Source organism: Indicator indicator, chromosome 21, assembly GCF_027791375.1.
Source record: "Indicator indicator isolate 239-I01 chromosome 21, UM_Iind_1.1, whole genome shotgun sequence".
NCBI lineage: Eukaryota > Metazoa > Chordata > Aves > Piciformes > Indicatoridae > Indicator > Indicator indicator.
In genome coordinates this window covers 16,510,518-16,580,701 of record NC_072030.1, presented here as the reverse complement: position 1 = coordinate 16,580,701, position 70,184 = coordinate 16,510,518, and the positions used below count along the sequence as shown (strand labels likewise).

At 52.3% G+C, this 70,184-nt stretch overlaps 1 protein-coding gene across 1 annotated transcript; it reads right to left on the bottom strand.

Annotated features, from left to right (window-relative positions):
* Positions 1–30,943: 30,943 nt before the first annotated feature.
* DUSP8 (dual specificity phosphatase 8) lies at positions 30,944–60,096 on the bottom strand. Its single transcript, XM_054390585.1, has 6 exons — positions 59,866–60,096; positions 52,185–52,323; positions 35,815–35,981; positions 32,739–32,898; positions 32,409–32,532; positions 30,944–32,039 (listed from the first exon to the last, which is right to left on the bottom strand). Exons 1-6 carry the CDS (start codon positions 60,094–60,096, stop codon positions 30,944–30,946), a joined length of 1,917 nt encoding a protein of 638 aa, XP_054246560.1.
* Between the last annotated feature and the right edge of the window lie 10,088 nt (positions 60,097–70,184).

Genomic DNA, 70,184 nt, shown 5'->3' with positions numbered 1-70,184 from the left:
TCCTTGAGCAGCCTGGGCTTCCCTGTGACTCCTGCTCAGCCCTGAGCATACCATCAGAAAATGAAGTATCTCTGATTGTGCTTATTATCAGCCCTATACTAAAATGCTTCTTTACTGCTCTCCTTACCAGAAAGTTCCTTTGTTTTGGTATTAAAAGCAGTGAAATGAATAAAGCAAAGTCAGTTTTCACCAGCTGGCTCTTGCAGGTATTTTGTCTATTTTCTCCATTGTTCTTACACATTATGAGAGGTATTATACCAAGCTGGTGATTCCCCCCTCTACCCCCACCTCTCCTTCAGCTCCCCTGCTCCCTGCCGGAGCTACTAAAATTCTGTATTCTTTACTGCTTTCTAAGAAGATTACTAAGCCAGCTGACCCAAACAGCAGTGGCACCAATTAGGCATCATTCAAAATTAATAACCACTATGATGATAGCAAATCAAAAGATTGAGTCTTCTGATGGGAGAATCATTTTAATTAATTTAATCCTTGTTGAAAGATCAGCTGTGCACGGTCCTGCTCACCAGTGGGGCCCATTTGTCCCTGTCTGTCCCCGTCACCTAAAGCCAGTGAATATGATCAGTAGCCAGCACTTAGGGAACAATAAGAAACAGATTGTACTGTCAGGCTTCATTAAAGATCATCATTAGTATTCCAATTTGGAAACAGTCAGTCTCTATCCTAACCTTTTACCAATTCTTTTCGGCTGCTTTTGTGAAGTTTGGTTCAGCTGCTAAATGTAAAAACGAGGCACAGGCTGCTTTAAACCAGCAAGCTGGCTCTGGCTGATGCCTGTCAGGCTGCAGCTTAGGACAAAGCTCAAGGGAAATGTGTGTTATGCAACCAGGCTCTAAACGACATCATGTGCAGCTGCTGATGATCTGAGTGTTTATGGGCAATGAAACTTTCTTAAACTTGAAGCTTAACAATGATGAATGGCAATGAAATTGATATGGCACTTTCTTTCATCCTGCTGCTGAGAATTTGTATTTTTCTTTTTTTTTTTTTTTTGCTGGTCCCAAGGTGGTTTTTTTTTTTTTGGCTCACTGGCAGGGCTCTCCTGCTCCTCTCCTCCTGCTCCGCTCCTCTCCTCCTGCTCCGCTCCTCTCCTCCTGCTCCTCTCCTCTCCTCCTGCTCCGCTCCTCTCCTCCTGCTCCTCTCCTCTCCTCCTGCTCCGCTCCTCTCCTCCTGCTCCTCTCCTCTCCTCCTGCTCCCTCCTCTCCTCCTGCTCCTCTCCTCTCCTCCTGCTCCCTCCTCTCCTCCTGCTCCCTCCTCTCCTCCTCCTCTCCTCTCCTCCTGCTCCGCTCCTCTCCTCCTGCTCCGCTCCTCTCCTCCTGCTCCGCTCCTCTCCTCCTGCTCCGCTCCTCTCCTCCTGCTCCGCTCCTCTCCTCCTGCTCCTCTCCTCTCCTCCTGCTCCTCTCCTCTCCTCCTGCTCCTCTCCTCTCCTCCTGCTCCTCTCCTCTCCTCCTGCTCCTCTCCTCTCCTCCTGCTCCTCTCCTCTCCTCCTGCTCCTCTCCTCTCCTCCTGCTCCTCTCCTCCTGCTCTGGCTGCAGAGGGCATTTGGAGCATGTTGATGAGGGAGATGGAATTTGAGATTTGTTTGCAGTTCACTTTATCTTTTCTACTGAGGTCAGATTGCTTTGTTTATTTGTTCTTGATTCTGGTGGCTGGAAATAGTTATGGAGAAATGGATTATAGGATTGGGGGCTACTTTTCTGTGCCTTCATCTCTTTATCTGCACAGGAGATATAACTTGGATCTTAGTCTTCAAAACAGTTTGTCTGCCAGGCAATGATCTAATTATTTTAATATGCTTGACATTCATTATTTGCTAACCTTCACAGTTGTCCACAGTTGTCCTGAAGATGGTGGGAGGGCAGGGATGCTTCAGGAATGCTCTGCCTGTGAAATAGCAAAAGGAAAAAAAAAATCCTGTCATTTTGAGTAATTGCTTAGAAAAGTGCTTTTAGAAAAGGCTCTGTGAGTTTGATGTTGGTTTCATTTTTTGTTTTACTGACATGCTCCTATTTATCAGGAGAGGCTTCACAAAGTTTGCAAATGAAAGCAGAATCAGGCCAGGGAAATAGAGAAGGAGGGAAAGTTTAGTTTGCACATTTAGTATTTAAAAAAAAAAAAATTCCCCCCCCCCATTTGATTAACAATCTAAAATGTGATTACTGTAACAGAATGACAAAAAGAACCCCACAAACGAAACACCAACCAACGAAATACCCAAAAACCCAAACCAAATAAACCCCACAACACAAATAAAGTGGGAGATAAGGTAGCCTCTGTGTGAAAGCTCAAATAACTTTCTTCAGTTCAGTACTGCTTCATTTTCTGAACTTTTTTATACAGTTCAGGGACAATTATTTGCAGTCATTTGTTGCTAACTGCATCCCTGTGAAGATTTCTGCTCTTTTATTCCACGAAGAAGTGGATTTTTCTGGAAACAAAAATCATCACAGTAGAAGAAGATACTTCATAAAGAAGATCTAGCCCAAAATCCACTTCTAAAGTTTTCCAAAACCAACCCAATAACAATTAAACAACGTTTTGGGGTTTGTTTTTTTCCTATTGTTTGGTTGGTTTGGTTTGTTTGCCTTTTTTTTCCCCCCCTTAAAAAAAAATATATATTTTTCCTGGCAGATTCATTAATATGGAAAAGAAAATCTTTTAGATAATTGTAGCTGAAAACAATGATGATTCTGTGTGAACTTGATGAAGTTTCCTTTCCTTTAGTCTTGATATATTGGGGCAGGAACAACAGCAACAACAAAAAAATGCTCAGAGGCATCATTATCTTTTCTCTGTGAGGAAAAAAAAAAAATCAAAACTGAATTTTCTGAGAAAATGCAAGTTGGAGGTAATGAAATTTCAGCTGTTTTGCTGTGTGCTTTTTGCTGTATAGAAATTGTATTGTGTTGCTCCTTGGCAGGATGGTGTTAGTGAAAGTTCAAAAGGAACTGTAGGTCTGTGTAGGTTAGCGCTTGGTAATTGCAATTGTGGTGGCTACTTAGGTGGCTACATAGACTGCATTAATTAGCAGCTTGTGTTGCAGTGATGAGGGACAGGAATGCAGGGAAAAAAAATGTTAGCATCCCCCTGAAGGCTGTCAGTCTTTCACATACTAATGTGCTCTGGGTCCTCCCTTCTTAAATTTTATTTTGAGGCTTTTCCAGTGTCTTCTTTGATTATTTCATTACTTTTCAAAAGTTTTTTAGGCTGTTTTTGATGTGACTTTTCTTTTATCACTTGGCTTTTAACCATTTCTTCTTTTTTTTATGGCACATACACCTTCACTGGACAAAAACATGCCTTCAGAAGAGGGTATGCACATTGTGTTGTTACCTTGATATTTTTCAATTGAGTTGTTTTCTTTTTTTCTTTTCTTTCTTTTTTTTTTTTTTTTTTAGGGGATCTGGTAGATTTTTAAGGTCTCAATAAGAAAGTGGCCCCAGTGAAAGCCCCTCAGAGTGCTGTGATTCCCTTGAATCCACTGAAAGTTGGTCTTAGGTTGTGTCCTTGGGTTCATACCACTCTAAATTGAAGATATTGTTCATAAGAAACAGTTCCTCCCTCCTTCTCTGCCTTTAGCACAACTCCTCCTTTACCAGGACGTTTTCAGCCACATGTTGAAGCAGGGTAGACACCAAGCTGTCTGATCCAATTTTTTGTTTGCAGGTTTAGTTTTCAGATTAATTAGGTTTTCATTTATATGAGAATGTCTTAATGTGTGGTGGGAACATGAAACCAGAAATAGAAGCAACTCCAGGTGGATTTCCAAGTGTAACAAGGAAGGAAAGAGTGGAAACGATCCTTTGATTGGTACGGAGGCTTTGCTAGGACTCGGTCTGAGCTTGCTTTATGTCAAACACCATCTGTTCCTCAGAGGTCCGAATCCAAATCAGGACTGCACTGCCCTCTTGTGTCCACAGCGGAAAAATCCCTTGAAAAGAGAAAGGTTTCGGGAAAAGCATCCCCTGCAGGGAGGAAACCTTTGGGTTTGTACCATGGCTTTTAGACAAAAAGAACAGAACCAGTCCTGTGCCCGGCTACTGAGAAGAGCACCAAAAGAATTTCGCCTGCTCAGGGTAGATTATTTTCTCGGATTCACCCAAAACATACAGAAAAAGTGGACAGTCCAAACTGGGTTTTTTGTTTGTTTGTTTGCTTGTTTCTGTTTTGCTGTCTCCCCCCTCTTCCCCCCACCCCCCAGCTATTCATTCATTGCCTACACGCTTTGGAATTTTTGTCAAGATGCTCTGCTTCTTACAGGCAGCCACTTCAGGCTCCAGAAGAGTTTTGCATAAAGATTTTAGGAATCCTGCCCGTTTTCTAGCAGTTTTGGTTCCAAAGCCATTGCTGACAATGCATCCCAGGGCAGAAAGCTGCTAATGCAGCTGTGAGGTTGCCCAGTTGTTTGTTCTCACCACCACAAACACTGGGTTCAGCAAATCCTGGAAAGCAAAAAGGAGGAGCTCAGGCTGAAACCTCTGAAAACCAACACAGAGTTCATCTTTTTGGCCTCCTCTGGACTTGCATGAAAAAAAGCAAAGTGTAAAAGGTGTGTTTAGGCCATTTGAAGTTTGGTTAACTCCTTCAGTGTCAACAAGAACTTGGACTAGAGCTAACTGTTGTGCTGAAGAGACAAGGCCACTCATTTCAAGATTTGTTTCAGGCAGAGTTTGTGCAGCATTGCTTAGGCATCAGCTTGCCAATGACCCTTCCTTTCCTGTCATTGCAGAGGCAGTACATTCTACAAGAACAAAAACTCATCAAGGACATACAGAGAATAACCCAGACTTGGAAAGCCAGGCTTTGAAAGTCAATATCTTACTTCTGGAAGCTTCATCTCCTCAGCATGTGCCTACCAATCCTGCCTGTCTGCCTTGTCCTGGGGCTTATGCTACATCATGTAAGTGAACTATCATTGCATTGCTATCATGAGCAACATCTCCAGGGTAAAAGCAGGCAGAGAGCAGGCATGAGTGAGGATGGGTAGATCCAAGAGGAAGTGTGCTTGCAATGTTTGTGTTTCACAGAAGGTACCTCCATGACCCAACAAGCAAACAAAGGGATCATTAAGAGTGTACCAGGAATGCCCAAGCCCTGCCTGTGACTTGGACATGAATGGTACAGAGTTCAAAAGTGCAATGGCTTAACTCTCTTGGCATGTTATATATTGTAAGTCAAAGTAGCCTACTTCTCTCTTTCTCTCACTCCTTAGTTCTCCAGCCCACAGACTAAGCTAGAATTTACCACATTGCTGTTAAAAAAAAAAAAAGGGAAGGCTCAGAAGCTCTCTTATTTTTAAGTTTCAAACCAATGGATTGAAAGAGAAGTAAACCTGCTGAGGGTTTGGAGACCTAGGTTCGAGCAGGTTTAGACTGCAAAACTTTTCCCTTTGCAGTTTTGCTTACCACCTACAATGTCCCAGAGCCCTTTTCCCTTTGCAGCTTTGCATACCAGCTACAGTGTCCCAGAGCCCCTTTCCCTTTGCAGCTTTGCTTCCCAGCTACAGTGTCCCATATGAGAGCTGGGAGGGTTGGGAGGAGAGGGGAAAATCCATCTGAAATTGACATTGGTAAACGTTCAGTTAAAGGCAATATTCAAGACAAGAGAGCCCTTTTCCCTTTGCAGCTTTGCTTACCAACTACAATGTCCCAGAGCCCTTTTCTCTTTGCATCTTTGCTTCCCAGCTACAATGTCCCATGTAAGAGCTGGGAGGGTTGGAAGGAGAGGTGAAAATCCATCTGAAATTGACATTGGTAAGTGTTTAGTTAAAGGCAACATTGAACACAACAGAGCCCTTTTCCCTTTGCAGCTTTGCTTCTTAGCTACAAGTCCCATATGAGAGCTGGGAGGGCTGTGAGGAGAAGGGAAAATCCAGCTGAAATTGACATTGGTAAACGTTCAGTTAAAGGCAATATTCAAGACAAGAGAGCCCTTTTCCCTTTGCAGCTTTGCTTACCAGCTACAATGTCCCAGAGCCTTTTTCCCTTTGCAGCTTTGCTTACCACCTACAATGTCCCAGAGCCCTTTTCCCTTTGCAGCTTTGCTTACCACCTACAGTGTGCCAGGGCCCTTTTCCCTTTGCAGCTTTGCTTCCCAGCTACAGTGTCCCATATGAGAGCTGGGAGGGTTGGAAGGAGAGGGGAAAATCCATCTGAAATTGACATTGGTAAACGTTCAGTTAAAGGCAATATTCAAGACAAGAGAGCCCTTTTCCCTTTGCAGCTTTGCTTCCCAGCTACAATGTCCCATATGAGAGCTGGGAGGGTTGGGAGGAGAGGGGGAAATCCATCTGACAATAGATATTTGCAACTGTCCAGTTAAAGGCAACATTGAAGACAGCAGAGCCCTTTTCCCTTTGCTTCCCAGCTACAATGTCCCATACGAGAGCGGGGAGGGTTGGAAGGAGAAGGGAAAATCCATCTGAAATTTAGTAGCTTGGGGGAGGGAGCAAAAAAAAAAAAAGAAAAAGAAAAAAAAACCCTACCCCAAACATTTATAATCAGCTTGAGAGCTCAGTGGATTTGTGAAATCGTTTGGGATTAACAGGCTATTGATTGCTAATAAAACAATATTTAGCTTTGTCCAATGAACAGCAATGGAAAAAGGTGTGGGCACCTTGTCAAACCAGAGCCATTGAGGCCAGCTGATGGGTTAAGTGTGGGGGTCTGAGTGGCAGCGTGGGTGCCCAGGCTTCAAGGAGAACTTGTCAGTTGTTAGTGAGGCTGGTGAAAGGAAGGACGCCAGCGCCTGATGGCTGGGGTAGTATTGATGCAAGTTAGCTGACTAATCAGATTGAAAAAGTCCCATGGTATTTATGTCACTTTAATTTCCATCAAACAATCGGAGACGACAGCACTCTATTAAGGAGAGGTTGATCCAGAACTAAAGCTAAATAAATTAGGGTCTCAGTTTAATCAAATTATCCCTCTGCTGGCCTTGGATTAACTGAGGGGAGACAGCGTCGGTCTAAGCACTTTTCATTGGCTGATTTATTTATTTATTTATTTATTTAAAAAGGGGAAAAAAAGAAAAAGAAAAAAAAAGAAGCTGCTACAAAGAATGGGAGATTTAACACACATAGCTACGACTCATAATACCTCAAACAAGCACCTCCTGAAGAAGCGGCGATTAATATTTATCAGGAGAGTTTGCAGTGTTTGCTGAAGGATGTTTCCATTTCTACCTTAGTTTCGTTCAGTGAAACGAGGCCAAAAAGCTCTCCACAAAACAGCTAAGCCCAGAGAACTTGCAACAAGCTGGCACAAACAGTGAAATTCTAACCTTAATGTTTTTTTGTTTGGCTCACAGGAGCTGGCTGCTCTAACAGCCGTTTGATTTATTGCACGTTTTACCTTCGCACGTTTACATTTGGCTCCTGTTTGCTCCCATTGTTTGGGCAGGTTTTAAGCCATTCTTTTGCCTCCTTCCTAAACTCTTCAGACCTCTGAGAGAAGCCTTTTGGGGTGGCTACATCACCTCTGAGATAGAGATAATAATTTTCCTGGTGTCTTCTCCTGCAAAGTATTTTCACTGAGAGCTCTGGGGCTGTTTAGTCTTGAGAATGGAAGACTGAGAGGGGATCTGATCAATGTCTATAAATATCTGAGGGGTGGGTGTCAAGTGGAGGGGGGCAATCTCTTTTTGGTGGTGTGTAGTAATAAGATGAGGAACAATGGATACAAACATGAACACAGAAGATTTCACCTCAAGATGAGGAGAAACTTCTTTACAGTGAGGGTTACGGAGCGCTGGAACAGGCTGCCCAGGGGGGTTATGGAGTCTCCTTCTCTGGAGACTTTCCAAACCTGCTTGGGTGTGTTAAATTAGAAGAAGGATATGGATGTGCTGGAAGGTGTCCAGAGAAGGGCCATGAGAATGGTCAGAGGGCTGGAGCTCCTCTCCTCTGAGGACAAACTGAGAGAGTTGGGGCTGTTCAGTCTGGGGAAGAGAAGGCTCTGAGGAGACCTTCTTGTGGCCTTCCAGTATCTGAAGGGGGCCTACAGGAAAGCTGGGGAGGGACATTTTAGGGTGTCAGGGAGTGTTAGGACTGGGAGGAATGGAGCAAAAGTGGGAATGGATAGATTCAGTTTGGATGTTAGGAAGAAGTTCTTCCCCAGGAGGGTGGTGAGACACTGGAACAGGTTGCCTAGGGAGGTGGTGGAAGCCTTGTTCCTGAAGGTCTTTAAGGCCAGGCTTGATATGGGTCTGAGCAACCTGCTGTAGTGTGAGGTGTCCCTGCCCATGGCAGGGGGATGGAACTGTATGATGCTTGAGGTCCCTTCCAACCCTAACAATTAATTCTATGACTCTATTGAAAAGAGCTCAGTCAGTTGTCTCAGTTCAGAATTATATTCAGGGGAACACAGCCATCATTTTATGAACCTCTTACACTGAGTGAGCATTTGAATTCAGATTAACAATTCTGCTCTCAGTAGCGTTTGTTTGTTTGTTTGTTTGTTTTTGACTACAGCTTGTCCCTTCCATGTACTAACTGGCATTCAAATGTTCTGATTTGTTTCATTTAAATCTTTCTAGGATTTTGTTATTTTAATGGAGTTTATTTTCACCCTTCAGCTGAGTGAGTAATAAAGGTGCAAGGACATCACTGTTACTAATTATCTCTTACTTGCAGTAAGGCTCCTTTGCAAAAGATGAGGTTTCTGTACCTCTTTCTGTTGCACCTAGCACTGCTGCAGCTGTGCTTTTACATTGCTATGTGATCACAGGATGTTAGGGGTTGGAAGGAACCTCTGGAGATCATTGAGTCCAATGCCCCTGCCAGAGTAGGACCATAGAATCCAGTGCAGGTCACACAGTGTGTCGGTGTGAGCTGAAATTCCCCCCCCCACCAACAATAACCAGGCTAGCTCAGTCTGGAAGCAAATGAAAAGCTGTATTTACAAGCAAAGTCTAAAATCTACAATGAAATGCAATGAATATGTACAAATATACAAAATTCACAACATTCACAAATATATACAATCAACAGAAAAAGCACAATCGATCTCCCTTTGCTTCCCCCCAAGGGGACCCTCCCAAAGGGGCCTCCCTCTCCCAGGAGCTTCCCCCCAGACCCCCCTGGACAGAGAAGCAGAGTTTAGTTAGAGCAGAAAGTTGCTAACTTAGCTGCCAAGGTCAGTGTGTTATCTTCAGCCAGAAGAGAAGAAGAAACAGCAGCCAGACAGCCCAGCAGCTGCCCCCACTGCCGAACGCAGAATGTGCAGAGTGCCTACTTTGTTTTGGGTAATAGTTCTTAAACATTTCTATCTATCCAATGGAAGTGTTTAGAACAATCAGTATTTTGCTTTCTTACACCCAATAGTGACTTATTTACATTCTTTCACTTTCTCTGTTCTGAACTTTGCAAGGAAAAATTAAAAAGACAGTTTCAAACCATCACACACAGGAACACATTCAGATGGGTCTGGAAAGTCTCCAGAGAGGGAGGCTCCACAACCTCTTTGGGCAGCCTGTTCCAGTGCTCTGTGACCCTCACAGCGAAGAAGTTTATCCTCAGAGCCACGAGGATGATTAGGAGACTTGAGCATCTCCTCTATGAAGAGACTGAGAGCCTTGAGGCTGTTCAGTCTGGAGAAGAGAAGACTGAGAGGGGATCTGATCAATGTCTATCTGAGGGGTGGGTGGCAAGTGGAGGGGGCCAGGCTCTTTTCAGTGGTGCACAGTGATAGGACAAGGAACAATGTGTTCAAACTTGAACATAGAAGATTTCACCTCAACATGAGGAGAAACTTCTTTCCAGTGAGGGTGACAGAGCCCTGGAGCAGGCTGCCCAGGGGGGTTGTGGAGTCTCCTTCTCTGGAGACTTTCCAAACCCACCTGGATGCATTCCTGTGCAGATTACCCTGAGTGATGCTGCTCTGGCAGGGGGGTTGGACCTGATGATCTCCTGAGGTCTCTTCCAACCTCTGATACACTGTGAGACTGTGATGTTGAGGCGGAACCTCCTGTGCTGTAGTTTATATCCATGAGCATAGGAGAGATACTTTCTGTGCTTTTGGAAGTGCCATTCTTGTTCAGGGCTGAGTTTAGTATCCAAGGAGTGTAATGTAAAATTTCAGGCACTTTGGACCTTTTTAGAAAAGGCTTTTGAAAAGTTGTCTTCAGTCTTGAGTTTCATAGTTCTGTGCATTTGTCTCCTGTTTGTAACCTCCAATGGTTTAAACTGATAAAAAAAAGATATAGCTCTGACTACATGACTGACTAAGAAGTAATTTGGTTTCTCTTTTTTTAACATTTTCTCTCCTTTTTTTTTTTTCCTTTTTTTTTCCTTTTTTCTCTTCTCTAATATATTTTACACAGGGCAAAGTCACAGCTACTTAATAATACTTCATAAAATGTTTCATTTGTTTGCTGAACAATTTCTATGAGTACTCTTTGCTTTTGAACAATAGCAAGCACAGTGATCACAAAGGAGTGGTGCAGGTAGAGGGTAAAGTTACACATGCTTAGAAATCAGGATGAAACAAAGCCCACAAGAGAGATCTTGATGCCACATCTTGTGTTAAAAAAACAAACCCACAAACCTCCAACAGCCTTCCCAGTGGTGTGTTTTCAGATGTGGCAAAGAAGTTTGAAGTGCAGTGAGAAAATGGTAAATATTTGAAGTTTCTCCCCCTTGGCCTGGATTATGAAATAGTAAATCCATTACATTGTAAATCTTCCTGTACCATGCAAATCCCTTTACAAGGATTAGGAGATTGTAACAAAGATGCTCATATTTCAGGAGGTACCAGTGTAAATTGCACCCCTCTGCTGCAAGGGTTCCATGCAGTCTTCTCCCAACACACTGCACACGCTGACTCAAATGAACAGGTGCTTTCCATCTATCCACAATCTGCATTCAAGCAATAATAAGAAAAAGAAGATTTGGTTCCAAGGGCACATTCGCTCTGTTGCTCTCCAAGTAGACTCCACAATAGCTGAGGGTGTGCAATAGAGCAAAGACTATGCAATCAGTGACCCCTTGCCCCTTTGGAGGGGGGGAGAGTTTCAGTAAGACACAAAGAAGCTGCTGTTTCTGCTTTTGCTGCTATCAGCCCAGGCAGCACTGACAGAGCAGTGCCTGCTAAACCTATTTCTCTGATTAACTGCTGGAGCAGGGGCAGAAGAAAAGTATAGTTCACCGTTCTGCAGCATCTCTTTCTTTCACTGAATCAGATCCCACTTGCTGAGAAAAATGCAGAAGCATCTGACTTGCCTGGGTTTCTTCTGTACACTGAGGGTATGCAGCATTCAGCATTAGTTCTAATTGAGTGAGTAGTGCTGAGACCCTGTGTAGGGAAAAAGTTCCACGAGGAGCATTGGTTTACAACAGCCAAGTAGTGCTTGCAGCATTGGGGTTACTTTGGCATACCTGTAGAAGTAATTCTGAATGGATATGGAATTTAAAACCAAAGCAGAAGAGAATTTGTGAAGCAGCCTGAGTTAGGAGCTCTTAGGTCCTTTCCCAAACCTGTTACCCTGGTTTCCTAGATTTTTTCATATCCTGTTGGATTTGCCCTGCAATCCCATGGGATTATGCAAGGCTAACCTGTTTAATTAGTACCATACTTGAAAGCTTTTTTTGTTAGCTTCAAGAGATAGGAGGACAAGTGAGAAGGAAAATGAAACTGCATGGGGCTGGTTTACAAGTACGGGTTAGAAATCAGAGACTGGCATTCAGACAAGGAAATTCAGACTTTCAGCTTCCCTTTTTAAATTCCATATCTCCCCCCTTTCCCCCTTTCCCCCTTTCCCCCTTTCCCCCTTTCCCCCTTTCCCCCTTTCCCCCTTTCCCCCTTTCCCCCTTTCCCCCTTTCCCCCTTTCCCCCTTTCCCCCTTTCCCCCTTTCCCCCTTTCCCCCTTTCCCCCTTTCCCCCTTTCCCCCTTTCCCCCTTTCCCCCTTTCCCCCTTTCCCCCTTTCCCCCTTTCCCCCTTTCCCCCTTTCCCCCTTTCCCCCTTTCCTCTTTCCTTACCAATCAATTCACATCTCTATTTTTATATGCAGAGAAGAGCACTGAATTTGCACTGTAAACCCAAGACTACAGTCTGACCCTTGGTCAAAAACTGCAGTGATGATGATGATGATAATGCTGGGGGTGGGCTTCCCTCTTTTGAGCAACAATTAAATCTCATGTACTAATCAGCACTTGGTACCTCCGCTTCTGCTAATCTCTATCAAGATTTGATGGCTGGGCCAAGACAATTGTATGAGCTTCAATAAGGCCAAATGCTGGGTTCTGCACTTTGGCTACAACAAACCCCAGCAGCACTACAGGCTAGGGGAGGAGTGGCTGGAAAGCTGTTCAGCAGGGTGGAAACTGGAGGTGTTGGTTGATAGCTGGCTGGATATGAGCCAACATGTGCCCAGCATCCTGGATTAGGAGTAGTGTGGCCAGCAGGAGCAGGAAAGTGATTTTACCCCTGTATTGGTGAGGCCAGATCTCGAGTACTGGGTTCAGTTTTGGACCCCTCACTACAAGAACATTGAAGTATTAGAATGTGTACAAAGAAGGGTCTGGAGATCAAGTCCTATGAGGGAGCAGCTGAGGAAACTGGGGTTGTTTAGCCTAGAGAAAAGGAGGCTCGGGGGAGACCCTTGCTCTCTGCAGCTCCCTGAAAGGAGGTTGTGGAGTTGCAAGAGTTGATCTGTTTGACCAGGTAAGTAATAGGAAAAGAGGAAGTGGCCTCAAGTTGCACCAAGGGAAGTTTAGGCTGGACATTAGGAAGAATTTCTTCACTGAAAAGGTTATCAGGCACAGGAAGGGCTTGCCCAGGGCAGTGGTGGAGACCCCTTCCCTGAAGGTGTTTAGGAGTGAGGTAGATATGGTGCTTAGGGCTATGGTTCAGTCAAGGACTTGTCAGTGTTAGGCTAATAATTAGACTTGATCTTGAAGGTCTTTCCCAATCTATGCAGTTCTATGATTCTACACTGCTGCCACCTGCTCCTCCACTGCTGTCCCTGGAGTCCAGCTGCAGGGTTGGTCTTGCAAGACTCATGCCAAACCCCAGACAAAGCCCTGGCACAGGTGCTTGCTAAGGTAGTTCGGAAGAGCAGAACCCCGACGTTTGCTTCACTTTGCCAAAACCTCTGCTAGAAAAAAACAAACATAAACAAAATTCGCTCTCTTTATTTGGTCATATTTGAAACCAGACAATAAAGGTCAATCCCCTGCCTGTGAGATCGAGCAAGCCTCCAGTGCCATCCCTGGTGCCAGGCTGCTGGCCTCAGGGCTTCACATCCCAGGACGACTCAATGGCGCCCTCTGATGGCTACAAGAGAAGCTGCGCCTGGAGCTGGAGGGGAGCGTTCCGAGGAAAACTATTCCCTACACGCTTTCCAGGGACGGATAGGTTAGTGGTCTTTCTGAAGAGACAAGGAGGCTTTAGGAGGGAGTGGGGAGAAGTGGAGGGGTTTGTCCTGCATGGTCAGAAGTCCTGAAGAAAAGGACTGGGGGGCGGTTCTGGTGAATGAGAAGCTCAGTATGAGCTGCCAGGGTGCACTTGCAGCCCTGAAAGCCAACCAGAGCCTGGGCTGCATCAAGAGAGGATTCTCCCCCTCTACATAGCTCCTGTGAGACCCCATCTGGAGTACTGTGTCCAGTTCTGGAGCCTCTATTGCAAGAAAGATCTGGATGTGCTGGAAGGTGTCCAGAGAAGGATCATGAGGGTGATCAGAAGGCTGGAGCACCTCTGCTATGAGGACAGGCTGAGAGAGTTGGGGTTGTTTGGTCTGGAGAGGAGAAGGCTCTGAGGAGACCTTATTGTGGCTTTCCAGTGTCTGAAGGGGGCTACAAGAAAGCTGGGGAGGGACTTTTTAGGCTGTCAGGTAGTGATAGGACTGGGGGCAATGGAACAAAACCAGAAGTGAAAAACATTCAGATTGGATGTTAGGAAGAAGTTTTACACCATGAGGGTGGTGAAACACTGGCACAGGTTGCTCAGTGAGCTGGTGGAAGCCTTATCCCTGGAGGTTTTTGCAGCCAGGCTGGATGTGACTCTGGGCAACCTGATCTAGCGGAAAGTGTCCCTGCCCATGGAACTGGATGACCCTTCCAACTCTCACAATTCTATGATTCTAATGCTTTCCTTATTTGGTTTTTCCATCTCTGACACAAGAGAGGCAGCAGCACCTCTGGAGTAGGTGCTTGGAAAATGGAGGTGAGTGACAGCCAGCTGGCAGACAACCAGCAAAACCAGAGTGCTCCTCAAAAACCAGCCCAGAGCAGAGCACACAGTGCCAGGACTGGTGGGAGCCAGGTAGGTGGAGCCCTCTCTGGAGCTGCTGGAGAGGGTTTGGTGTGCATGGGTGGCCATGTAAGGCTGCAGTGATGCAGGTGGCTCAGACCAGTGGGGATTTATTTGGCAAGTGGCATGTCATTGATTTTTCTATGTATAGGAAGTGTTGATTTCTCCAGTAAAAGCTGTAGGGGAAGGTCAGGCTTATTCCATGTCTACTTTGCAGTGGTAGCAATGGGAGGTGACCTGTCCTCTCTCTCCTCTGACTCAGATGACTGCAAGGGCAGTAAGGGCAAGCACTCAGCTCAGTTTTGGCCCCTGTGCATGGTAAGGTGCTGCTACATGAAATCCAGGAGATGAGAAAGCTTTGCCCAGGGCAAATTTCTTTGATCTGTGAGGATCCAGCAGTGCCATCACTTAAATGCCACCATAGGAGCTTCATTCACATACAGGGGACAGGCTGAAACAACTCCTTAGAGTTTATCTCTGTGGGGGTATGGAAGTGCAGCCTTTGGTCCTTTCATGAGACCAGGGCTCTGCTCCAAGGTGTGCATCTCACCTGCAAACCTGGGTGAACAGGTTTTAATGGAAGAGATGAAAGCCCCTGTGGGCCACCAGGGATCTGGCTGAGTGTAGAGGTTTCTTCAGGGCATCTACAGGCTCCAAGGTTGTGGATGTCCCCTCCCTGGAGGTGTTCATGGCCAGGCTGGATGAGACCTTGAGCAGCCTGGGCTAGTGGGAGGTGTCCCTGCCCATGGCAGGGGGATTGGAACTGGGTGATCTTGAAGGTCCCTTCCAACCCAAACCATTCTATGAATCTATGACTCTTAACCTGAGGTAATTCTCTTCCCCTTCCTCCACTGAGGAAGATGAAGGGGATGAATAAAGTACACAGACAAAGGAAACAGAGGTGGCCTGTCCTTGCTGCAGTCCTAGCTGCTTTTTCCTTGCCGTCCAGCTCCAAGGCCCCTCAGAAAAGCATTCGTGGAGGCTGCAGAGAAGCAACAAGGAGAGGCAAAGAGATTTCCTGAAACCAGAGGCCCGGAGGGGACGGACATGTAAGAGGCACGGATCGATAGCTGTGCTTCTGAGAGCCTCCAGCCTGCCTGGATCAGCCATAATGGAGGGGTGAGCTCATTGCTGAGAGCTGTGATGGGCAGTAGAGCCAAGGGCAGCCTGTCTGCCTTGCAGGAAGGCTCCAGAGCAGCTCTGGCAGCAGCAGTGCCTGCTGCAGGAGGCCGTGAGAGGGATCTTTGTCATTCCTTCTCCCTGCATGGGTTGCTGCTTTGGTGAGGAGGCATATCAAGGGTTGGTTTCTCTGGTGTCCCCATCAGAAGAAGGATGCAGAACTGTTGGAATGAGTCCAGAAGAGGCCACAAGGCTGATCCAAGGGCTGGAACACCTCTGTCATGAGGACAGGCTGAGGGAGCTGGGATTGTTCAGCCTGGAGAAGACAAGATTCCAGAGGGACCTCAGAGCTGCCTTCCAATACCTGAAGAGATCCTACAGGAAGGCTGCAGAGGCACTTTTCCCAAAGGTGTTCAGTGACAGGACAAGGGGGAATGGTTTGAAGCTGTGGAAGAGTAGGGTTGGACTGGGTCTTAGGAAGAAGTTCTTCAGTATGAGCGTGGTGAGACTGTGGAATAGGCTGCCCAGGGAGGTTGTGGCTGTCTCCTCCCTAGGGGTGTTCAAGGCCAGGTTGAGGTGAGGCCTTGAGCAACCTGATCTAGTTGAGAGATGTCCCTGCCCATGGCAGGGGAGTTGAAACAAGATGATCTTTAAGGTCCCTTCCAACCCAAACCTTTCTGTGTTTGCAGGCAGTTGGAGATGGGAGAAGAGCAATTTCCATCAGGGTTAAGGTACTGGCAGGTTAAGTGGTGCCTACTGGGGCTGTAGCTGAGGCTGCAGTGCCACTGGGCCACCACAGTGGGATGCCTTGGGTAGACTGTGAAATTTCTGCCTTCCCTTCTCCCACCTTGGCCCCATAATTAGTCCTCTGGGTCACACAGGGTTCTTGCAGAGTTTTCAGTGCTTTGCTTAGTTGTGGCTGATGAGGAGGGGAGAGAGGAAAATTCAGTATTCTTCTGCAAATCCTACTGGCCACATTCCCCCAGTTCCCCTGGGGGTACCTTCCACTAGCCCAGGTTGCTCAAGACCTCATCCAATGTGGCCCTAAACACCTGCAGGGCGGGGGCATCCCTGAGCAGCCCGTTCCAGTGTCTCACCACCCTCACTGGAAAGAATTTCTTTCTAATACATTTGTCTATATACTCTGTGCTCCCCTCTGAGTGTGTCCCCCAGGGCTGAAGCCACAGCTCTCTGGGCTCACCCTGCAGCAGCAGGGGTAGAAGGCACAAAGCCCCAGGTTGTTGAGAAGGATACATGACAAATTACCCTGGTCATCTGTGCCAGCCTGCCCTAGAGTTTTGTGGTGAGATGCTCGGTGAGGAGCATCTCCTGCACCTCCTGGCTGCTGTCCCTGATGGATGGCCCTGGGCAGCAATTAACAGGGAGAGCAGGGCAGGGAGAGCCAGCCCCAGCAGCACTTTGAATTTATGATGTACTTGTGCTTGGCATCAGCAAGGTCTGAGGAATGTCTCTGCTGGGGGAAGGTTAATGTTCCCTGGCTGGAGACAAGGCAGTCTGGCCCTTGCTCAGGGCACCACCAAGTCTGCTGAGCAGTGGCTGTGGGGAGGCTCCCGTGGCCCGAAGGCAGACGCTTCGTCACTGCCCTGTGCCCAGGGGATGCTGGGGCCAAGCCAAAGCTGAGTCTTGCAGCCAGGCTGAAGCAAGCAGCGTTCCTGCACCCCCCCAAAAATAATCCAGAGAGGACTGCTGCTGAGCTTCAATCAGTTTCCAGGGTTGGGGGCCACATGCATGGGTCATAAATGGGATAGAGAGTCTGGAAGGCGTTGGCAGGTTGGCACTCACCTCAGCTGCTGGTGAAGGGGACTGGTTGGGATGTCACTTTTGTGGTGCACAGCTGATCCCCTAGAAGTGAGGAGGACTGTAGCACCTCTTACAGTCACCTGTCAGCACCTCACTGCTTGGTGCCTTGAGTTTGCCCAAACCTGGTCCTCTGTGGCTTTAGAGATGGAAAAGATTTGAACCATTTGGTCCAGGTACATGAAGCAGCACAGAAATAGCTCTTGGAGCCCTTCCTGACTGAGAAGTGATCTTGGCAGTGCTGATCAATAGCTGAAGGGTGGGGGGCAAGAGGATAGGGCTGGACTCCTTTCACTGGTGCCCACAGATACGACAGGGGGCAATGGGCACAGACTGGAACCCAGGAGGTTCCATCTGAAGAAGAGGAGAAAATTCTTTGGTGTGAAGGTGCTGGAGGCCTGGAGCAGGCTGCCCAGATAGGTTGTGGAGTCTCCTTCTCTGGAGAGATTCCAAACCCACCTGGACATTGACATGCTGGGCAAGCTGCTGCGGGTGCCCTGCTTTAGCAGGGAGGTTGGACTGGATGACCTCCAGAGGTCGCTTCCAGCCCTCACCGTCCTGGCGTTCTGCAGTTCTGTGGAATGAGGATAAACTTCCCTCCAAGCGGTGGTGAGGAGCGCAGGAGCCGTCTGGAGCTGCCACTAGAGGTTGCTCACACACCTCGCTGCAGGCTGGGGGCTGCCAGGGCTGCGGGGATCTGCAGAGCCAAGGCACGGCTTTTGCTCCAGACTCAGCTCAAAGACTTCCCTCCAGTCCTTCTCAGTACCCGGCTTTGAGGCAGGTGCCAAGAAAAGGTGCTCGACAGAGCTCTGGTTTGGGCCACCGATGTCTGTTCCCTCCTCTGGCACATCCTGGTTTTGTTGTGCCCTTGGTTGTCAGGGTTGCCACCCACTGCTTGGCAGCTCTTGATGGAGTGAGAGATGCTGAGGGACAGCAGTTGGGACTCAGAGGCAGGAGCAAGCCTGGCAGGTTGGTCCTGCTCTCCTATGGGACAGCCTAGCCAGATGGGCATATGGATTTGCACTGAGAGGGGGTAACTGGGACACTGGTGGGGGCTGGAAGGGACCTCTGGAGATCATCCAGTCCAACCCCCTTGTTAAAACAGGGCATCCACAGCAGCTTGCCCAGGATCACAATGTCCAGATGGGGTTGGAAGCTCTCCAGAGAAGGAGACTCCACAACCTCTCTGGGCAGCCTGCTCCAGGGCTTCTGCACACTGACACCAAAGAAGCTCCCCAGGGAGTGCAGGGGCTTCACTTCCAGCCCACAGGCAGATGTCCAGGCTCTCACTTCCCTCTGTCCTGCATTCTTGGCTGCTGTCAGCCTGGACTGAGCTCAGTGCTTTGAGGTGGGAACATCATCCCTTCTGAGGCCTGAGCCCAGCTCTCCCCTGCAGGGCTTTGTGGAGAGGCATGGGGAGCCCAATCGTGCTGGCTGGAAAGACTCCCCTTGCATCAGTGGTGCAGGATCAGGCCCTAAGCATCTCTCTATATGACACAGGGCAGGGTGGTGAGGTGAAGTGCCCCAGCTCCAGCCCAAATCCAGTCCAACTGCTGCCCACTTCCATGCAAGGTGGATCTGTTTGCCCCTTCCTCATGCAAGACACATGGACCTGGCTTGGGGTGCCCCATGTGTGCCTCAGCCAAGGGGCTGTGCCTGCTCCCATGCAACCCTCTTAGTTCTGCCAAGGCTTCATGAAGCTTTTTGGGCTTCCTGATGGAAGGCTTGAAGAGAAATGCTGTGAAGCAGCAGGGTTGGAAGAGGTGGAAGAAGAAAGAACTAGGAAGAAAAGAATTAGGGAGAAAGAAGAATTACTAAGAGATTCTTCAAAGAAAGAGGGATTGCCCAAGGAGGTGGTAGAGTCACTGTCCCTGGAAGTGTTTAAGACAGGATGAGGCACTCTGTGCCATAGGTTAATTGATTAGGTGGTGTTGGGTGATAGGTTGGACTTGATGATCTTGAAGATCTTTCCCAACCTGGTTAATTCTGTGATTCTGTGAAGAGCAAAAAAAGCCTGTGGGGCTGAAAGGGCAGCAGGAGAACAAGACACCATCTCACTGCACCTCCTCCAGCTCTGCTGCCCACACCAGGCTTGGCACATCCCAGGCAACCATCCCCATGGCTGCAGGGCAGGCAGAGGAGCTGTGTCCTCCCCCAGCAGCAGCATACACAGATGTGCACTGGTCAGGATGCAGCTCTGTTCCCAGCAGGACAGCCTGTGACTCAGAGAGTGCCTCAGGGGAGCAAACCAGATGGACAAGAAGCTGCCTTTTTGTTGTTTGGAAATGCAGCCACTTTTTACCAGGGAGGCCTGCTGGAATTCAGCAAGATGTTTTATAGACACCACAGCACCCATGGGGGATCGTGGTGCTGCAGAGGAGGAGGAGGATGGCAATTAGTGTGGGCTGTGGGCAAGATGGGAGCAGCTGGGTCATGCCATGGGCATCTGAGGGGCCAGCTGGATTTGGGTACAGTCAGATCCACATCAGCATTGTTGGAGCAAGTCCAGGGGAGGCCACAGCAATGATGCAAGGGCTGGAAGCCCTCTGCTGTGAGGACAGGCTAAGGCAGTTGGGGTTGTTCAGCCTGGGGAAGAGAAGGCTCCAGGGAGACCTTCTTGTGGCCTTTGTCACTTAAAGGGGCTTCTAAGAAAGAAGGGGACAGACTGTAGAGCAGGGTCTGTTGTGACAGGACAAGGGGTGATGGTTTGAAACTAAAAGAGGGAGATTCAGACTGGAGAAAAGAAAGAAATCTTTGAGGGTGGTGAGACCCTGTCCCAGGTTGCCCACAGTGGTGGAAGGTGCCCCATTGCCTACATTTAGTGCATATATGGGGCTAAACTCCCAGCAGCTGCTCTATCACCTGACAACCCCTCCCCAGCAGGGAAGAGGATCAGGAGAGAAGAGCTGTTGGTTGAAATGAAAATGGATTCAATGAAACAGCCAAAATAATCCCAACACCAATATCAAGCAAAGTTATACTCAGCCCAGCAGAGGGACAGCAGTCCATGGGAGCAGAAGAAGACAGAGCAAGAGCAGAAAACCCTCCACCCCCAGCAAACCTCTCTGTTCATATTGAGCATGATGTTCTTGGTCTGGGATCACCTGTAGCTAATTCAGGTCAGCTGTCCTGCCCCACTCCAGACTGCTAAGAGCCTGCAGCCTGTGGCTGGCCTGGGATTCTGTCCCAGGCAAACCAAGACACCCATCCCTAGACAGATTCAGGGTCAGGTTCTTTGGGCTCTGAGCAACCTCCTCTGGTTGAAGATGTCCTTGAGAGAGCTGGACTAGATGACCTTTGAAGGTCCCTTCCAACCCCAACCCCTCTGTAATTCAACAAGGACAGCTTCTGGAGGGGAGGATTTGTGTTTGCACACTCACCCTGGTGCCATGAAACGTGATTTTGGGAAGCATTTTCTCTTGCCTTGCTGCTGCCCACACATCTCCCTCCTGGCAGGAGCAATACCAAGGGGCTCCCAGCATGATCGATGAGGGTTACAGCATTCTGGGTGGGGGTAAAGCCACAGCAGGATAATTACCTCCCTTTGTGGATGGTGGCTTTATTGAAAAGAAAGAATTGAAGGAGAGACACAAACCCCATCCTTGGGGCAAGGCAGACAGATGAGTAATGGAGCCCTTTGAGTAAGTGCCTGCCTGGCCAGCTCTGAGTCACTGAGCAAACAGCACCAGCCTGGAGCCAGCGGCTGGGCTATTCTTAGCTACTCACCCATCAGGAGATGCTGCTGAGGAAGAGGAGGCAGGTTAGGGGGTGTCAGCAGAGGAAAAGGTTTGCTTTCCAACCAAAAAAGCCCCTGGAGGCAGCCTGAGGCTTGGTTGCAGTAACCCAGACTGGAGATGACAAGGGTGAGGATGAGGAGGGTTGCGAGAGCAGATTGAGTTTCTCAGGGAGCTGGAGGAGGGGAAAAGGCAGCTAGGGAGGTGGGTGCTCCTTGGCTATGTGTACTGGGGCTGGAGGATCCCCATTCCCCTGGACAGCAGGCAGCAGAGACTGAAAATTGCCCTGAGCCACTCCCTGAAGCATCCTCACTTCCCACAACCCAGCAGGTCCCACTTTGAGCTTCTCTAGAGCCACCTCCTCCAAGGCTGCCTGATACCCTTGCTGCAGCCAGGGTTGCATCAGCAGGGAAGGGAGATGGCCAAGAGGTGCTGCAAGGCCTGGGCTTGGTCTCCTTCTAAATAAAGCATCTCCAGTCATACTGGCTCAGTCCAGAAGCCTGGAAAACTGAATGACATCATCTGGGTACTGCCAGCAGATGGTGTTCCCACTCAGACACTGAGTGCACAGGTTTCAGCTGAAGGGAAGAGTATGGCCAGACAGCATTGCTGGTTTTAGGCAACCCCCCAAAAGTGCCCTTTCTCCCTGCAAAGGGCCTGGCCAGGCAGCTGACCCTCATTTTGGTCTCCACTCCCACCCAGGGAATCCTAACCAAGCTCCTCTGTGCCCTAAGAGGAATCCTGCACCCCAGGAGGGACTCCAGCAGCACCTTGCCTCTCCAAGCCAGCTTTGCTGCACAGCTGGGACAAGCCCAGGGACTGGCCCATCAGCTCCATGCCCTCATGCTGCCAGCACTTCATTGCTCACAGCAAGGGAGCTGCTCACATGGTGGCTGGGGGCTGGTGTGGCCACCCACACGACGAAGCAGGTCCAGGGCTGTGATTCCAGAAGAGAGGTCACAGGTGGGAGTTTTGGGACTCACCACAGCAATACTCCAAATCAAGCCATGTCTGCCTCTACTTCCACTGAGAACAGCTATCTCAGTGCTTTGTGAAGTGCCATTAGAATCATTTTGGCTGGAAAAGACCTTTAAGCTCATCAAGTCCAATCATTATCTAGCTCTACCAAGCCACTGCTAAGCCATGACCCTCAGCACCACATCTCTGTGTTGTTCAAACATGGCCAGCAATGGAGACTCAACCACCTCCCTGAGGAGCCTCTTCCAATGCTTGAGAACCCTTTCAGTAAAGAAGTTTCTTCTAATACCCAACCTCAATCTTCCCTGGTGCAACTTGAGGCCATTTCCTCTTGTCCTGTCACTTGTTACTAGGGAGAAAACACTGCCCCCCACCTGGCTCCAGCCTCCTTTCAGGGAGTTGTAGAGACAGAAGGTCTCTCCTTAGCCTCTTTCTCTCCAGATTAAACAACCCCAGTTCCCCCAGCTGTTCCTCATATGATGTGTGCTCCAGACTTTGTGGAAAGGAAGGTAAACAGTAGCAAAAAGGTTTTGTGTCCCTCTGGCATCCCACAGGTGCAAACCCACGAGGAGACCAGGATTACTCAGTCAGGGAATGGTAGCCTGGTGGCACTGCAGCAGGACTGGGGGCCAGGAGTTCCCCTTTGCACTTGGAGTTTGGCTGCAACTCTGCCTTCCTGGGTGGCCTTTGGCAAAAAACTTGCTGTCTTTGCTCCAGGTTTCCTATTTGTACAAGCTGGGGCGAGTGGGATTCTCCTCTGACTTCCAGAGCTCTCTGGATTTGGTAGGGCTGATCCCCATCTGCAGGGGTACACAGGAAAGGAAAAATCAAGCCCAATAACAATAATTACTTTTCTCCTTCCCATGGGTGTTGTAAGGATTAGCTCATGTTTAGCAAAACTCCCTGTGAGTGCTGAACATTGTGAAGGTCTTGGATCGTTCCAGGAGCTCCGGTGGCTTTCCAGGGAGTGATGAAGTTTTTCCCTTTGTGGCATGGAGCTGCAGAGAAGTTGTCACAGCTCAAGGTGAGCAGCATCATATTTGTCAGGCTTAGAGTGTAGGGCAGTGTCTGCAGCACAAGAGCAGTCCCTCACCTTGCTTTCCATCAGGTTTGGAGGGGTGAGGGCATTGAAGCACAACCAGCAGGGCTCTGGAGGAACATGCATCCCATGGAGGGTCTCAGAGCCCTCCCAAGGGCTCATCTCCCCAGCATGGCAATGGCATCTCCCAGACACACTCCTTAAGCCAGGATGTCCCACCAGGAGCACTGAATGACATTGCAGCAGCATTGCCTGAGATCCTCTGTGCAGCTGGAGCCAGAGACCAGGTCACAGCCATGACATGGCTTGGGGTACAGGCTTGAGTGTCCTGACTTGAGCAGGGCACACATGTGGGGGTCACTTCACGCCCCCAGGTGCCTTCAAGCCTGAAGCACAGCATCTCCATGCTGGAGAGTAGTGACACTCCTGCAAAGTGTGGAAAAGCAATGCACATTACCCAGTGCTGGCAAGCCTGCAGAGATGATAAATTCTCTTTTCCAGGCTCCACTTCTGGAAAAAGGTCCCAAGTCCTCCCAGGAGAGGAAACTGGCTTGTGGCTGGCTCAGCCCCTACCCAGCCACTCCAGCTAACGCCCCTCCTGAGGACCCCCCAGCTCTCTGGGCAGGGGCACAAGGGGCTGAAACTCCTTCATCTGCCAGCCCCCTTGCCACCTTGCTTCTCCAAGCCCTGCTGAGGAGACAGGACTGACTTTTGTGACCCCTTCTCCCTGCACTGACTCAGCCGTGCCCCCGCGGTGGGTGGCCGCAGCCTGGGGTGGGACGGTGTGAAGGTAAAGGCAGCCTGGACTGGCAAGCTTTCAAAGAGGCCACAAGCTAAATAAATAGCCAGGGCCTATTGCAGGGCTGCTATATTTAGCTCCAGGAACATTTATTTATAGGCTTGGCAGCCACTTGCAGTCAATAAAAGCCTGAGAGCTGGAAAAAGGACGTTCCTGGGTTTCTCGTTGCAGTAATGGTTTCTGCACTGCAAACCACGAGGAGCCAGAGGAGAGGCAGAACCTGGGCAGGGGGAGGAAGCTCTGCAGGGTGGGCTTTAAGTTTGGTTAGGTGGGGTTTAGGTTTGGTTATCCTGAAGAAGAGCAGAGTGGGAGATCTTCTCAATGCCGATCAATAGCTAAAGGGTAGGGGCCAGACTCTTTTCAGTGGTGGGACAAGGGATAAGGACAAGGCACAAACTGGAACCAAGGATGAAGGAGGTTAGAGAGAGAAGGAGGCCAGTCTCTTCTCACATGCAACAAGTGAAAGGACAAGAGAAAAAGACCTCAAGCTGTGCCAAGGAAGGTTCAGGTTGGATATTGGGAAAAGTTTCTTCCCAGTAAAGGGTTATCAGGCATTGGAACAGGCTGCCCAGGGAGGTGGTGGAGTCCACCATCCCTGGAGGTATTTAAAAGACATGTAGAGAGGGGTTTAGTGGTAGCTTAGCAGTAGTGGTGGGATTGTGAGCTCTAGATGAGTGGTTGGACTTGATGATGCCAAAGGCTTCTTCCAACCTCAACAGTTCTGTGATTCTATGAGGAAAAACTTCTTTACTGTGGGGGTGCAAGAAGGTCTCCCCTCAGCCTGATTTTCTCCAGGCTGAACACCCCCAGGTCCCTCAGCTGCTCCTCACCAGTCCTGTTCTCCAGACCCTTCCCCAGCTTTTTTTTCCCATCTCTGGACACACTCCACCACCTCAATGTCCTTCTTGGAGTGAGGGGCCCAAACCTGAACCTAGTACTCAAGGTGTGGCCTCACCACCAAAGCTTCAGCAATAGCAGCTGGATGAGGGGAGTGGATTTATACCAGCCCAGGGGAGTCAGCCCTGTCCATGGAAAGGAGCCATGGGGGATGATGTCCCTTCTGCATTTAAGTCAATAAGTGTTTCAGAGCACTGGAGCCATGGCAGCAGGGTTCCCTGCTCATGCTTTCTCCTCCCTCCACAGCAAACCTGCTGGAGAAGGGAGCAGGGAATCACTTCCACCTCTGCTCCAACACAGCCCAGCCAAAATGGGGCTGCTGCTGAGGGAAGAGGCTCAGCTCGCTGTGGGAGGACTGGGGAATGTCTGTAGGGTCTGTGGGGCTACACCATGGCAGGAGGAAGGTGGGAGCAGAGCATAGTTGGGAAGCAAAAAACCCCCCAAACTGGTATGATTATTAATAGTAATGATCATTATTTCTAATAACAGAATGTATTTCAATGCAAACACTCCATGCCTTTGTGCTTTTTAGCTTGGCAATCTGGACCATCCCCCATACTTGCATCTACCCATCTGCAGCAAGACCTGGCCAGTCCTTTCCACTTAGAAAGAGGCTGCTCAGGTGCCTGTCTGGAGCTTCAGGATTGTGAATCACACACCTGACCATCAGAAACACTGTGAGTTGCTCTTTATAGTCCCCAGGCTCTTGAATGTCCTAATTTAATTGTTATCCTCCTGCTCCCTCAGCCATGAGTCTTATTTCTGCTTTGAATCAGTCCAGCTGCAGCTTCCAGCTCCTGGGCCCTCTACATAGATGTGGTTCTGGTTGTGTTTCCAGGTCTGGCTGTGTGTCTATTTCTCCACAATCTCTGGCCCCCATGGATGCAGCCAAAGCTCCCTCACGCTCCCCAAACCCCCAAAGGTGACCCTCCAGCCCCACCCTGAGAAGGTCTGACCCTCAAAAAGCAAGACTGAGACCCAGCTGTTAAAACACCTATTTGGGTATTTATTACAACACGTTGTTCCAAAATACAAAAGAAAGGAAAAGAAAGTCGAGGGTAGAAAAGCCACTGCTGTTTACAGCCTCTGGTAATAAATAAATCAAGAGGAGGCAGGGGCAGGGTGTCTCCCCGCATCTGATGTTGGCACTGGCGAGGAAGGGAGCATGCTGGGGCTGGTGGCCAGAGCCTCTCCTCCCTGCTTGGGAGTCCCCAGGGTGGGAGCAGACCCCCCTCCCCGTGTTGTGCTTGCTGAGGAAGGGCCTGATCCTGCAGGAGACAAGGATGGGAGCTGAGGAGGCTCAGCCCCGGCGTGGTCGGGACCTGCCTGCTCCCTCCCCGTCCACGGCTGCCCCCAAAGGCAGGTGAGGTAGGAAGGGTGACGCCGGACCGGGACCCCAGTGGGGGTCTGCCAGAGTCCCCTGAGAGAGGGGTGAGACCTGAGCTCTCTGCTCTCCGGTGCGGTCTCAGAGCAACCTGGGAAATGAGTTCAGCACAGCATGATGAGAAGGACCCAACCCACGGTGGAGCAAAGCCATGACAGATACAAGAGACTGTGCCCAGGCCACTTGGAGAAGGGGGATGTCAAGCCCTGCAAATTAAAATGACTCTTCATGAGGCTGGCACCTCAGGGAGAGTGTTTTGTACCATGGTGCAAACAGAGATCCTCTTCCCTTCCCCTAAAGTCTCCTCCTTCACCTTACAGTCACCTGGAAACCTCCAGGCTGATCAAGGAGCCCAGGACAGAGGTGTGGAAAAGCAGCACTGGACTTGGTCTGCTTATGACACACCAGTGTTGGATAAAGACCAAATCCAGACCCATGTTGGGAGCCATTTCCAGCCCCTTTCTGCATCCCCCCAGATAGCAGAGCCCCTCGCCTCTCTCCTTGCTGCTCTGCCACTGGCTGCATATCCTCCCCAGACTGTGCTGTCCCTGAGCAAAGGGAGATCACTGGCATGAGGAGGACACTCAAGCCCCAAAAGCTCAGGGCTCCTGGCTACTATATGGAACACCAGTGCATGGCCTTGGCTGGGCAGGGAGAGCTTTGCAAACCAGCTGCCATGGCAGAGCAAGAAGCTGCTTCGAAATGCAAGCAGTAGAAGAAGGTGAGAGGCCCAAACCTGGAGGGAGCTGACTCCATGAGCTGGATGTCTGGCCAGCACTCCTTAAAGCTGCTACAAGAGCTTTTAGCTTGTGCCATTTAATCCTCCATTCATGGTGCCAGTGGCATCCTGCCTCTTGCTAACCTGAGCATGGGGAAGAGGAGCTGCAGGAAGGGAAGAGTTCAAAGAATGGATCTGCCCCAGGTTTGGGTGTCTTTGTACCCTTAGGAAGCATCACCCTCCAGCTCCTTTGACAAGTGTTTGCCTCCTTGGGGCCTTGGGACAGCCAGGAGCTGTGCCAGGCTGCAGGGAGCAGAGAGAAGGTGTGCTGGGGCCTTGCGTTTATTCACAACAGAGAAACAAAGAGCAACGTACAAAGAGTAGGAAGCAAAAAAAGTACAGAATCATAACCATAATAATCATAATAATCATAATAATAATCATAAATACTCAAATCTATCATTCATAGATTGCAATGACAACACTGATAGCTTATTATCATTAGTATTAAGGGTGAGATGGGGAAGGGGACAGCAGGAGGGGGGGGTGTGTCTGGGGAACATTGTCTCCTAAGGGGCAGATGTAATGGGGATGGACATCCAAAGAAACAAGCAGACAAAGAGAAGGGCTGGGAAGGCAGTAGGGGCTGGGGATGCTGCTGCTGAGGCTGGGGACGAGCCTGCTCTGACCCAAGCCTCTGGCTCAGTGTTGCCAAGCTGATGGCTGCCCTCCTGCCAGCTTCACTCAGCCACCCAAATGGTGGTGGGGAAGGAGATGGCCAGGGAGGCTTGGCCCCAGGGACAGTCAGGGGATGAAGGGAAGGGTGCAATGTCCCTTCCAGACTGAAGGAAAACTGTGGTTTGATCTGTCTTTTGTGTGCTGCAAAGCTCAGCCATAGCTGCTGCTGTGACCATTGGGCACTCAACAGCTTTGTTGGTTCCTTCCTGGAAAGGTCAGACTCTTCCTCTCCTCTGCTCACACTTCTGCCACCATGGGTCCCTACCAACACACACACTCTCAGCAGACCTGCATGGAAAGATGACTTTTGGTTCCAGGGATCTTTTGGGTGGGGTCATGTGGCTGTGAGAGCCCATAAAAAAAGGTTTGGATGACAGATGATGTGAAGGGCTACCAGCCAGCACATTCATCCCATCTCTCTCTGATTCATGGACAAAGTGTCTGTTAGAGTCTGATTCACAAAAATCAGTTCAGTTAATTGCAAGCCAGTCAGTGACCCTGGTGGCTTTGGAACATGCTCAGGCAGGGCTACTCCAGCAAAGCAGATTTGCCTTGATGTAGCCTTAAACTATTGCACAAGAGGGCTTCTAGAGCATGTGCCCAACATAGACGGGAAGGAGGAATGCAAAGTATATCAAAATGAGGCTGCAGAGGTGGGTAAGGAATGTCTTGTGGCAGCTGTGATCTACTCAACTCAAAATCTGCTTCCCTTTGCTCTGATTTCAGAGGCTGATTTTGTAGTGTTACACCTGACCAGCTCTTGATAGCAACTTGCTTGACCTGGGCTCAGCTGGTCCATGCTGGCACCAACCCTGGAGGACTATGGAATGCACAAAAGCTGAGTGATATGGAGCAGAGTTCAGCAGGTGATGATGCCTGCCATGCCTGGGAAGAGGTGCTACCATCAAGGGCAGCAGGAGAGGAAGGGGTCCAGCAGCACTGCTTGGGCAGGAGTCAAATGACACCAACCTGGACTCAGGAGGCTTACTGGACAGAGGACAAAGTCTTTTCCTCCTTTGACTTGACATCAATGGCTGCTTAGGAGGCCCTGCTGTGAGTGCTGAATAGCTGCCTGGCTCATGGGGTGGACAAAAAATGCCTACTGGAGTCTAAAAAGGGAGCTTAGAAGATGGTGTCAGCATCTGTTCATGGCCAGAAGGGAGAAATGTTCAGGTTGGCAACACTGAGCTGGTTTGAGGTGATCGCTGGAGGCACTACTGGGTGGGGTGGGCTCTCGAGGGATGCCTGTAAGATCTCTCAGCCTCATCAAAAGCATTGTGGGAAGAGAAGCAGGTGGTCCCTGGCTCTCCAGCCACCCTTTTCCCTCCTTGCCACACCTCATGGAAGTAGCAGGAGCATGTAGAGATCCCCAGCACCTCACCAAATGGCCCCATGGAAAACCAGGAAAAACTAAAGGCAGCCTGAAGAGAGTGAGGAGCCGCTGGGGGAGCCTCAGCTCAGCTGCAGACACAGAGGTGGTTGGGAGAGCAACCAGGCAAAGGCAGCAGCCTCTCCTCACACCACCACAGGGCCTCACACCTCTGCTTTGCCTTCAGTTTTGAACCTGAGCTCATTTGGTTTTGCCACGTGTAGTTTGAGCAAGAGAAACAAACAATGAGAGGAGGAACAGGGGGAAAGGGACCCAGAAACAAACCCCCCTGACAGTCCAAGGCTGACACAGGACACAGACATGCACGAACAGAGACCCCTGAGGTATCAGCTTCGCCAACTAGTGCAGGACAAGGGGGAAAGCAATGACAGCCACAGGGAGAGGAGTGCTTTGCAGAGGAGGCAGAGGAGTGCCTGCAGCTCCAGAAAGCAGCTTCTCAGCAAGCCTGATGCTGGGCTTTGGGGGCAAGGGCTCAGCTCCCCACCAAAATGAGGGGAAGCAGCCCACTGCCTCTGAAAATCAGTTGGTTGTGCCTACCCCCTCCGTGTGCTTGCAGAGCTGCATGTCCAGCTGGTTTATCAACCCACTGGATGGAATAGGGCGGGGGGAGTCCTGGCATCTGCAACCACACTCCCCATGAGTTTCCTGGGTGTGAAGAGAAGGATGGAGGAAGCTTGAAAAACCACCGCTCCCAAAGGGAAAATAGTGTCCATACCTCCCCCAAGCAAGATGGCTGAGGCAAGGGGGAGCTGAGTGGCTGAGGCAGGCAAGACATCCTCTGACCAGAAATCCCAACTACCCCAGCCTCTCCTCCCTGCCCCTGTTGCGGCAGCCTCCAATACCTTCCCCATGCAGTTGGAGGTGACACCAAGCACCCTTCCATCCACTTTGGGTGACTCCCTCCTCACCCTCTCAAGTGAGGATAGGCAGCTCAGGGGATGGGGGGGGGGAGGCACAGCTGAAATGGGCTGATGGCTGGGATGGGGACAATGACCTGGACAGGGCTGATGGCTGGGATTGGGTGACAGCCAGGAGGGGGATGATGACCATGATGGAGATGATGACTAGGATGGGGCTAAGCAAACAGAGACCAAGGGGTGAAGAAGCGGCAGCAGCTTCCAGAAGAGAGTTTTCTGGCTCAGTTTGTTGTAAGAAGTTTTTTATGGTTTGCTCATTTGTTTGTTCATGTCTAGAAAAAGTGCCCAGGACAGTCTCCGGTCCCCTTGTCACTGTGCCCGGAGGGAAGAGAGGGGAAAAAAAATCTTTTGTCGTCGTCGACATGAGCTATAGAAGGAGCCACAGGCCTCAGATATTGCTTAGAAACTCGTATTTCAGATTTAAATACCATACACAGTAAAAATAGAGCTGAAAGTACCGCCCCACATTGTCTGCAAATCATTGCCAGAATGAACAGCTTCAATAAATTAAACCCAAAACAAAACAAAACAAAAACCAAAAAACAATCGAAATATTATTTACGTCTCAATAAAAATCGCAGTAAAACCATTTACCTTTTTTTTTTCCTTTGTGTGTGTGTTTTCTGCCTTTTTTTTTCCTCTTTTTTTTTCCTCTTTATATTATATATAATATATATTTATATATGTATAGGGCTGCTCCAGTGCAGCATTTTTTAGGACAGTTAGCCAGAGAAACACGAGGAGCATGCTTAGTGCGCCGGGACGCGGGGAAGGGGCAGCTTGTGGTGTCCCCTACCCCAGGTGCTGTGTGCCCCATGCCCCTTCCCCGTTTGAATTTGATGCCCAAATTTCAAAAGCAGGGATTGGAGAGGCTGGGACCTTCTGAGGGTGGGGGAAACAAGGAGCAAGGCGGGCGCAGGAGGGACACTAAGCATCCTCCGTCGTGTTTCCCGGACTCTGGAAAGCCTGTTCTGCCTCCGCTTCTGTCTGGGCGCATGCGCTCCCGAAAATGCACGCGCAGGTATAAATATTCCCCCCCAGACCCCGGCCACCCCCCTCCCCCCTTCTCTCCCCCTCAGCTTAAATATCCCCCCCCACCCCCCCATCCCATCCCCCCTCCCCAGTCTCCGGGCACCCCGAGTGGGTGTCAGGACACCTCGATGATCTCCATGCTGCCCGAAAAGCTGGACTGTTTGCTGATTTTGCCCAGCTCTTCGCGGGCCCTGCCCTCTGACATGGTCTCCTCGAACTCCATCTGGCAGCTCCGCCGCTTGAACTGCTTCTCGGCGCCGGCCTCCTCGTGCCAGCTGTGCCGCCCGTCCCGCGGCTCAGCCCGCGCCTTGTCCCTCAGTCTGATCTCGCAGCCGCCTGCCACCCCGCCGCAGCTGAATGGTGCCGGGTAGGGGCTGCCCCCGGCGAACAGGCTCCCGCCGCTCCCCCCGGTGCCGCCAGAGTCGATGCCAAAGTACCAGCCGGCCTCGCCCGTCGGCGTGCTGGGGGACTCCAGGTGTACCCCGCTCCACGTGGTGGTGGCGGTGGTGCTGGGAGCGGTGGTTGGTTGGCTGAGCCGTGGTGGCAGCCCATCCTCGGCGCTGGGACTCTTGTGGGTAGCGCTGGGCGCGCCGACGTTGAGGCTGAGCCCGTGGGCCGGGGAGCCCGCTGCGTGCCGGTGCTTCCGCCGCTGCCTCACCTTGGCCTCCAGCAGCAGGTCTGGCCCGTTGGGCCGGTCGGGGCTGTCCACCCCTGGGGAGAAGGGGCTGAGGCCACCGGGGCCCGAGGGGCTGTCCAGCTTGCAGAGTTTTGGGGCGTCCCCAGGGCCGGGGGGTCCGGGTGGGTCCTGGCGAAGGCTGGGGGAGTAGGCGGACTTGATGTCCAAGGAGAAGGAGCGCTTCAGGCGGTTGGTGTCCTGGATGCGCTCGGAGGAGAGGTGTAAGCCGTTGAGACCCTGCTGCAGGGTGGTGGGCGACAGGACCTTTGGTGTGCCGCCTTGCCGCTCGCAGTCACCGTGGGAGGATGCCGCAGCGGTGCCTCTCGACACCTCCTCGGCCTTCTCTGAGGTAGGTGGTGGTGGGGGGTGCCGGCTGCTCTCAGCCGCCTCTGCCGGGTCCTGCTGGGTGTCTCCCTCAACCCAGTCACCCTTTGACTTCAGGGCCTTGAGGAGCTTCAGGCTCTTCTCATACTCCAGGAGCTGGCCCAGAAAGTTGAAGTTGGGTGAGATGGACGGACGACGGTCCTTAACGAACCTGCAAAGAGACACAGACAGCCCCGGTTGGTGTTTGGCCCTTCAAGTGGGTCACCCCTGCTCTCTCAGCATCTTTGGGTAGAAGAAGCATCATCCAAGATGATCTGACCAACATCCTCTGAAGAAAGGGGTGTTGGGGAACCATGGGGCCTCAGGATGCCCCAAGGGTAGAGCTGGGACTGTCTCCTCCCTCCATGTTACTGCTCTAAACCATTCCTCATTGCATGCACTTGACAAAGGTAAGTTTAGTTTTGTTCCACTGGGAAACGGTTAATTGGAGACAGAACTTTAAGGAGCTCCCAACCTCTCCTGGGCCCAGCCTGCTTTTCTTCCCAGCATAAGCTCTGCCTGCCCTGTGGGGAAAACTCACCTGTAAGCATCATCTGATGACATACCCATGGTCTTCATGATGTAGGCGATGGCGATGGTGGCCGACCGGGAGATGCCAGCCAAGCAGTGCACAATCACCTGGCAGCTGGACACCTTAGCCTTGTCTGGAGCACAGTAGAGGAAACAGAGAGAAAAGCAACAATGCAGTCAGAGATGGTGAGCAAAATGACTCCAGGCTCCCTCCCAGGCCCTCAACCCTTTTGTGTGAAAGGATAAGGGCTGCTGGAAGCATTGAGAAAAGACGACGAGTTTTGAAAGCTGAGAAGTGGGAAGTTTGCAACCACTGTAACCACCAATGACTCATGCTCACCAATGAATTCAATGGACTTGTCCAGCCAGGGAAGCAGCTTCTCACAGTAGTTGTCATTGACAGGAATGCGCATGAAGTGACTATCACAGATGAAGTCTGGCTTGGGACAGGAGTTGCTGGCGTTGAGGACGTAGCTTATCCCGTTCTGCGTCATCAGGTCCTGGCGGGAAAGAAGAGATTGAAAGATCAGCTGAGCTCAGGCAGCACTGCGTGCTGAAGATCTGCCCTGCCATGCCCTTTTCCCATCCCCAGTATTTGCTCCTGTGGGTCTCCCAGCATTGCCTTGGCCTAGCTGATAGTAGTACAGCAGAGAGGAGAAGGTTGTATTAAATTTTGATGGCACAGGTTTGAACCTCAGCTGAGGAGAGGCTGAGAGACCTGAGGCTTTTTGGTCTGGAGGAGAGAAGACTAAGAGGGGATTTAATAAATTCTTATAAATATCTGAGGGCTGGGGGGCAAGAGGGAGGGGACAGGCTCTGCTCACTTGCATCCTGTGACAGGACAAAGGGCAATAGATAAAAACTATGGCACAGGACGTTCCACCTCAACATGAGGAGGAACTTCTTCACTGTTAGGGTCACAGAGCACTGGAACAGGCTGCCCAGAGAGTTTGTGGAGTCTCCTTCTCTGGAGACTTTCAAGCCCCATCTGGATGTGTTCCTGTGCAACCTGTGCTGGATTCTGTGGTCCTGGTCTGGCAGGGGGTTGGACTTGATGATCTTTGGAGGTCTCTTCCAACCTCCAACATCCTATGATCTGTACTTTGGTCCAAATACAAGTGAGCAAGACCAACAACACCTGGAAAGGGGGTCCCAGAGGAGAAAAAAAATCCAAGGATTTAAGTATGAGAGGAACAGCAAAACACAAGAAAGAAAACCAGCCAAATCTCTGGCTGAAAGCTTTGAAAGTATCTGCTGAGAGAGAGAGGAGGCATCTCACCAGCAGTGGGGTGAGTCAGTGGTAGCACCCCATGGTAACCAATGTCAATGCATGGCTTTGCTCCCACACTGCTCAGAAACACATCAGGACTGGTTCTCAGATTTGTGAATCATTCACATTTCTTCCCTGTGAACATAAACTCTTGTGCTGGGACACAGGCAGGTGGCAAGGGGAAACCTCTCCTCCATCATTCTGGCACTGGGGTGGACCTGCACCTGAAAACTGGGGACAGACTTTTGAGCAGGGCTTGTTGTCACAGGACAAGGGGTAATGGCTTGAACTAAAAGAGGGAGATGCAGACTGGAGAGAAGGAAGAAATGTTTGACAGTGAGGGTGGTGAGACCCTGGCCCAGGTTGCCCAGAGAGGTGGGAGATGCTCCATTCCTGGAACCATCCCAGGTCAGCTTGTCTGGGGCTCTGAGCAACCTGCTCTAGTTGCAATGTCCCTGCTGACTTGCAGGAGGGTTGGACTAAATGACCTTAAAAAGTCTTTTCCAACCCAAACCAGGCTGTGATGCTGGAATTGGACTTGTTTTCCATGACTTTTCTGCTTTGGCTACTTAATGGCCACCATCACTAATAAGGGAGACCTTAGGTAAATAGAGTCAGATGACAAACTGCAATGAGAGGGTAAGGTTCAACCCCTGAGTCACCCAGCAGGAAACTGGCTTGCTGGGTGCATACTGCTGCACCCATGACAACCTCCATTCCTTCCTTCCCAGGGCCAGCTTCACCTATATGCAGTGCTGACACCAAATTCATGGCTCACCCAACCCCTGTCTCTGTCCCTACCCCACCTGGACAGCTGGGGGGTAGGGGGCTTATAAAAAATGGGGGAACACCTGTGCCAGCTGCTGGGTCTCAGTTGTATTGCAGGGAAGACCCAAAATGAAACAGGAGGAGAAACCATGGAGATGAAAAGAATCCTTCCACACATCAGAGCATGTGGAGCCTCCATGTGGGATGTCTCCTCTGCAACATGCTGGAGCAGAGAAGCATCATCTATGCATGGCTCCACACTTGACCCCACTCTGCTTCTGGCCACACGGTGGGGATAGCAGAAAACACAGCTCCAAAAGATGGGGAGGGATGGAAAACATCAATTTCCCTGCCTGACTTTGGCTCCTCAGGAGACCACATCAGGGTTTCGTCCCTAGCTTCTCCAGCAGCTGGTTCCTGCCTGTCCCAGCAGAGCGCAGCCTTGGCTCCACGGAGTCAGCCCAGCTCCTGGGCTCACATTCCTGGCATTTTTCTCTCCCATTTCCTTCTACTCCCTGTATATAATTCCACTCTCCCTCCTTTCTGTCTCCAGCCCTGCTCTGGTGTCATGGTCCCTCTCCCCCCTTCCTGCCCTGGGTGAGGATGAGGACTCCTGGCTGGCTCCCTCCTGCCTGCGGTAGCCAGGTGTCTGGCAGCGTTTCCACTGCAATTCCTCTTTCTGTCTTCTTGACATGATTTTTCCCTTTAAACAGAACTCCTACTCTGGTGTGATGTCCCAGCACAGCCCTTCCAGCACCTGTCCCTCTTTTCTCCTCTCTCCCATTGTCTTTGGCTTCCAAGGAGATCCCAAGGTTGCTGACGTTGGTGTTATCTCACTGTCCGGGCAGGTGGGTGCAAAGCTGGCTCATGTCCCACATCTCCCTCCAGCTGTGGTAACTCCCCCTCCACACCCAGGTGTTCTCCCAGCTGAGCTCCTCTTGCCCCTGGGTTTGCTATGGGTACTTTGAGGTTGGTGAGACCCTGTTCCAAGTTGCCCAGAGAGGTGGTAGATGCCTCATCCCTGGAACCACTCCAGGTCAAGTTGTCTGGGGCTCTGAGCAAACTGCTGTACTTGAAGATGCCCCTGCTCACTGCAGAGGATTTGGACTAGATGACCTTTGAAGGTCCCTCACAACTCAAACCATTCTATGATTATACTTAGGAAGTGTCCGGCCACCCCAAAGCTCCTCAATTATACGACAGCTCATCCTGCAACCACCCCTGTCCAGTTCCACCAGGCTCTGCCTATGCACTCCTTCCCTCCTGGGTAGGGTCAGACAGACCAGGCAGGAAGGGAATCCCTAATGCCCTCACCCCTCTCCATTGCTGGGGGCCCCAGATGGGAGAGGGCAGACACATCCCCTCACCAGGGCCATACCTTGTTTAGGACGTCCTTCTGGGAGCCCAGGTAGAGATGTGGCAGGATGCGTGTGGGGCCAACGTTGGCCACGGGCAAGCATGGCTGGGAGATGCTCATCGGCAGGATGGCAGCTGGCTTCCCCTCACAGAGCCCTGGGAAGCAGGATGAGAAGGTGGCAAAGCCTCCTGTGGAGAAAATGAGGACATTAAGCTCATAGCAGTGAGGCTGAGACCATCCAGCATCTGCCACCCCGGGGCCTGGGCTGGGGCACAGCGCTGGTAACCCTGCAACAAGGAGAACAGAGCCCAGAGGAGCAAAGAGCCACCAGTGATGGCAGAGCAGTGCAGCCACCTTGTATTGACTGTGCCACATACATAGAGAAAGGAATGGAGGCCCAGCTCTGATTTTTCCTTCAGGAGATGGCAACGAATGCACACGTGAGGCACCCCACTCCCCTCCTGCTCTTCATGACTTCTTGGCTGCCTGCACTGTGGGCACAACCAGGGTCACCTTTTGATAGCAAAACCCAGCAAGGCAGGATGAGGACAAGCAAGCCCACGAGGCTCAAAGCTCCCTGGACTGATGGAGGTCACCCTCAACCTTGCCACAACAGCTACACTGACACATTGTGGTTTCTGAGAGATGTCCCCTCCTGCCAGCCCTGCCAAGTCAATGACTTCCATCACACTGGACCAGAGAAGACTTTGGGGCTTGACTGCTTTTGATTGTCAGAGGGATCAGGATGTCCCCTTGGAGATCCTTCTGAAAGTCCAAGTCTCTGCACTCAGGACCATGGCAATCCATTGCTCACCTCCACAGCTAATCAAGACCTTTTAATGAGTCTTTGGTAAGGACCTTTCCATTCAGTCTTCAGGAGCAGGGCAACCTTGTCACATTCTCTATCCTTTCCAGCACCTTCACAGCATCTCTTCAGATCCTCCTGGAGCACTTGCCTGACTGCTGGCGTGACACCCAAGCTGCGATGGGGTATGCCTGGTGCTGCAGACAACCCATCCCACATCTCTGAGAGATGAAGGTGATGGAGAAGCCAGAGGAGCACACAAAATCATGTTGCTATCATCTGTGAACATCCAAGCTCCTCCATGACCATCCATCTCAGCAGCTCCCACTGCCCCAAGAGGAAGGTTTCCTCCAACCAACCTCTTTCCTACTCTCTCTGATGTTTTCCTGGCTGGTAGCTAAAACAGCTCCCAGCTTCAAAGCCCAGCCAAGCCAGGAAGGGTAAGAGTTAAAGCACCTTATCTTCTCCAGCACTTCCTTTTCTCTGGCTCCCTCTGAAATGACATCACCTCTCAACTGGGACATTAAATCAGAGGGAAAGCAGGAGGCCCAGCGCAGGTGCAGCACAGCTCCGGTTACTGCTCATCCTTGCACTGCTGTGTCCCCACTGCCAAGGAGCCTAACTCACAGGCCAGAGTCCTGTGCCCACGTGTGCCACCTCCCCGTGCCACCTCTTCCTTCACCCAGCGCTTCAGCACACCTCGTTGATGTTTGGGGGATGCACAAGCAGAACCCCTGTGGGGGGTTCCTGCAGCCACCCCATGAGATGCCTGCAGCACACAGGGTTGAGTGGGGTGCAGGTTTGACCCCCAGACAAAACAAGACAGGATTTTTTCCAAAGGAACCTGGCACATTTTTGGGGAGCAGGGTGCAGGCAAGCACAGCCCCAGGGACTGGTGCCTGCTCTGGTCCCCATGTCCCCAGCCCCTTGTGCTCAGTCAAACCCCATCAGGAGCTGCCCAGGGTCATGCACAGCTTTGTGCTGCCCTTTCCAAGTGGGGAGCGTGGGGTGATGTCACAGCCAGAGCAGGCTAGGGCGTGCCACTCTCTTTCCCTCACCCACTTCTGCTGGCACTTGCTCAGCAGCAGAGGTTCTGCCAGCCCTGCCCGGGGAAGTCCAGGCAGAGAGGCTGTGGAGCAGGCAGGGATGTCTGCAATGACTGGAGGATGCTGGCACCCAAAATGATGTCCACAGCTCACCTCATGTGCCCCAAGCAAAGCCTCAACCCCGAGCCTGGGAGGCTGGGCACACTCCCATCCTGCCTGTCCTCATTTCTCCCACATTTGTAGTTGCTGAGGGCAGCTCAGGCTTGGGGGAAACCCTAGATATGGAGCTGGGTACCCAACACCATCCCAACCTCCAAGCCACGCTCACCACACCCCACCCCGGCTGCTCCAGCACGCCTTTCATTTTCAGAGAGCAAAGCAGCTCCTCAAAACAATCCCAAAGGCAGTGAATGTCCCTGGCAGGGCTCCAAACAATACCTGGGCTTTCCCCCCTCTGCACCCCGAGCAGTGGATCCCAAGTTTGGCTGGGAGAGAGTGGAGGAGCCCCACGGGGTGAGGAGCTGGGAAGCACTGGGGCTTTAGTTCACAGTGCTGGTGCTGGGAGCACTGTTTCTCTTGGCACGTGTGGAATTAAGCTCAGGAAGGATTTGGATCTGATGTGGTGCTTGGGGATCTCTGGTGTCTTCTTGATGCTCCCCTTGAGCCTGGCATGGGTTTGCTGAGGAGGAGCTGGTCCCTGCACGGCTCGTGGCTCCAGCATTCCTGAGGGATCTCAAAACTATTCCCTGGAAAACCCCAGTGTCTTCCTGCATCTACCTGAGACACAGATGGGGCCCAGCAGGAGAAGTGGGGATATTTGAGCATGGGGAACTAGGACAGAACTGGGGATGCCTTCACTGCTCCTGGCTGAAGATGGAAGAAGGAAGAGCCAAGAACCAGCACCAAGCAGGTTTTTAGGAGGGCTGGTGAAAGCCACCCCTCAGCTTCGGGAGGGTTCACTTAGCAATGTCCCAAGAGACATAAAAACCCTTAGAAGTGTTCAGCTTAAGCTGGGGTTGAAGAGAAATGCAGCTTTCTGTAGGGAGAGGAGTGCTGTCATACCCCAGAGGAAAGAGGGAAACTGAGGCAGGGGACGTTGCAGCAACCTAATGCCAGAGGAGTGCAACAGCTGAAACCTCATTTCCTCCCCTGGCCCAGGCTCCACTCATGGGGTGCTGACCACCCTTCCACCTCCTGCTGGGCTCTGCAGGGGCCAGTCCCCAGCCCTGATCTGCATGGCTGTGGTATCAAAGAGCTGCTGGGGAGCCCTGTGACTGCTCCCCTTGAGCAGCAAACTGCAGAGAGAGGAGCAGTGCCGCCAGTCTCTACACCAACAACTGCAGAAGACCCTGAGATGGCTACAACCAAAATGAACAAAAACCCTTACTCCGGTGCTGGGCTGATGGGCATGGAAGGTGGAAGAAGAGAGGTGTTGGACTGCTACATGTGGGGACCCCTCTGCTGACTTGGCTGTCACCTTCAGGTGGTCTCTGGGGACATCCAGCTCACGGTTGGGACACTGACAATGTCTCGGGCATCGCCCATCACCCACAAGCTGCCCTGTTCACCTCTCTGCCAAGGCAGGGCAGCAGTGGTGGTGCAAGGAGGGTGACACAGAAGGTGACAAAGTCCTGACTAGGACCGGGATGTGGTGTGGCATCATTTTCCTCCTGGTGGTAAGCCCCAGCTTTGTGGATTTACAATCTGTTGAGCCGCATGGAAGTGAGGAGAGATGCTGCTGGGGATAAAAGGGAGGTACGGGGCATATTAAGCAGGGCTGTGCCAGCTCCCTGCTGCTCCCTGTGTCCCACACCAGGACATCCTCCAAGGCTGGAGGGGTAAAATGTAAACAGGGAGATGACTGAGCTTGAAAACCCTCTCTTGTCTTTCTCTGATAGCTGCAAACTGCCCACTGGCCTCCATCCCTGCAGGCTCACGTCCTTCAGGGTCCCTTCAAACCAGAGGTCACAATGCTGTGCCCTGATAACTGCAAGAAGCTGAAAAAGGGCACCTACCACACCCCAAAACCACTCTCTGGGAGAACCATCTGCCTCTTGAACACCATTAACCACACAAGTCTCCTAAATGCATGCCCAGAGACACCCTGAGCAGCAGGGGTATGTGGTGGTCACCAGCCTCTTATATGCATGGTGGAGCACCACAGAATCCTTTAGGCTGGAGAAGACCTGTAAGATCATCAAGTCTAACCATTAACCCAACACTACCAAGCCCACTGCCGAGTCATGTCCCCCAGCACTACATCTACATAGCTTTTATATCCCTCCAGGATGGGGACTCCACCACTTCCAACCCAAAGCTTCCAGGAGGAAACAGAAGAAGTGGCCACCCTATTGTGTCAGCAAGGAGGGGAACAGCCACAGCTGGAGCTACAAACCCTCCTTGGGCCAGCAGCCACCACACCCTACCTCGTTACCCCCTAGCTGCTACACCAGGAGCTGGCAGGAGACCCACTGGGGGTATTACAGAGGTGGCTTACAGCCCACCCCCCCCCCACCCCCTCCCTATTGCTTCTGCAATGAGTGCTCAAGAGCAGGAGCTCTTGAGGAGCTGCTCAGAGACCAGCAGCCTCTGGCCCCACCGGTGGAGTTCTCATCTGCGCTCACGCTGGAGACCCTCGACCTAGGAGCTGCTGGCATCTGAAGGGGCTGAGAGAGGCCGAGCTGTGCCCAGCTCTCATTAACATGCCTGCGGTGGCTGGGAGCGGCTGCCAGGGCGGCACGTGGCGAGGGGCAGCGGGGCATGGCAGCGGGCACGCGCCCGGTCTGCCGCTGGAGCTGCCACCGTGCCAGCACGGCTCCGGCACCGCTGCGCCGGCTCGCTGCCCGGGAGGGATGCCTCAGAGCCCCCTCCTCACCACCCCGGACCCCTGGCATCACGCTGCTCCCGGTGCCCTGGCACAGCAAACCCCGAGTGTCAAACCACCTTGCTGAACCGAGGCACGGCAGGAGGTGATGGGAGCTGGAGGGGACTCACAAAACCCCTGAGCCTTGACAGGGCAGCGAGCCTGAGCGTTGAGATGGAACAGAGGCAGGGAAAGCAGAGGTGCCTGGCCCTGAGAGCCGCTGGGAAAGTCCCTGTCGGTGAAAGGCTGGGTGGGAGCCTGTTGGGGCCGGCAGCTGAGCCGGCGGCGTGATGAAACACCGCTTCTTGCCTCCCTTACTCACGGCGCTGCGGGGCTCCCTCGGCACTTCCCGCTGCCGCCTCCAACGCTTCTGCGTTTTCCCCCCGCCTCCCTCCTCGCTGGTCCCCCTGTAGTCCCCTGGGGTTTTCCCTAGCCATGCCACAGCGTTGCCCAGTGCCCACTTGCTTGCACAGCCTTCCCACCCACCTGGGTGAAGTCCCAGTGCTACCCAGCCTGGCCAACTCGCCCTGTCTTGGCTGATGCTCCTTCGCTTCCACCCAGCTCGCTGGAGAGCAACGTCTGCTGCTTGCCTGGTCCTCTTTCCCCCCACACTCCCCCTACCCAGCCTCTGTGCTCTTCCCCAGCACAGGTTTCACCCTCCCTTCATTCAGCACTAAATTTCATCACCCTGTTGCTGGCTCCATTCTTTTTTTCCCCAAGCAGTGGGGATGAGAGAGCAGATGAATCAGCCCCATTATGGATTCTTGTGAATTCCCCATTTCCCCAGTGGTCACCCTGAACAGCCTCTGTCCATCTGTTTCTACATTACCCTGCTGCCTCCCAACCCGTGCCAGCTCACCCCAGCCTCATAGGCTTGGTCCCAGACCCCACTCCCTTTCTCTCAAGCAAGCAGAAAATGTCCTTAAAAAAAAAAAAAAGGAGGAAAAGCAGCAGAAAGGAAGCCCTCCACCCACACAACCACAGACACGCTCCCCAAGCTGCTGGGCTTGATTTCCCTCCAGTGACTCTGCCTGCTTTGGACCGGCCTTACTCGTTCTAAGTAAAGAGAAATGTGTCATTTCCAGGAGTGACTTATTACTAATGACACCATCACTGGGTTATGTGCTTCATGCCACAAAAACCTGTCAAGCACTTTTAGCAGGCTCCCATTTTAAGTGGAGATGGAGGGGAAGTTTCTTTATCCAACCCTTTGGTAATCTAGGTCATTCCAGGCTCTGCATATTTTTAAGCTGCTCCAGTTAATATCCCCTTCCTCCACTCGCCCTTCACGCTGGCACTGGGGAGGGGGAGGGGGTGTGTGTGTGGGAGCACTGCAAACCCCCTTTTCTGACTGAAAGCCCCCGAAGATGGGCAGGCAGCAGCAGCGTTAGTGAAGCGAAATGGCTCCACCGGGCAGCTGCCTGGCTGCGGGCAGCAGCACAGAGCTCTTCCAGCACCCCTCGCTGTCTTCATCCTCCTCCTCCCCGCCCTGCTGCCACCCCCTCTTTGCTCGAGATGGTGGTGACCCCTCCAAACCAGCACCCAAACCAGCCCAGATCACATCGTAGAATCACGGAATGGTTTGGGCTGGAAGGGATCTCAAAGATCATTTACTTCCAACCCCCTTTCCATAGGCAGGGACACCTTCCACTAGACCAGGTTGCTCAAAGCCTCATCCAGACTAGCACTGAACAATTCCAGGGATGTGGCACCTACCTCCTCTCTTTCCTTTGCCTCACCACTCTCACAATAAATACTCAATTTCCTTCAAAACCTAATTGAAACCTACCCTCTTCCACGCGAGATGCTGGCGGTAGAGCCTGCCCTGGCTCTCGCAGCCTTTTTCCTTCTCTCCTCCTCTGCTCCTTCCACACCCTCACCCCGCTTGCCAGGACGGAAAAGGCTTCAGGGGACCCCCAGAGCAATCCCCAAAAGGCCAGGTCAGCCTGAGGGGATCCCAGTGGGACCCACTACCCGAAGAAGCTACCCCCTCCCCACGCAGCTCCTTTCCAGCAGGACCAGACCAGCTGCCTCCGCACCTTGCCCGGGGCTGGCAGCTGCCGACCGCTCGCCCCCTACTCGCCAGCTCCGCTCCACAAAAGGGGCTCCAGCCCCCGGACAAAGCCGGCTCCAGCCCCTGGCCAAAGCCAGGCTCGTTCCCCTCGTCCCCGCTCCATCTCCCCGGGCAAGAACGGAGCCGGCCGGGCGGACCAACCTCTCATCTCCCTGCTCTCCTTCATCCTCCGCACCCTTATTTTCAGCTTCATCTGCCCTTCGCGCATGTCTGGCCAGAACTGGTCCTCGGAAGGAGCGAACATTACATCCACGGGCATCCAGGCTCGCTGGGGCACCTCTTCCCTCCTTCAAACAGCAGCTTAAAAATCCACTAACCCCAACCGCCCCCAGAAAAAAAAGAAAAAAAAAAAACAAAACAACAACCGCCCCTTGGGTCCAACCTTCAGGCTGAAAATACAAAAAGCCTTAAAAAAAAAAAAAAAAAAAAAGGATAAGCAGGGTTTGGGGGTGGCGGGGGGAGGCTTGTGTAGCCCCTCTTCTCCCCAGCCACCTTCCTCTTTCTCTTCCTCCTGCCTCGGTGGCCGGTGGTGGAGCTCAGCCCCGGCGCAGCAACCGCGGCCCCGCCGCTCCATCCGCCGCCGCGCTCATAGCTAACGGGTCAGGCATGCGGCCGCATTCCTTACTCAGCACACAGACATGCAGCGCAGCCCCCCCAGCTTAAAGGCACAACCCCCATTTTCCTCCCCGCCCAGGCGATCTGTGAGCAGCGCAGGATTTGGCCCTGGAGGAGGAAATTTATGAATAAGAGACTTGGAAAGAAGGTGGTGATGCTCACATCTCCTCTTAGCAATCAAAACCTCCCAAGCGCTGTTCTCCATCCCTGCTGCATCCCCGGAACCCCCATGGTGGGGTCCTGCCCCTCTTCCCACTGCTGCTTCTGGCAGGGTCAACCTGCATCCCCTGGGAGATGGTTAACTGGGAATCCCAAATCTGAAGAACAATGCCATGATCTTGGCTTCTCAAAAGGGGAAACTGAGGCACACAAAATTAATTAGCTCCATCATAGAATCACAGACTGGTCTGGGTTGGAAGGGATCTTACAAGGTCACCTAGTCCAGCCTCCCTGCAGTCAGCAAAGGCATCTTCAAGGGAGAAGGTTGCTCAGAGCCCCAAACAACCTCACCTGGAACAGTTCCAGGAATAAAACATCTTAGCTGGGGTTCTCTGTGTAGGACAGAGCTGGGGACCAGACAGCAGATCCCTAAGCTCCAGTTTGTCTTTCTTTTTGATGTCTCCACAGAGAGTATCACCCAGGAGAGATGCTCATCCTGGAGTGGTTGCAAACAGCTGGAGATGACCAAGCCCCAGCAGCTGGTGGGGAATGGAGCTGGCGCTGTGCACCCACGTCAGACGGAGTTAACTGCTGGGTCCCAGCAGAGCAGGACTGGCAGCTGGAGGAGTTGCACCCTCTGCTAAAGCCTTTTCACATGTTCAGTTAGAAGGGACATATAGGAACCATAGAATGGTTTGAGTTGGAAGGGGACCTTCAGAGCTGATCTAGTCCAACTGCCCTGCAGTCAAGCAGGGACATCTACAACTAGAGCAGGTTGCTCAGAGCCCCAAACAACCTGACCTGCAATGGTTCCAGGGATGGAGCATCTTCCACCTCTTTGGGCAATCTCCCAAGGTCTCACCACCCTGAGTGTAAAAAAATTCTGTCCACCGTTCCCCTGGGGGCTATCCACCAGCCACGGCTGCTGAAGCAGGAGGTGGGGGGTGGATGTATTTTCTCCTTTGTGTTTGTCCTGGAGGTCAGAATTACTTGTCTCCCCTCTTCCCACCGTGGGACTCCTTAAGACATCTCCACACAGCTCCTTACGAGTTTATTGGTCTGAGCCCAGGCCTCCAGAAAATCATTCAGGATTATAGTAAATGGAGGAGTGAAGAGGGAAAGGGGGGGCAGGAGGGAGCATGTATTGTGCCTTTGAAAATCTGCAGCTTTACAGGCTGAAAAACCCCAGGCTGAGCCATATGTGAGTGACTTCAGTGTTTTTCCTTTGAATGACATCACATGAGATGAGGTCATTGGCATGAACTAAGTGCTGTCCCCTCCCCCCCAAGCCGAGCGGAGCCAGCCTCCTAACGAGCCTTGTTGTTGTAACAAATATGGTTTGATTATTATCAGATGTGGGTCAGAGGTTGGAGAGGATTCAAAGCCTGCTCCAACTAGGCTGGGAGAGAGAGGAGCAGCCTTCCCCCAAGAGCCACGCTGGGGAAGCAGCTCCCACAGCAGCTATCCAGGGGATCTGTGGTCCCCAGCGTTTGCCACCTTCATCCATGCTAGGGAGGATGCATGATGCTGGTGGGCAGTGCCAACAGCTCCTGCCAGTGCTGCAATTCACAGCAGTCTGAGAGGGGATCTGATCAATGCTCAGCAAGAGCTAAAGGGCTGGGGGCAAGAGGATGGGGCCAGACTCCTGTCAGTGGTGCCAGTGACAGGACAAGGGGCAACAGGCACAAACTTACTAGAACCCGGGAGGCACCATCTGAACAGGAGGAAAAACTTTGCTGTGAGGGTGCTGGAGCCCTGGAGCAGGCTGCCCAGAGAGGTTGTGGAGTCTCCTTCTCTGGAGAGATTCCAAACTCACCTATCCATTGTGCTCCTGGGCAAGCTGCTGTGGGTGATCCTGCTTGTTGGACTGGATGATCTCTAGAGGTCCCTTCCAACTCCCACCATTCTGTCACTCTGTAATTCTGTGATTTCAGCTGTGACCTGCTCCATCAGCTCCACTGAGGTGGGAAGCATCATGGGGGTATGCAGGGCAGTGTCTGGCTGGCTGCTCTGAGCCAGGTGAGGGAGATGCTGCAGGGAGCATGTGATCAATTAAAGAGTGCAATCATCAACCTGTGCTCAAGCCAGCAGTGCACAAGCATGCATCTTCCTTCCACTGCTGCCCTCCAGTTGCCTGACTCCCTCAGGCTTGCAAGACCCCATGGCACAAGTTATTTTGGTAGTGGCAGGTTCCTTCACAGGATCACAGAATTGTTTTGGTTGCAAGAGACCTTCAAGATCACCCAGTCCAACTGTTAACACAGCACTGCCAGGGCACCACTAAACCATGTCCCTCAGCACCACATCCACACAGCTTTTAAACCACTCTAGCAATGGGGACTCCATCACTGCCCTTCAGGATGTGCTTGGACCAAGTTTTCCAGTTAGGGTTGCTGGGAGCCCCACTTGGGGAATCTGAACACACCACCACCAAACAGCCCTTGATGCAGAAGATTCTCACGTTCCTCAGACCATCAGTAAATGACAAACCACCACAGGCAGCAACCCCCTTCCTCCACCACTGTGAAATCCAGCTTCATGGAGGTGTCACCTGCAGCCACAACCCCCAGGCAGCATCCTTCTCCCTGCTCTGTTCCCATCTTCTTCATCCTTTTGTCAGGATGAGGGTAAGGGCTGAGTGCTGGTGTTGGGGTAGGGGCAAGATGGCAAGCAGAGAGATGGAAGCACAGAAATGCAGCTCCTTGGTCCCCTCCTGAGGTGCTCCTGCTGGCCAGGATGCTGCCTGTCCTGCTTCCACCCTGCTTAGGCAATGGGGGATAAATGTGGGCCCTGCTCTGCTCTCATTGATAGAGCACTCACCAGGAAAACAGGAACCAAAGAAGCATTTTGGTTTGAAAAGACCTCGAAGCTCATTGAGTCCAACCACTATCTAAGTCTACCAAGGCTGGTGCTAAACCATGTCCCTCAGCACCCCACCTCTGTGTCTTTCAAACACCTCCAAGGATGGGGCTTCAACCACCTTCCTGGGGAGCCTGTTGCAGTGTTTAAAAACCCTTTCAGTGAAGAAGTTTTCTCTAATATCCAACCTAAACCTCCCCCAGCACAACTTGAGGCTGTTTCCTTTTTCCTCCCTGTTATTACCTGGGAGAAGAGACCAACCCCCACCTGGCTCCAACCTCCTTTCAGGTAGTTGTAGAGAGCCAGAAGGTCTCCCTTCAGCCTCTTTTTCTCCAGGCTGAACAACTCCAGTTCCCTCAGCTGCTCCTCACCAGCCCTGTTCTCCAGACTCTTCACCAGCTTTGTTGCTCTTCTTTGGACACTCTTCAGTCCTTCAATGTCCTCCTTTTAGTGAGTGCCCCAAAAACTGAACCCAGTACCCAAGGTGTAACCCCACCATTGCTTAGCACAGAGGCACAATCACTTCCCTGGTCCAGCTTGTCACACCTCTGCTGCACCAGGTCAGAGACTTTGCTGCTTCCACAAGCTCAGGGAGAAGAGTGAGCCCCTGTTGAGCACTGACACACCCAGGGTGACAGTACCCACGTCCTGGCACCAGCCCAGCCGGGCAGTGGTCAGCAGTTCCTCTCCCTGCCCAGGGCTGATCTTTCACGAGCGTGGCCAAGGCAAGGTTGGGTGGATGAGGGGAGGCAGATTTCTCCAAAGGAAGGAAACCATAACTGGGCAGCAGCTCCTGCCCGTGGGGATCTCTGAGTGGGGAAATTGCCTTCCTCCCGCTGGCTTTCCCAAAAGGAGAAATGCAAGCACCCAGCGGCTTTGTGAGTGGCAACCAGCAAGAGCTGCTCTCCCCTCAGCCCCTTCTCCTCCATCCCTCTCCACCTTGGGCCCTTTTGCTCGCCTTTTCTGGGTCTGATGGTGAAAAACGCTGCTGGAGGGGGAGGGGAAGCTCCTCAGGGTAATTATAGAATCGGGAAAACATGTTGTCTGACGACAGCGTTACTAAAGAGGGAGGTTTAGAGCATGGGTCTGGAATACAATCAGCTTGCACATACATGACCTGGCTTAACCCCTCCCAGGGATGCAGCCACCAGGTCCACTGGGGCCAAAACCCTCCCAGGCATCTCCCGGTCATGGCAGAGGGTGGGAAGGGGGTATCTTACCCTGATGACGTGTCTCCTTGGGCTGAGGAGACTGGGAGCACTCCCTAAGGCCACAGCTGGGCTGGATGGTCAGGGCTGGATGCCAGCACCCACAGGATAGAGGGGTAGAGGGCAAGAAAACATGGTCCTGCCCTGGCCAAAGTGGTCCCAGATGGTTTGCTGCAGGAAAGAACACAATTCCTCTGGTGCCAATGGCCCAGGGATGTTTAGTGCAAGAGGGAGGTGGGTTCAGAGAGTTACCTAAACCTCCAGGACTGTAAGAATCATAATCCTTGGTGTTACCATTAGATGCTTAACAAAGGACCTCTCCCATCAGGCTGCCCATAGCACCCTATGTCCAGTCCTCCAGACAGTCAGAAGAAAAGCATCACCACAGGTCACCCCTGAGAAAAGCTGGGCATAAACCCCTGCCAGCACTCCTTATCCTTCTGTTCCTAAGGATCACATGGGCAGTTTGTAGATGAAGGACCAGGAGCCCCATTCTCAGTATCTACTAAACTGGTTCTTCAAAACTCCCAAACCTGGGAGAAGCAAATTGCAAGTCCCATATGAGCACTTTTTTCCCATCCCATCCCTGAGCCCTCTTTGCTCAGCCATGAGGAGCTTTGTGGATTCATTTGTATTTTAGCTGCTTTTTGGATGCAGATGCAATCTCCAGCCCCTGGACCTCTGACTAAAGGCAAATCCCTCCCTGCTCTGCTCTGCCTAGATACTGCTTTGGCATCTGCCTGGCTCAGTTGATTCCATTCATCTTCTCTTTTCCTTTAAACCAGCCCCAACCTGACACCTTTCAAGAGGAGAAGGCAGCAAGGGGGATATGAGGCTGGCATGTGGCTTCTCACAGAGCAACATACAAAAGCATCACAATATTTGCAGCCAAGGAGGAGCAAAGCCACATTCAGCTGATGTTTAACCTCCTTTCTGTCCCTACGCAGAAAAAAAGAAAAAGTTTTTTTTTTTCTTTATTTTATTAAAATCACCTCTCCCAGAGTCCTTGTTTCTAAGATAATTCCAGCCAGGGCTGCACCCTCTCCTGCCCGAGGCAGCTCCTGCAGTGGAAATCCCCTTTCCTTCCTCACCACCTCATTTTATCCGCTCTGAAGTCACCTGCCTTTGGTAGATTCCCCTGAAATCCTCCAAATCCCAGCCCCCCTCCAGATCATCATCACCACCACCAGGCAATGACAGCTCTTCCCACTTGGCAGGGAGCTGGGTCCTGGCCAGCACTGCCCTGAAGAGGAGGAGGATGGTGAGCGCAGGGCTGGGAGGGGTTTCTCGCTGATGCTGTTGGGACATTCTTTCCGAATCCGGGGAGTAAACAGACACTCCAAATTTAGAAAGAACAGGACTGGAAAATTTAAACATTCCTTGAAGAATTGGTACAAAGCAGTGGGGGGTGTGGGGGGGTGCTGAAGATGATCTCACAGGCGCTGCTGAGCCAGATGAAAAGCTCATGACTCCAGTTCGGAACACAAGCGAGGGGCCAGTTTCAGGTCGGAGCGCGATACCGTGACGATAGAGTGTGACATGGTGATGGGAAGAGCCTCTGCTCTGCATGGGGGTCCCAAACCCAGCACTCCAGGCTGTGGGGACCTCTGCTGCCACCCTGGTGTTGTCCCCAGCTGACCTACAGAGAAAGCAGCCAGCCCAAGGAGCAGCAGTAAGGACAGGATGCGTGCCCAAGCATCATTAGGATGAGCAGCCCTCAGCTGTCAGTTTTAGTCACCAAATAGGAGCAAAGGAAGATCTCCCCACCCTCCATGACAGCTGGACAAACAGAGAGGAGCTGGGGAAGCTCAGCACCCAGGAACTCAGCACCACACCACAGCTCTGGCCAGGCTCCAACACAAGAAATGGCAAGCAGGAGCCATCAGGGAGTGATGGAGCCAGACGTTGCTGCTGCTGCTGCTGCTTCATAAACAGATAATGGCTGTTAATAAAACCCAAGCTGGGCTTTGCAGAGGAGAAAAAGAAGAGTGGGGGATGGAAAAAAAAAGCAAAGTAAAAAAAAAAAACAACAAAAAAAGAAAGAAAAAAATAGCATAAAAAAGGCAAAACCCCGAGGGTTTGTGCTGAAGTAAACAAAGGTTAAAGAACAGTCAGGCTCCTGCAGGAATAGCAAAGCTGGGCTGGGAGGGAGGGAGGGGGCATTACGTAATGCAGGAAAAATGTTGGCTCCATTCAGTTTTCCACCACTTCATGTGATGTCAGGAAAACCATATAAATCAACAGGCTCTCTGCTCCCACGGATGGAGGGCAGCGAGCAGCACTATTTATACTGACACAATTAAAGAAAAAAAAAAAAAGAAGTTAAAGAGAAGAGAAGCTGATGATTTCCAAGACTGGGAATAATTGACTCAGATTCCTCCTTCCCAGCCCTGCTGGAATCGTTGCTTGCTGGGCTGTTAACCCTTGAGGGGATCCCCTGCTGCCACTCCTGCCACCCCCCCAGCTCCCCTGTTCTCACCCATCAGCCTCTGTCAGCTGCTTCCAGGCTCTGAAGAATGAGGAGATGGAGGCAAGGAAGAGTAGTCAAAAGCTAGGGACACTGAGGCAAGGATGTGTGGCACATCTGTCAGGGCTGGGGAGCATGGAAGGGCCCTGTAGGGCTGCCACAGTTAGCTGGGGATCATCAGGATGGGGATTTTGGGGGTGCTGGGCATCCATTTAGAGACAGGACCCTGAGATTTCAGCAGCCCATGTCTCCCCTGGGGTCACAAGTGAGGACCTCAAGCACCTCTTCTCAGACACAGGATGGGTTGGGGCAGGACAAGGTGCCTGAGCCTAGAATGGACTGACCAAGGAGTCAGACTCCACCAGGGTGAGGGTTCAGAATCAGACCTGGCCACACATCCCATCCCAGACCTCCCAAGCCCTGTGGAGCTGCTTCTAACCCAACCCAGACCGCAGGCAGGAGGAAGCTGTGCCATCTGTGGCAGCCTCCCCTGGATGTTCTCTCTAGCCACTTCCAGTCATGGTTTCCATCTCAAACCCCACTACCATGACCCACTCTTCTACATCTCAGTTCCCACTTCCTCCAGCTACTGGTGGCCCATGTTCCATACCAGGGCTGCTTAAGGAGGTTGAAGCTTTAAGGTTGAGGGTCTGGGCTTCTGGAGCCCAGGAGGATGGAAATGGCCACCCTGGAGATGGAGAATGCACTGAAGATGAAGGATGCCCTAAAGATGGAGGATCTGTGTGCCCAAAACAAGTGCAGGTTTGCTCGTGGAGGGCTCAGGGTGTCCCTGTGAGTCCTGCCATTGGGGTGCACCAGTACTACAGGGGTCCCCCAAGGCTCCCCTCACTTTCCTAGGAAGGAGAAGGCCCTGGGGCTTTCTCGGCCACCTCACTCTTTCCCAAGGAGGACTCAGGGAGTGGAGGGTTTGCAGCTTTTGTTTTTGCCCAGCCCTGGGAAAGCAGCAGTAGGTTGGGGAGTGCCAAGGTCACGTCCTGAAGGCTGTTTCCTGGCCCATCCTGGTGACTAAGCAGGTTCCTTCCCAGATGTGACCAAATCCACCTTCTCCTTCTCTTGTACCACGCATCAAGCTTTGTCCTTGTTTATGCCACGATGACCTTGGAGCCACAGGCAGGGCTGCTGGGGTGGGCTGGGGGCTGCCAAAGCAGACTCAGGGCAGTGCCCTCCAGCACTGTAGCCTCAGCAGAGCTCCTGGGCCATGTGAATTAGCTTTAACTTTGTGTAGCCCCTGCTTGCTTTTGAAACTCTTCAACCAGGGGATTTTTTCCCACTCTGCCTCTGCTCTCCTCACCAATACACAGATGCTGTAGTCCAACAGCACTTTGAAGGCAGTACCCATCCCTTCCACAGGCAGGGCTCCCTCAATGACACTTGCTTGTGCCACCTACCTCATCACAGCTACCCCTTCCCAGGGTCTGCCACGTGGCTGGGTTTGTGGGAGCAGCTGCTCCCAAGGACACAGAGGTTGGTATCCCACCACCTCAGTCCCAAAGTGGTCCCCAGTTGCCACAGGATGAAGACAAGCTTGGGGAATGGAGATGATCCCATCTCACTGCTTCCAGCACTATCCAGGAGCCTGGCTGAGCTCACTGGGACCAGAGCCTGTGTGGGGCAGTGCTTGCCCACCCCTCCCTGGGCAGAAAGCTGGCAGGTGGGCAGTCAGCTTTGAGGAAGGCAGCTTTAGCTATCCCTTCAGCAGCTCTTCCTCCTCCTCTCTGCTGGCTCTGGGAGCATTTTGCCCACAGGTTGCCTGCTCCCTGCTTTGCTCTATGGCGGGGCTGTCATAAGGCCTCCTCCTAGGAGCCTGTGTGCTCAGCTGGACAGCATCACCTCCAGCAGATCCTGACTCACCCCATGACCACCCTCTGCTCCTGCACTCCTTCTCTTTCTCCTTCCCAGCACATCCATGGATTTCCTCTCTTGCCCTCCCTCTGAGAGCAGGAGAGAGAGCTGGGTCCAGTGTTCACCAGGGACAAAGAAGTGCAGGGCTTGGGGAGCAACAGGCACCTGCTAGGTGGTTGGATCCAGGTCACCAAAACCCCTCTGTACTCTCCTCTCTCACTCACCCTGGCCAGTGGATGCAGTTGTGGAGACAAAGGAATGACTGTACAGGGAGGGTCAAGCATTCTTAGTCCACGTGTGGGGATGTCCCTCCACCAACACAGCCACGGGTGGCCAGGAAAGTGAATGCAGGTGGACACGTGTCCATGGCTCCAGAACTCCAGACTAAGGGCACAAGCACTGGGTGAAGTGGTGTTAACCTAAGGCTCCTACCTGTTAGGATAGAGACACTGTGGAAACAGCTGTCCAGCTTGCCCAGGAGGATGGAGAGGAAGCTGTCCGCAGCCAAGCCGGTCACGTCCCGTGTGCTCTGGTCATAGACCACCACGTCCTGGTGCTCCTCAGCCTCCACCTGCAGAGAAAAGGAGAAAACTGAGTGTCAGAGAGATGAGTTCTGAGGGTGCTTCTGCTCACACCACCATGGGAAGCAAAGCTGAATCCAGAAGGCCCCAACTCCACACCACCCCCAGGAGCTGCCACCAGCTTTTCAGGGCTGAGCCTAGAGACACCATGGCCAGCACAGTAACACCTCTGTAGGCACCACCCCTCTGGAAGCTCAGCCCAAGCTTGCAGATCAGGCCTGAGGGCTGAAGGAGAAGAAAAAACCCTTCTTTAGCTTGGTGGATATTCAAGTGCATGCTCTACAGATTCATTGGGTTGGAAGAGACCACCAAAGGTCATCTTGTCCCACCCCCCTGCAGGCAGCAGACACACCTCCAACTAGATCTGACTGCCCAGTGCCACATCAAGTCTGATCTTGAATGCCTCCAGTTTCAAATCATTGCCCGTTGTCCTATCACCACAAGCCCTTCTGAACAGCACCAGCCTTCCTGCAAGTCCCCTTCAGATATTGAAATGCAGCTAGAAGGTCTCCCTGGAGCCTTCTCTTCTCCAGGCTGAATATCTCCTTTCTTCCTTTTGCACAGGGCTTGCATGCTGCAGAGATGCCCTGGGGAGATGGAAAGCAGCTCCTGGGCTGCTCTCATGGGACTTTAGGTGCCACAGACAGCACCTAGCCCTGCCACTCAGCACTGCAGAGATCCTGCAGTGGCTGTTGAGCTGGTGGGGCACCCTGTGGACAGGCAGCTGGCTGCAGGCAGGAGTTCCCCCATGCCTAGTGGTGGCTGGATTGCAGTGAGAGCACTCAGCACCATTCCTACATCTACTTGAAGGTCTGTGCATTAAAAAGAAGATAAAAATCCTCACAGAGGCAGGGCTCAACATATCTGCTGAATGCATGGATGGCACAGGGGTAAGGCACATCCAGGGGTAAGGCACATCCAGGGATAAGGCACGTCCAGGGGTAAGGCACGTCCAGGGGTAAGGCAGAGGGGTAAGGCAGAGGGGTAAGGCAGAGGGGCAGGGTTCAGCATATCTGCTGAATGCATGGATGGCACAGGGATAAGGCATATCCAGCACATCCTGGGATGAGGAGGAGGAAGCAGGGAAGGAGGGCCTGTGCCCTTGGGCTTGTGCTGGTGCTGCCCATTGCCTACCTGCTTCCTGGTCCTCTCCAAAATCTCTTAGGAGACCACTTGAGCAAGGAACCACTGATGGTCATCTGCCTCCTTTTGCTGTCTCCCTGCTGTGCTCTATCTCAGCTTGGCTCAGGGATGCTGTTGATGTGTGTGCTGCTTTCTCATCCTGCTGCAGGTGTTTCCCTGCTTGGCAACGTGAGCACCATCCAAATCAAAGCACAGGGTGCAGCCATTCAGCTGAGCTCATCATGTCTGCTTGCTGCAGCAGGAGGACAGCTCTGCACTGACAGAAATCCTCCTGGAGCACCACACACACAGCTCTGCACTAGAAATTTGCTGGGGGGAGCTCAAAGGAGCTGCCTGTCCCCAGGCATTGGTGAGCAAAACTGGTCCCACAGGTCACTGAGGTGATGGGAGGGATGGAAAGGCAGTGGCAGGGTGAGAAAAGGATGTGGGAATTTTAAAATAAGACACTGAGAAAGGACCAAAGCCAGCTGAAAGATCTAGACCAGCTTCTCTTCCTTGGCCATCCCTGAAGCAGGGCACTCACAGGAGACCATCCCAAGCACAGCTGGAGGGAAACTGCTGAGAGTGTCCAGAGAAGGGCAGCAAAGCTGGTGAATGGTCTAGAGAACAGGGCTTATGAGGAGCAGCTGAGGGAACTGAGATTGTTTAGTCTGGATAAAAGGAAGCTGAGGGGAGACCTCATTGCTCTTTACAGCTCCCTGAAAGGAGGGTGTAGTCAGGTGAGGGTTGGTCTCTTCTCCCTAGTATCAGGTGATGGAAGGAGAGGAAATGGCCTCTGAAACTGTGCCAGGGCTTGGAGATTAGGAAAAAAATTCTTTCCTGAAAGAGCAGTCAGGCATTGGAACAGGCTCTGGACATGTTCAAGTGGCCATGGCACCTCAGGACATGGTTTAATGGCCATGGTGGTGTTAGGTTAATGGTAGGACTTGATGATTTTAGAGGCCTCTTCCAACAGAAATAATTCCATCATTGTATGAAACACCAAGCCACCTCAGAGCCAGGAGCCCACCAGCCCTTAGCAGGGCCATTATCCCTTCGAGCCCCACTAGCACATTGCCAACACATCCCCAAAACTCTGTCCCCAAAACTCCATCTGCAGAACTCCATCCCCAAAACTCCATCCCCAAAACCCCATCCCCAGCCTACAGCTCTGTGCCAGCAAAAGCATCTCCCCTAAAAACACAGTGGCGGGGGGTTGGGGGGGGTGGCTTAGTTATGGTGGGAGAGGGACTCATCCTGGCTGCATGGCCCAGGCACTGGGGGAGATACCAGCTCTGGCTGAGCAGAATGATCCCACAATAGGATTTAGTGTTCCCTCGGCACGGGGAGGCTTTGTTTGGGCCATTAGCTTGGGGTTGCCGAGCGACGGCAGGGATGTGCGACACGCTTTACATCTTATTAAAGCTACAGCCTTGCAGCGGATGGAAAAGCCAAACCAGCCCTGGCCTCCAGTGGCCTGGATGCAGAGAGCTCCATCCCCAGCCTGCCAGGGTGAGGATGCTGCTGGGATGGTCCCGAGGAGCATGCAAGGAGCCTGCATCGGCACCACGGCTGCTGGCCACAAAGGGAAAGGGGAGGGAGAGGTTGAACCAGGTCCATGAAGCACCCAGGAACCTCAGGGGAGGCATGGCCCTGTCTCTGGCCTTGTACACCTGGAGGTTAAAAGCTGACCAAGGGAGAGGAGGAAGGTAATGCTGAAGAGATGCTGACGGCCAGATTCCTGCCTCTGCCAGGTGCTGGGGTATCGCTTACAACACAGCAGATCCTCCAAGGAGCAGCACAATTCCGTGGTGGTTGTCCATCACCCCAAGCCTGCTGAAGTAACCAAACTGCCAGGCATCACACAGATGACACCATGATAGGGGTTGGAAGGATCCTTTGGAGATGATCGAGTCCAACCCCCCTGCCAAGGCAGCATCACTTAAATAAGGTCATACACACCCTCCAGAAAGGTTCCCCAAACATCTGTGTGGGGTCAAAAGACTTGCTGTCCCTTGTTGAGCAGGCCCTGCAAACCCCTGTGTGCCTTCAAAAACCTGCTGGCCCACCCCAGCACTGGAGCTGCCCCCAGATGTCCCAGCCCACCGTAGAGGGGAGGTTGGACTAGGTGGCCTTTAAAGGTCCCTTCCAACCTAAAGCATTCTATGATTCTATGACAAACCTCCTACCTACCAGCATCTCAGCTTGGGAGGGATGGCCAGCCAGGAGCAGGACCACCCAGCTAAACCCTAGCTGAGACCATTCACTGCCTTCATGCCAAGCCCAGCGTGAAGCTCAGCCTTCCTTCCATGGTCCTTTCCAGTTCTGGCTGGAGGCAATTTCCTTATGGGGATTTGATCCAGGGCACTGGGTGATTCAACACAGTCCAGGTCCCTGCTCCACCTCTCCCTGGCTGCCAAGCAGGGCTGATGCTGCTCTCCAGGTGATCCAGGCTAAGATAAGAGCAAGCTATTATTATTATTACCCCAATTACTACCGACATCTCGGTCACATATCGCTTCAAAACACGGTGAATCACCCTGCTGAAATCACAGGGCTGCCATCAACATGAAGAGCAGCCAGGCACAAGGCTCAGAAATAAGCCCCAGCTTTCCCTCAAGCCAAACAGCTGCTCACAGAGCCATCCTCCCAGCACAAGGAAATAAATATTCCCTTGCCTGAAGAGACCCTTGCCATGCCCCAAACCACGGCTAGAGCTGCTCTGGAGATAGCTGCATTTCAGGAAGCCAGAAGAGGTCAAGAGAGCTGGAAAGACTTTCCAAGGGCATCTTGAAGAAGTGAAATTTTCAGCATTTCCCTCAAGAAATGCTAGTGAAAATCCCAAGCAGGAATTTCCCATAACCTCTGCCCCCAAAACTGCAAAGGAGCTGAATTATTCCAGTTGTAACTGGAATTTAATATTGGGAGAATGCATTCTTGGTACTGGGGGAAAGGTTCAAACCCCAAACCAGAGCAGGACACCAGTGGTGCCATTTTTGTGTGGAGAGAACCTATTGCTAATTGGGAAGGGAATTGCTGCTGTGTTTTTTTCCCAGCACCATGGGACAATGGTGCACAGTGGGGCTTGGGGAGTGGTGGCTAAGCTGTGCCCACGATCATAGGCATAGAGTCATAGAAACATTCTGCTTTGAAAAGACCTTTAAAATCCTTGAGTCCAACCATTAACTCAGCACTGCCAGGTCACTACTAAACCATGTCCCACAACACCTCAGAATATTTCACTGAAGAAAGAAAGGGATTTTTATTTTCCCTTTCTTTTCAACCAAATCATCCTTTCCTTGCACCAAAAAAAAAAAAAAAAAGCAAAAAGCAAGCCAGGAGCTGCTGTTATCCCACAGCACTTCTCCAAACTGCAGCATCCTTCCTGGAGGAGTTCAAGGCCATGTTGGATGGGGTTTTGAACAACATGATCTAGTGGAAGGTGTCCCTGTCCATGACAGGGGGACTGGAATTAGATAGGTCATAAAGCCCTAGACTAGGCTGGCCAGGGCAGTGGTGGAGTCCCCATCCCTGGAGGATTTTCAAAGCCATGTAGATGTGGTGCTGAGGGGGATGATTTAGTGGTGACCTGGCAGTGCCAGGTTAACGGTTGGACTGAATGATTTTAAGGGCCTCTTCCAACCAAGATGATTCTATGATCTTTAAGATCCCATCCAACCCAAACCATTCAATGATTCCATGATCCAGAAGCCTGGTTAATGGCACCTTTCATCAACAGCAGTATGGAAAAGAAGGGTGTGAGTACTGGGAAAAGTAAACTGCACAAACCCTCTCCCCCACTCAATTTGCACTCAGTCAGGAGGAGCAGAAGGGACACACAAGAGAGGTTGCCCAAAAGCTTTGCTCTGGATCAGCTCCTGCCTCCTTCCCCAGCGGTGATCCCCACCCTGAGTATCACCAAGCTGGGACGCTCTGGTTGATCTAGCAGGTAGATCTGGACTAGGTATCAGAAAGAAATTCTTTACAGTGATGAGACACTGGAACAGGTTGCCCAGGGATGTCATGGATACCCCCTCCCTGGAGGTGTTCAAGGCCAGGCTGGATGAGGCCTTGAGCAACCTGGGCTGGTGGAAGATGTCCCTGCCCATGGGGTTGGAACTGGATGATCTCTAAAGTGCCTTCCAACCCAAACTATTCTATGAGTCTCTCTTTGCATGGGGCAGGCAAGGAGGAGTGGGATGAGGTGGGGGCTCAGGGCTGCCCTTTCCCTGCCTGGGCAGCCCCTCATCCCCGCAGGCTGCCTTTGTCTTGGCAGCCCTGGCCGGCTGGGAGCAGGAAACAGGAGGAGGGCGGGAGGCCCGTCAGGAGGAATAATGGGGCTGGACAATCGAGCCACTGATGTCACCCTTCCTGCCATCTGCTCCCAACGCCAGCCGTGCCCCCTGTCCTCCCCCCCTCCCCCTGCTTTGTCCCACTGCCTCCCCCAGCCCTGGTTGATGGCAGGTGGAGGCAGGGAAATGATACGGGAGTCATGAGAGTCTAAACCAGCTTTTGGGGGTCTAAAGCAGGTTTCAGCATCCTCCTCCCAGGGTGTGTGCACCTCGAGGCAGCAGATCATACTGAGATCTGGGGGTCTCAAAATACATCCATGACCCATGCAGCTGAAATCAGAGGTGGAGGGGAATGAGAAAGGGGGAGAGGAGAGCACTCGTGCAAAATGCACAGTTGCAAGTGGAAAAACTTGGACACCCCGAGCCGTGGACGTCACCCCCGCTTTATGCCAGCTAAGGATACGGCTGTGACCTCCCTTGTTCCCCCCTTCCAGCTTCCCAGGGCAAGTGGCTTAACCTCACAAGGGTGCCCTGAAGCCTCATTAATTCCGGAGAGCCGGCGCGGTGGAGGCTGCGCAGAGCAGCCGCAGGGACACGCTGCCTCCTGCCCGCCGAGATTTCAGCCAGAAAACAGCAGAAAACAAGGCAAAAGCCCTCAATTAAAGACGGCGACAACGCCTCTCCTCCACCCCCTGAGCACCCCTCGTCGTCATCACGTCCCCAGCCGGTACCTGGACCGCTACACAACGATCCAGGATGGAGGAAGAGGAGGAGGAGGTGATTCCTCCTTCTTCGGGGACAGAGCTAAGATGGACCAAGCCCTTTGGGAGCCACCGCTCCTCTGCATCACCAGGTTTGCCGGAGGATGGCATCAGCTGACACTAATTCTTCCTTGCTTACCCCTTCCCCATCATCCTCCTCTTCTTCCTCCCCCCCTTGCGCATCATCCTTTTTGCCGCTGCAGCTCCACGTGACGTTGGCCACTGCAGAGTTGACCCTCGCCGGGAGGAGGGCAGCGGCGCCGCTCTCCCTCCCAGCCTGCGAAAAACTGATTATTCTGCTTGATTCTCCCGGGGATTGGAGAGCAGCTAAAGCCCTTCAGGAATCAAGCGCCGCAATCCCCTGCAAATCGCCCAGCCCCGCAGCATCACGGCGGCAGATTGGCGTGAGGCCGAGCCCCCCCCTCCCCTGCTCCGCGCTCCGCTTCCCCTTGATCCCGCCGGGGTGATGTCACCGGCAGCCAATGCGGGCAGCGGTGGCTTCGTGGCGGCGGGGCGGGGGGGGACACGCTGCAGATGGCTCCAGCTGGGCCCAGCATTTGATTAATCGCCTGAATTACCCTCGCTTTGCCATAAAATTACAAGGCGGGGGATAGGGGGGAGGGAGGGGTGTGAGAACGGTAAAAGCGAGCCGGTGGGAGGGCGAGCTGTGATGGCAAACCACCCTCCGGCTTGTCCTGCCGCCTGGCACCCATCAGCACCCACCAGCAGCATCTCGATGGAGGGCAGGACCCAGCCTATGGCACCGCGGGGCACCCGGAGCTTGCAGCCCAGCTCGGTGGCTCGGAGCCACCTCTATTATTTAACCAGGAGCGATAGAGAGAGGAGTCTGGGAGAGATAATGTGCCATGACACCGGATAAGAGCTTCTGGCGTCACAGGGGAGGAGGATTACATGTCCCTGAATGGAGTTAGAGATGACAGAGGGGAGGGGAAGAGTTTTTAGCAGGGGATTAAGCTTACGGCTCCAGAAAGGCTTTGGGGGGTTGTTTGCTGGCACAGGACAAGTCCCAAGGCTGATATACCTGTTAGACTTGCCTGGGGAGGGCTCCTGGAGCAGGGAACCACCTCACTGGGGTGTGGGAAACGAACAGCTACCTGAGGACAACCCTGTGGCCATGTGAGCTCACACTCCATTTCTCTTAAGAGTGTCAGAGAAACACCAGCAGGTACTGGAGTGAAAGGATGGAAGAGGAGGTTCCGTGTACCAACCATCAACTGAGTTTTAGGCCAGTCTGCATCCCACCACCAACCTCCCCCTTTCTACTGGGGAAAGCAGTGCAAGCTCCCCCCCCCCCCCCCCCCCCCCCCCCAGGAAAAGTGAGGGCCAGATCTCCTACCTTCATCTTGGAGGAGGGCTGGATGAGCTCTGTGATGGAGACCTTGTCCTGCTGGAGCCTTCTCTTGACAAGCTTGGAGCAGCAGATGTTGACGGAGCTGAGGACGTGCCAGGAGTTGTACTCCACGAAGGAGCGGCTGTCGATGACCAGGGTGCCCTCTGCTCCGTTCCTCAGGAGGCTGGCCAGCTTCTTGGGGTCCATCACCTTGCGTGGGAGCCTGTCCCCTGCCATAACGGGCCCGTCCCCTCTGTGGAGAGTGGGGGGCAAGGGGCGGAAGGGCAGGGCCGGGACGCCAGCACCTGTCTCCCTGAGGCCAGTGAGCAAGGGGGGAAGGGCAGGGCAGCACCTGGCCTGGGCTCCTCACACTGCTAACACCCAGGATGCCAACTCATTGTGCTGAACCTGGAAAGAGAGGAAAGGAGAACTTGTCAGTTGGGCAGGATGTGACACTCACCTCGGGCCAAGTCCCCAAGGGCTTGGCCTTCAGAAGACGCCTTCAGAAGAGTGTCAGAGCTCAACAAGCCACTCTCTAAGTGTTGTCCTCCCAGCCCATGGGTATCTGTGACTTCAGAGCTGCCCCAGTCACAGATATTCTCTTTGTGTTTACTTGCCCTCAGCAGAGCTGAGCTGAGCATGATTTTGTCTAACTGCTTTTGAAGCCATATCACATTTTAGCAGGCACAGTGGCTGGTGACAGGGAGCAGAGCAGGTTGCCAGCTATGATGAAGAAGTCCCCTGGTTTGCTCCAAATCTGCTAACCAATGGCTCCTCCAGGTGACCCTTCCTACTCCCACTGGGAGAGGCCACGCATACCTGTTCTCTAAGCACCTTCCCCAAGGTTCTCACCACATTTAGATCTCATTTAGGACCCTTTCAGGTCACAGCATCTACAGAACCACTCTGCACAGACTCCCTTTTGCCACCTGGGTGCTCCCCACTATACCACATTTGAGAGGCAAGCACACCAGGGATCTGCATGGGGCAAGATGCCTCCTCCTTTCCCTGTTCACAGCCCAGCAGTTCCTTGCACTCAATTTGCTGCTTCTGACCTTTGCTGAGCACAGAGCTAATAGTTTCACAGAAGCAGCTTAGCTCAGCTCTGAGGTTTTGCTGCTGCATGGCAATAGCTAGTTGGGGGCCCATCAGACACAGCACCAAAGTAGGTTTGCTCCCCCAGGTCCATCACTTCACACTGGATTTCTGCTTTTGTATCAGAGCCTGCTCGTGGCTGTCTTGCCAGCTTGCCTCCTGGCAAGTCAAGAGAAGATAACCTCTCTTGGAAGCCAAGAAGTTGAGCTGACCTTCACTCCTGCTTTGAAGAAACAGGTCAGGCATTAGGGCAGAGGTCTTGAGATTTGGACTGAGATGGCCTCCAAGTGGCTACTGCTGTCCAGCATCTAACTTGCAGAGACTGCAAGGGGGTTCAAATACAGGGGTACATATCTGGGCTCCATCTCAGATGCCATGGAGAGTCAAGCCTGGTGCTTTCTGAAGTGCTACCAGAAGAATGAGCTTCCTCCATGCTCAGCCCATGGGATCTGCAAAAACCATAGGCAGGCTGGGAAGCATTCAGCTCAGGGTGTCTTCTGAGGCTTTAATGGCACACGTCATTGCAGGCAGGTTTTAATGGCATTAGGTTTTAATGCTGCTGCAGTCATTCAGAAAATAAGCCTGGGCTGCTACCAGGCTCCTCTTGTTCCTGCCAGAACCCACAAGCTGTTCTGTGGAAGCCTTAATGCAGCTGAATTAGGAGGACTATGAATAACAAGCCTGAAAAGGCCAGCCCAGAGATTTTCATTGACTTCTGCAGGGCCAGGATTTGGCCCACAGGCTAGAGGAGGCTTAAGAGTCACCCTGATCTGAGTAAGCCAGTAGTTCTTGGAAGCTCTTGTTGGTGCAGGCACCTGCTGCAGTGCTAGCTCAGGACACAAAGGAGTTACTTGAGTAGAACACAAGTAGTGTGTCCTAATAGGGTGAAAAGACAGGGACCTCAGCTACCAGCCACCAAACCTGGAGGACACAGCCAGCTTGCAGAAAACTGATGGAAAGCCACTGAATACAAGGATGGGGATTCCAGCATTTACTCTGGCTCATGACTCCAGCATTAACAGCTTCCCATCTTCCCTGGGCTGCCAGATCTGCCTACCAAAGCAAGGGGAGAGGTCCCAGGCTCCACCCTTGGGATCCAAGTTCCCCATATGAGGCCCCAATGGGATGTGCACCTACTGTATTGGGAGCTCAAGACACAGAAGAGACATTTGAGTAGGGTACAAGTAGTGTGTCCTAGTAGGTGAAAAATCAGGGACCTCAGTTATCAGCCACCAAACCTGGAGAACACAGCCAGCTTCCAGGGAGCTCATGAAAAGCCACAGAATGTGAGGATGGAGATCATACAGTCCAGCTGCCCTGCTAAAGCAGAGTCACTCACAGCAGCTTGCCCAGGATCACAGTGGCCAGGTGGGTTTGGAATCTCTCCCTGGACAGCTACTCCAGGGTTCCAGCACCCTCACAGAAAAGAATCTTTTTCTCCTGTTCAGGTGGAACCTCCTGGGCTCCAGTTTGTGCCTGTTGCCCCTTGTCTTATTTTTGTCTACCAGTGAAAAGAGCTTAGCCCCATCCCCTTTAGACATTTCTATGCCTAACTAGACTTGTTCAGACTGCCAGACCTGCCTCCCAAAGCAGGAGGTAGATGTCCCAGCCTTCCATTTCAGGATCCAAGCTGCCAATATGAGGCCACAATGGGATGTGGAGACCTTCTGTGCCCCTGTATCATCCCCCTGCTGCCTCTGCTAATGCACCAATCCAAATTATAGGGTGGGTGGAAGCCCCTTAAAAGCTGCAATAGGGATTGGCCTCTCCTAACATAGGATCATAGACTCCCCTACTTGGAAAAGACCTTAAGAACATTGAGTCCAAGCATACCCTAAGGTCTCTCTGCACACAACTGTTAGACCATGTCCCTAAACTCCTCATCCAAACATCTTTTAAACACCTCCAGGGATGGTGACTCCACCACCTCCGTGGGCAGCCTGGTCCAATGCATAGTGACCCTTTTGGTGAAGAAGTTTGTCCCTAATATCCAACCTAAGCCTCCCCTGGTGCAACTTGAGGCCATTCCCTCAAAGGGCACCAAGTGTTTCAGCAGCCCTTTGGCACTATGGCAGGGCCATCACCAGCCCCATGCCAGCTCTGTGGCTCCTCACACCATCTCCAATTAGAGCTGCCCCCATGGCGGGCAGCTGGGGGTCTCCCCCTCCTGTCACAGGGAGGGCATCAAAATGGAAACAGTTCTAATTAGGGGGTGTGAAGGGGAGCGAGGCTGGCTCCTGCTGGGAGATGACACACCTCATTACGTCGCTGCTGCCTTGCCAGAAGCCCCCCTGCTGTCACTTGGCTATGGAGCCAGGGCACTCAGAAAGGATGCAAATTAGCCAGCTTCCCCTTCCAGCTCCCTTTCACACCCCACTCCCCAAACCACTTTCTGCATCCCATCCCCATCGGGACACCAAGCTGTGAATTCTTCTTGGCTCTTCCAAATGCATCCAAGAAAGCAAAAGGGACTGGAAGCGAGTCACAAAAGGCAGGGATAATCCCCCAGCAGAAGGATGGGAGGGGAAGTTTGAAGTGGGAGAAAGGAGTGAGCCAGCATGAGGGGATGCATTGTGCTGTACCTCTGCAGATAAGGTGGTGTCTGCTCTCCAGGGGAAGGAGCAAGGGATGAACTTTGGGCATCTTGGATGTGAGCAAAGCAGTCTGGGAAAGAATAGATCCTCCATCACCTAACTGCTCTGAGAGAAACCCCTTCAGAAAAGGGCTTCCAAGTATGAAGTCCTAGCAAATGAACAGGAGCTGGGGTGGAAGAGATTGGAGGAGACAGACAAGGAGGTTCCCCAGCTCAGCTAATAGCTGCCCTCCTGCAGAACCACCAGATAAATGTCCACTCCAACACACCCAAGTGAACTTGGTAGCAGACATGTGGCACAGCAGCCAGGTCCCACTCCCAGCTCCACCTAAGGAAGACACTGCAAGGTTGGTCCATTCTGCTCCTCTTTCTGGGAGTCTTTACAGGGGATGGAGATAACTGAGTATGGTCATAGGAGCTGTAACCTTGCCATTAGATCCAAGACATGAGGACTTCTCTAAGAGTAGGTCCAGCCAGGTCAAAGGCAGATGAACCACTTCTCTGCCAGCAACCACAGGACATTTTGAAGCCAAATGAAGGGGTGGTGAGTTTATCCCCAACTACACGGAATCCCAGACACCAGTAGAGCCTACAAGACCTTCACAACATCTCACAGGCTGTATGTAAGATGGTCTCTGAGAAGAGCAAGGCTCTAATGCCTCTGTACTTGGGAAGGCAATGAGAAAAGGAAGAAAGATGTCCTTCTGCTCAGATGGATCAGAAGAGAAACTGAAGGAACAGTCACAGCCATGGAGCACTGCTGAAGTAAGAGAGCTTCTCACCATGGTGACAGGAGACCAGGGGAAAAGGTTAACCTGGAACCTAATTTAGGGTTTCAGAAACGTAGCTGTGTCCCTCTCTTATCAGTTTATTAAAGCCATCTTAATCTTCTTGAGTGTTCCTGAAGAACATTACCATAATCCTTTAATTCCACCTCTCCCTGGAGTGCCTGTAATGAGGGGATGGGCACATGGCTTAGCTGAATGGGGACAGCCAAGCAGGGGAGGCCATACTGCAGCTGAGGGACAGAAAGATGAGCAGAGCTTAGCACATGGGCTGGGCCAAGTGCCTGCTCCTCAGGACTCTGTCCCCTGTGTCATCCCCAGGAGCGTATGTGTCAGGTGAGGGGCACTGGCCACAGGAGCCATGAGCATGACAGAGATGTGAGTGGCAAGCTGGGCTAAGGGTAGGTGTTCACAGCCAGGTTGCTGTGACGCTCTTCTGGTCAGGCCAAGCAAGAGAGCAAGAAACCCCAAAAGATGCCCCAGGCTGCTTATCTGTGTGGCCTGATGGACCTTGGGAACTCACCCCTCTGCTGGCTCAACACAGGGCACTGAGGTGGAGGCCACTTCCCTCAGTCTCTTGTCTTGCACCATGTCCCCAGCTGAGAGATGTGCTATGGGAATGGTGCAGATCAGGTTTCTCTGGTACTGGAGACATCACTTAGAAGGCCAGCATGTCTCTGTGGCAACCATAAACCTCACTAACCAGCGTAGCCACTCTTTGCACCAAGCTAAGAGTTGTGTCCTGGTGAGCTCTACTCTGCATGCATGGTCCAGCTGAGGAGGTGCTCCCCTTGCTGCCTTGGCCAGGCCAGCTTTGCTGTGGGAAGCAGCTGTGACCCCACAACACCTTGCCCTCATGGCAGTGAGGCAGGATCTACAGCACGCTCCCCCCAGGTGGCATCTCCACCTTGAGTTTCCCAAGGGATATGAGCACCACAGAGGAATGCCTGCTCGTTTATGCCCAGTAGCCCACAAAAGCAGCTGTTCCTGAAGCACTGCCACCTTTTCAACCCACCACACACCTCCACTGGGGACCAGTGGCACTGGGCTAAGCGACCTTTTTCCTCCTGTAGCCTTCATGGGCAAAGTCCTCTGAGTCCTGCAGTGAGATGCTGCCTAAGCAGGGCTCCTCCATTCATCCAGGTCAGCCTTGCCACCAGCCCAGGCTCACTGACTGGGGCTCTGGCAGGACCCCACCACCCCCAGCTCCCCAGAGCCAGATGAAGATGTAAACCATGGCATTTGCTCCGAGCCCTCCGCCCCTTTTCCCCCCTCCTCCAGCCCATTTCTTTCCAGTGCCTGGGCACTTAGCGAGCTCCCCTCGGCAGGCTCCTGCTGTTTGAGGGATTCCTAAATCAGGGGCCGATGGCTAATGATTATTATTATTATTTTGCAGCAGCAATCAGGGACGTGGGGCTCATTAACAAGTTAGCACCTCTGGTTTCCCTGGAAACCTGCAGCTGCCAGGCAACGGCTGCGCCTCCGGCCCGAGGCGATGTACTGCAGCGCCTTGGGCTCACCCCAGGAAAGATGCTGAGGTCCTCCACGGGCTGATGAGCCCAGCTTAGCAAATGAGATGGGCTTGGGAACCTCCAAGGTGTGTCCCCCCCCCTGCTCTAAACCCATCTGCTGTGAAGCTCAAACCCATCTCCTCATCCCCTCCTGCCACTCACAGCATGGGAAACTGCGTAGTGGCTTCTCCCCTGCAGTGAGAGATGAAGCCTTTCTCCAGGGGTGAGGAATTTGGAGCAGTAATGACTCCCCAGGGTGGCAGTGGGACAAAGCTGTCAGGTGCCTGCAGTAGCTGCCCTGGAGGTGATGTAACCACCAACGATTCCTTAGCAGCTACTCGAGGTCCCTTTAAAAGGCAGCACAAAAGATTTCTCTGCTCGAAGATGGAAAGAATGGAGCATTCCCCCCCCCCCACTTTTCCTCCTTAAAACGATGCTAGGAAACCCTACTGTCCACATCCACTAATCCAGGCACAAGTCTGCTTGTCCACCTTTCCCTGGTGAACCTTAAGGACAGGGAGGAACGTCTCTCAAGCCCTGGCAGTGTGAAGGTGGAGGGGAGATGGTGATACAGTCCACTGCCCTGCTCTTCTTCCCCCAGATCCTCCCGGGGTTTTCCAGGGCAGGCAGAGGACTGCCCCATCCATCCCTATTCCCACTCCAGCCTCATTCCTGCTGACTCCACATCCCCACCACAGCTCTCTGCAGACAGCCTCCCCCTGGAAGCAGAGCCTCTCTCAACCCTCCATGCAGCGAGGGCTTTGGGAAGGGGGGCAGGGGCAGCCTCCCCTTCTCCACGCAGCACATCACAGGAGGCAGCTGCTGCTCCTTCCCAGGGTTTCAGGACCAGCAGCTTGCTCAGCTCCTGATTTTTTGTTTGGTTATTTTTTCCCCCCTCCTCCTCCCTGTGCCGCAGTCTCCTTTTCATCCTCGTAGGCTGGGAGCAGCCTGGTGAGGAGCCCTGCAAAGAGCTGCAGGCACCTCAGCTGCACCTGCTCACCTCCCATTTTCCCTTCTGCACCTGCAGCCCTTGGGACAGGAGGGTTTTTTTCCCACTGGAGGACACGGCCAAAGGACCAGGATGTCCTTCAGTAAAGGCCAGATGGTGCATTCACACTGGGTGAGGGGCACGGTGTGGAGGCACCTGGCGAGGCTGGCATGGGGCGGTCAGCCTTGGGTAGGTGGCTGGTGGCAAGGAGCAGCTCAGCCATGGGAACACAGGGATGAAAGGAAAAGGGACAAGTTTTACCTAGCTGCAGGGAGGGTCTTTCCCATGCAGCCCACAGTGACCCCACAGGGCACACCAGCTCTTCTGGTTGAAGTTCAGCCAAACAAAGGGGGTTCCTCATCCTCTCCCACCACCTGGTATTTGTCTCTCCCACCACCAGTACCTTTGGATGGGCTATGACTGCAAACACAATCACCTCCTAGCCTGCTTCCACCAAAGCGATCCATGTGCTTTAAGGATTTGCAGACTGTCCATTCCCAGAACAATTGCTGACTGCAGTGGTAGTGGTCAGTCTGGAGGTTGCATCAGGAAAAGGCAATGGGGGCAAAGAGCAGGGGAGGTTATTTAGCAGGACTCTGGATGACAAGGCCAGCAGCTGTTCCTCTTAGACTAGAGCCTTTAACACGATTGAGATGGTTTCTCCCTTCAGTAGAAACACAAGCTTTCAGTTTAAAGCCTACAAAATCCAAGACCAAAGGTTGTCCGTGACCAGCCAGCCATTTCATCACTGCCCTTGCTCATGCTGGGGATGGAGCTCCCAAGCAGGCTGCTTTCTAATACCAAAGCTATCTCATTTCCATCCTCGCCCTGCCAAGCCAAGAGCTGGCCAGGCTCTCACCTCAGAGCTGAAAGCACCTTCTGCTTTGAGCAGCTTGGCACACAGAGGTCATGCCACAGTGCAGAAGAGAAATCTAGTCCTGCTGATGCTGCCCACTGCCTGATACTCCTCCCATCATTTGCCCCATCATGATCCCATGAGCCCAACAGGCTTATCATGAGGATCTCCAGGGGCTTGTTTGCCTTTTTGCAACAAGAGCAGGCAGAAGTAGCCCAGAAAGGTATTCAGTGAGATACTTCTGCAGGCCTGGTCTGTCTCTCTTGTCCTAGGACACCAGACACCATAAATACCTGCTGGGTGCATTTTCAGCCTCCTGGAGAAAGGGTCTCCAGGACCTGTGTACTATTTTCCCACTCCACCTCCATGCTAAGTGGAAGACAGCACAGCACAGGCTTAAGCTGTGGTTCTTCAAGGCTGCAGATAAACACAGTGGTATTTCACTTCTTAAGGACCACCCCAAGCCACAGGAGTCTGTCCATCTCAGCAGAGTGCCAGGGACAGCCATGGGTGAGGCCAAAGCTGGTGAAGCAAGCACCCAGCAAACACAGGAGACAATCCACTGGCACCTGCCCAGCACAGCATCATGAATCCCCACAGTCAAGTGATGAACAGGACCCTGAAGAACAACAACGTTGCTGCCTCAGGAAGGTTTTACACAGTTTCTGATGACAACTGGTGCAAAGTGAGGTGCAGGTGCAGATCCCAGCCCAGGCTTCCAGCCAGCAGAGGTCAATGTCCACACTTACGTCACCCTACATGCGCTCAGACTCTGGCCCTCCTCAGGAGACCCAGAATTCAGCTCAAATGCCAGGAGCTATGCTGGTTTTCCACGGGATAAGATACTCCCCAGAGCAGTAAATATGTTTTGCAAGACTCTTCTGACCTGGCTCAAGGCTCACTGAATTTCCTTTGTGCACACAATAGCCAAACTGCTCCCAGGTTTGGGATGCATTAGCACTTGTCAGCTCGGGATCCACCTCTTGCCGCAGCTCCAATGAGGAGGCATCAACCCTGGGTTTCAGAGGATTACCTTTATCTAGAAAGAACACACAAGGCAGGCAAAGCCCAAGCTGCTGGCCCTGCCCCGCTCTCTCCTTTACCTTTGGAGGCTGTGACTCCTGGCCAGCTGGTTTTGTTCTGTTAATCTGAGGTGAGGGTCAAACAAAGCATTCTGCAGGTCTTCCTCCATCCTCACCCCCCTGGACAAGCTTGTGTCCATTGCCCATGTCAAGTCACAGCTTGCTGGGCAGATGCCATAGCTCTTCTACAGCCTGGGCCTTCTGTTTTCATCCATATCATCATTGCTGCTCTGGGTAGCAAACTACATGGACTCATTCACTGCAGGAAATGAGCAGCAGTGTTCCCCTCACCAACTCCAGGCAGGTGTTGAAGTTTCTTTGCTGTGAGGGTGCTAGAGCCCTGGAGCAGGTTGCCCAGAGAGGTTGTGGAGTCTCCTTTTCTGGAGAGGTTCCAAACCTGCCTGGACATTGTGCTCCTGGGTAACCTGCTGTGGCTGACTCTGCTGGACTAGATGACCTCCAGAGGTCCCTTCCAATAGCCACCATGCTGGGATTCTGTGAGATACATATCTATATGTGACACCATATCTCTGGGAGTATTTCAGACCAGACTGGATGAGGCTTTGAGCAACCTGGTCTAGTGGGAGTTGTCCCTGCCCATGGCAGGGTGGCTGGAACTGGATAATCTTTAAAGTCCTTTCCAACTCAAGCCGTTCCATGATTTAACTCCAATTTAAAAAAGAAAAAGGCCTGGAGGTATATCATGGTGTTCACTCACAGCTTCAACATCCTCCAACTTGTTCCCACACCAGCAGGTCTCATTCATCCCTGCTTCTGACCATGGGTGATCACATCAAGCCTTTAGGGGTGCTGGTTGACCCCCAGCAAAGACCAGTTCAGTTCTCTTCACCTTCCTGCCCCATCCTGCTAGACTCCAGCTGAGCTCATGCTTATCTTTGTATCACTTACTGCTGAATGAACCTTGCTCAGGTGCCAGACAAAGAGGCAGCCAAGCTCAAAGCAGAAGGGATTGCAAGGATGACACAGAACTACAGGCATCAGCATTCAGGCAGCGAGTGGAGAACACGCTGATCTATTTTTAATGGTACAATGCTGGTAGTGCTTTACAAAAGGACGTGTCTGGGGAGATTCTGCCCAGTCAGAGATTTGCACTGGGGGGTTGGATTTTTTTGCAGCAGCAGTCAGCTTCCCCCGGTGCATGGGAGGTGTTTTGTCCCCTCACCACCTCACAGAATAACTCAAAGAGCCCTGGCTGGAGACTTGTCCCTCTGGGTCACCTCTCTGCCCTGCCATGTCCTTCTGACTTCTCACCAGAAGAGCCAAAGCTGAGGTGAGCAGCAGGTGAGGTGTAAATGAGAGCTCCAAGCCCTTGCCAAGCTAGCAAAGCTGCCGGGGACAGCTCTGCAAGGTCCTCAGCCAGCAGCAAAGCAGTTAAGGTGGTTTCTCACAGGCTA

Coding starts and splice junctions, on each gene's coding strand:
- DUSP8 (XM_054390585.1), bottom strand. CDS start 60,096: ATGGCAGGGGACAGGCTCCCACGCAAGGTGATGGACCCCAAGAAGCTG. Junction 32,899..35,814: donor AGAAGGACGTCCTAAACAAG/GTATGGCCCTGG, acceptor CTTTCCCGCCAG/GACCTGATGACGCAGAACGG. Junction 32,533..32,738: donor CAAGTCCATTGAATTCATTG/GTGAGCATGAGT, acceptor ACTGTGCTCCAG/ACAAGGCTAAGGTGTCCAGC.